Source organism: Balaenoptera musculus, chromosome 6 (assembly GCF_009873245.2).
Source record: "Balaenoptera musculus isolate JJ_BM4_2016_0621 chromosome 6, mBalMus1.pri.v3, whole genome shotgun sequence".
NCBI classification, from domain to species: Eukaryota; Metazoa; Chordata; class Mammalia; order Artiodactyla; family Balaenopteridae; genus Balaenoptera; species Balaenoptera musculus.
In genome coordinates, this window is record NC_045790.1 from 34,670,563 (window position 1) to 34,725,162 (window position 54,600).

Sequence of the window (54,600 nt, forward strand, 5' to 3'; positions counted from 1 at the left end):
ACAGCTGTGGACACTCTTTGGACCTGTGCCTTGCACCGCAGCAGGCAGAGGACAAACACAGGTGTGAGGGGGGTACATCTCCTCAAATCCTTCTGGGTCCCCGGTGAAACCAAGCAAAGTTCAGCCTGCCACAGAGGCAGACACAAACCCACCCTCCGGACGCTTGCGGAAACACACAGGTGGAGTAGAGAAGGTGAGGGTGGGAGCCCTGAGGAGGTGCCACCAGGAGAGAGGCACCTGGACACCATCTCCCTGACACTGCCCCAGGGGTGGGGGGGGGAGGGATGCAGGAACAGGTCATGAGCTCAATGCCCGGTCCCCAATCCCCCAGTCCTGTTTCTGCCCCTGACTGTGCAACTCTGAGGAACTCCCTTCCTCACTGCCCCCTCCAAGACCTTACTTCCCCCATTTGTCAGGTGGGGCATGCGGGAGCTTCATTTTTAAGGGTCCCTCCAAACAAAGACTTAATTCCTAAATCTTTGGGTCTTAGGCTAACCCTCCCCAGCATTCACACAGTCTCCCCAAAGTCATGCACATTCAGAAAGGTCCCCACTCAGACTTCCCTGGTGGCACAGTGGTTAAGGATCTGCCTGCCAATGCAGGGGACACAGGTTTGAGACCTGGTCCGGGAAGATCCCACATGCCACGGAGCAACTAAGCCTATGCGCCACAACTACTGAGCCCGCATGCCACAACTACTGAGCCCACGTGCCACAACTACTGAGCCCACATGCCACAACTACTGAATCCACGAGCCACAACTACTGAGTCCGCATGCCACAACTACTGAGGCCCGCACACCTAGAGCCCGTGCTCCGCAACAAAGAAAAGCCACCTCAGTGAGAAGCCCTTGCACCGCCACGAAGAGTAGCCCCCGCTCAAATAGTAGCCCCCACTCGCTACAACTAGAGGAAGGCCGCACGCAGCAAAGAAGACCCAATGCAGCCAAAAATAAATAAATATATAAATTTATTTATTTATTTAAAAAATAGAAAGAAAGGAAAGTCTTCACTTCCCAGGGCCCCAGGGACAACCCTCTGGGAATAAAGGGGAAGCTGAGGTTCAGGAAGAAAGAAAATAATCCAGGTGCTGGTGAAGTGGCTGGAACAGCCCCCTGCTGGACCCTGGAGGCCTGGAGGGTGAAGAATTTCGAAGAAGCCTGAGCCCTCCCCACCTCTTCTCCGGCCAGTGCCTTTCCTCCCGGCTTTCTCCTTCCCTGTTTTTCCCACCCCCAGCCACCAACCCTCCCGGACACTAGGTCTTTTTCCCTTATCTCCCTGCCAGACACAGGAGGGCTGAGCCCAGCAATCTGTGACTTGTCCTGATCCGCTGAAACATTCTCAGTACTCTGATTTCATCTAATCAACACCTGCCCTGTTTCACTATGATTCACTGACAAGTGTTGAGTCTTTATTTATTCCAAGTTCTGACGGACCTGCCTACCTGACAGTGATGAAGCTGCCCGCTCTCTGAGGGGTGGGGTGGACTCCTAGCTCCCTAACCAGGATATGGGGGCCTTGCTGCCTGCCTCTAAGTAGACACCTTCCTCACTCGGGCACACGGCACTTGCTACAGGTTTAAGGCGGGCAGCTGAGTGACACCCCCCTACCTGAAGTCCTGTGGTCCCAGCAGCCAACATCTCCCTAAAGGGACCTGACATCCCTACTTAGGGAGCTCCCAGCCTTTTTGTCCACCTCTATGGTGGACAAAAAGCTTCCGGTCCACGGGGGAATTCCCTGATGGTCCAGTGGTTAGGACTTGGCGCTTTCACTGCCGGGACCCCAATTCAATCCCTTGTCGGGGAACTGAGATCACACAAGCCTCTCGGCCCAAAAACAAAACAGGCTCCCTGATAGAGTTCCCAGGGAACTGCCATTGCCAACATTGCTCTGCCCAGGGCCTGGCACAGAACAAGGCCTAGTACACATTTGAGTAACAGAAAATGGAATTGAACATGACCCTTTCCCACGATTACCCCACCACCACTCACACCTGGAGCACATCCAGCTCTCGGGGTGGGGGCTGTCTCGGTTACATGGCTAAGTGTTTGGTCAGAGCCAGCTCCATACGGTTTTGATCAGATTTTCATCATCTCATGTTCAATTTCTCAGCAAGCCTCCACCACATATTCCCTTCTCTGGCCTCCGGGAAACTCAGAAACAGCCAGAAAACCTTGGGAATAAGAGCTTCACAAGGGAGCAGGACTCCCAAGTGGGGAGTTTCCTCCAAGAGGCCCTCTGTCAGAAGAAACAGGCACTTTTCTGGTCAGAGAACTTTCATGATGGCCCCTGTGACTTTGTCCACGTGGGAGGACTTGGCTCTGTAGTACTAGCTCTATCACCACTAGTGCTTACTAGGTGCTGGGCACTGCTTTAAGTGCTATCATCATTCTTATGTTGCAGCTGAGGAAACTGAGGTGCAGAGGTTAAATGACTTACCCAGGCTGGATGGCCGGTAAAGTGGCAGAGCTGGGGGTCTTGGCTGGGCAGACGGGCTCCAGAATCTGACTCTTAGCTACCACACATACCACCTCTCTGAGTTGATCCACCTCCTAAATAAAAATGGGAAATAGTACAGCAGGTGCAGGTCTGAGGAAGTGGCCCTCAGACAACAGGGAAAACCGTTCCTTTGAGGTGCTGACCATGTGCCAGGCTCCAAGCTGAGTCCCTTATGTGCATTATCATTGTATCCTCAAACAACCCTATGAGGTGGGGATCACTAGTCCCATTCTATGTATGAGGAAATTGAGGCACAGAGAGGTAGAGTGATCTCCCAAGTCCACTCAACTGGTGAGTGGCAAAGCTGAGACTGCAGCCCGTCTGCCTGACGGGTAGCACTTAGGCTGAGGGCTGGGGGCTGGGATGTCCAGATGGGGTAGAAAGGCTTGGCTTCCTAGGAAGAGCTGGGAAAAAACAAGAGAAGAAGCTGAAGGTCTCAGGCAGGACCCCAGTGCTTGAGCTCAGACACAGATATGCCCCTTGGAGGCTTCCTGGGCCGGCCTCTCCAGCAGAAGGGGAGCCTGCTTCCCCAGAGCCTCCAGGAGGAAGTGGGCACAGGTTCTCAAGGTCTGCTCAGGCCTCAGATTTTCCAGGAGTGGAGCAGTGGAGAAGGGGCTCAGCCTACAACTATGCCCACCTTCTTACCTCCATTCCCAGGGGAATAGCAGAGGCCAGGACCTGGTAATGTTGAAAGGAAAGGAGGAATGGAGGGCAGGGCTGGGATCTGGAGGGTAGGGATAGAGGAAGGACTAGGGGTTCTGTGGGCAGGACTTCTGGAAGGAGTGGGTCTCTCAGGGGGCCTCTGAGCCAGCCTGGCTGGGGCCCCTGCAGGGCAGAGCTTCTGGGGACTGCAAGGGTGGGATCAGATCCTGAAGGACCCGCTTCTGAGGGGCCAAGCATGGGGTGGAACCTCTGAGGATCAGAGTAGATGGGGGAGTCAGACCTCCCAGCCCACTTCTATTCCTAGGACCTTTGAGTCTTCCATGGCTCCGGAGGGGAAGCATAAGACATGAGCTGCCCTGGGCTCCAACCCGGCCGAAGTAGGATGGCTGTAACCCCAGCAGCTTCGACACTGCCCTATCAGCCAACAGGACGCACCCCCCCCCACCCCACCCCCCAGAGTTCTGGATCTCAGAATCACACTCACTGGAAATCTGGACTCATTACCATCAAAACCTCAATCACCTTGCCGACCTCATACCTGTCAGACCATCAATTCAAGGATCCTCCCCCAAGAGGAAGACACCCTTTCCTACCAGGGACCCAACACTGTAAAGCTCTCCATCAATTCAGGAATCCTGGCAGGACATCCCAACACCTATTGGTGTCCCCACTGCTGACAGGAGCCCCATTCATGTCAAGGTCCCCCCATTACTATCAGGTCACCATTCCTCTTGGGAAATCCTATCACTGTCAGGAACACCCAAGCCTGTCAGGCAGGACAGCAGTGATGCACCACTCCAGGAACACCATTTTCCATGTAGTCTATGTAAATGGCACCTCTTGGCATGGCAGCCCTAAGTGTCAGAGCATCTGTTAACATAGGGTCCCCAGTGGCCTTAGGGCCGCCATGACATAGAGTCCCAGCCCTGGCAAACCCTTGTGTCTAAAGTGATGCTACATCACTGTCTGGAACCTAGAAATAGTTATTCACGCCAGGCACTGTTCTGGGTGCTCATGGTACAATAGTAAGCAAGACAGATATTTTCTTGGGATTCAGGGAGCTGAATGTAATCCTTTGGGGATTCTACAATGGAAGGCAAGATCTACTGGTAAGACTAATATAATAGGAAATTCCTCAAACACAGAAAGGGGTTAAGATTGTGGGCAGTGAAAAAAAAGATAAATACCTTGATAGTCCACCCTACGGCTGTCCAACATCACATGCATCCTTCTTCCCAAACCCCAGACTTAATATTTTAAGGGTATCACCTAACATAAGATCACTTTTGTTTATACAACCAAAAAGATTCACTGCTCCCCAAAGAGAGACTCTTCAGAGCCTTAGCAATTACCACACCTGTCTTAGCTTGGGCTGCCATATTAAAATACCATGGACTGAGTGGCTTAAACAACAGAAATTTATTTTCTCACAGTTCTGGAGGTTAGAAGTTCAACGTCAAGGTGCCAGCATGGTAGGTTTCTATTGAGAGCTCTCTTCCTGGCATGTAGATGACCACCTTCTTACTAGGTCCTCACATGGCAGAGATCTCTCTCTCTCTTCCTCTTCTTTGAAGGCCACAGTCCTATAAGACTAGAGCCCTACCCTTATGATCTCATTTAACCTAAATTACTTCCTAAATACCCTATCTCTAGATACAGTCACATTGAGGGTTAGGGCTTCAACATATGAATTCTAGGGGACACAGTTCAGCCCATAGCAAAGGCCAAATCTAAATCCAAGAACTCAGAATGACATCCATTCCTCCTCTAGTTTTGCTGTAATCTCATCTCTCTATTCTACAACACCTGGTGACCACCAGCAGCACACCTGATTGGTCAGGACAGGTTGGGTGATGCTGCAATAACAAATGACGCCTAAATCTGAGTGGCTGAACACAACAAAATTCTATGCTGCACACATACCAAGGCTGCTGTGTGTCTAGGCGATCTCTAGCACAGCTGTACTCCATGTGGTGGCTCAACATTCCAGGCTGCTTTGATCTCTTGGCATGTTCTTTCATCTCAACACATGTTTCCATGATGACTCCAGCCAGGCAAGACAGCAAGGGGAACCCTTCCTTAAATGCTTCTATCCACAAATGGCACATGCCATTTCTGCACGCATTTCATTGGCCGAAGTGGGTCATACCTCCATGCCTAACTACAAGGGAGCAACTGCCAGGAGGAGAAGCAAACCAGAATCTTGGTGAGTAGTAGTAATATTTCCACAACAACCTATATTCAAGAATGGAATAAAGGAGGATGAAAGAAAAGAAGAGTCAGTTAAAGAAATGGAGACATTTCAGAGCCAGGAAGGAAATATGAATAAAAGCTGTAGTCAGTAGTTCTGAAACTAGTCCTGGGGCTTAACTAGAATTTATTACTTCTTTCTTATATTAGTTTTCTATTGCTGTGTAACAAATCACCACAAATTCAGCAGCTTCGAACAATCCAGATTTATTATCTCACAGTTTCTGTGGGTCAACAGTCTGGGTACAGGTTAACTGGGTCCTCTGCTCAGGGCCTCACCAGGCTGATCTCAGGTGTCAGCCAGGCTGCCATCTCATCTCAGGCTCTGAGTCCTCTTTCAAATTCACTGGGTGTTGACAGTTGTGGTTTTAGGACTGAAGCCCTGAGTTCCTAGAGCTGCCTGCAACTCCCTGCTCCATGGCCCTCTTCACAACATGGCAGTTTGCTTCTCCAAGGGCAACATGAGAGCATCTGCTGCTGCTTTTTCTTAGCCCTAGACACTTTTTTAAAGGGCTCACCTGATTAGGTCAGGCCCACCCAGGGTAATCTCCCTTTTGACTAACTCAAAGTCAACTGATTTTGAGTCCTTAATTACATCTGCAAAGCCCCTTCATTTTTGCCATATAGCATAATCTAACCACATCACTGATATCCCATCATATTCACAGGCCAAGGGGATCCCCTCAAAGCGAGGAGATTAAACAGGACGTGCACAGCATGAGGGAGGAATCTTAAATTCTGTTTGCCACACTTCCTCTATGATTCATTCCCTTTACCTCCAACTGGCACTTCAGCTGGTTGACATTCTATGCCTGCTAAGGGACCCAAACCTTCATGCCCAGGGAATACTGGTCCCTGATGGTCCTGCCTGATTAAGGTTACAGGGGTCTTCCATGAACTTTGACCACTGGGCATGGCATCACCAGGAGGTGCCCCAAGTACCCCAGGGGTTACCCCCACATACATAGCTTCTCACACCACTTGCCTTCCGCTGCCTCACCCACATCAGGATCAATCACAAAGCCCTGTCCCTCCTGAGCCTCTGTGCTTGCTGTTCATTCCCCCTGGAATGTCCTACCTCCTGCCTCACCCATCCTCAAGGCTCTGCAGAGCTCCCTGTTACATGTAGCCTCCCTTGCCTTCCCTCTGGCCCCCCTAGACCCCCCAGGCTCATCACCAGCGACACAGGTCACCTTCTGCTTGGTTTCAGAGGCCCTCGTTTCTTGCACGTCTCCTGAGAAAGCTCAGTCCAGGCTCAGAAACCCTGGGGCCCAGAGCGGCCCAAACTGCAGAAAATGAAGGAGAGGGGGTGTTCAGGAAATCCCGGCAGTGGCTGAGGCAGTCCTTCAAGCTGCTGAGGGCAGGAGGCAGAGAAGGAGGGTGTACTGTTGCTCAAGACTTCCCCCCATCCTGATGTCCAGTCACCTCCAGAAGTGCTGTGCAATATCCTACCCACACTCGGACTAAAGGGACAAGCTCTGCCCTGCAGGCTGGGCCGGGACCCTCTGGATACGGACAGAGGGTTTGGAGAAGGATTTGCGGGGTGAAGCAGACCCCCTCCTAGGATCAGGGACTTTCAGAAGCTGAGTCATCAGGCTTCTTGCTCATTTCCAGCTCATTTCCAGCTCCTTTCTGGAATAAGAGAGCCCAGGCTCCTCAGACCAGAGCCTCACTTCCACAGGCCACACAACCCATTTTTCTCTAGACACTAGATCCCCTCTGCAGGCCCCATGAGGTTGGGGCACAGGCCGGGAGCCTCGCATCCCCTTTCCCTATGCACTGGATGCCCCCTGCAGGCCTTGTGAGGTTGAGAGCCACAATGGGATGGATTAAACAGAACACACATACAAACACAAAAGTGGGGACACCCTTGCCCACATACATACGTCCATACACACACACATACACAGGCATATAATCAATCACACAGCCAATCACTCACATCTACCAAGGACACACCACAGACATTTAAGCATATAATCACAGTATGGACACAAGGGAACATATAGACACACATACACAATTACACACACACCGTCATGGGCACACAGACACAAAGACGCACATGGACACAATCTTTCCTCCTAGAGAAGAGTATTTGTTTGGAAGAAATAGGTTAAAAAGCCACCTGGGGATCAGGGTAATATCCTGAATGGTGGACTTAATAAAAGAAGGTACCTAAACTGCCTCTCAGTCTAATGGGGCCTGTTGACTAGAGAGCCTTTTGTTTTGCTGGGCACTGGAGTGGTTACAGTTGTGGAACAGTACGGACAAGAGTTAGGGTAGAGCTACTAAAAAGAGAAATTTGGAGTTTGCAAGAGCTTAATCTATATAACTTGTATGAAAGCGCATTCTTAGAAGTTGGGCTCCTGAACTCCTGAGTTCAAGCCAGATTGAACTATCCTCACTGCAACCCAGGACACCCTAAAAAGAGAGAGGCCTCCTGATGCTGGTAATATACGGGAGGTGATGAATGAGAAAAGGGGATGAACCTAACTACCACTGAATGCCCACCCACTGTGAGTCAGGCACATGGACTACCTCACAAGATACATATTATTTCCATTTTACAGATCCCGTTCCCTCGACTGTCCAGGGTTCTAAAACCAAATTCAAATACAAGAGTTTGAGTATAAAAACCCTGTTGTTTCCACTACATTAGGAATGGCAAATGCAAGGAATATACGTTTCCATTCCCTACTCATGTTCCCAACAATGACAGAACGTATGTGTCTTCCCCACTGATCCAGATCAGTGATTGGCAAACTATGGCCCAGCCAGCCTGCTGCCTGTTTTTGTAAATAAAACTTTATTGGAATATAGCCATGCCTGTTCATTTACATGTTGTCTATGGCTGCTTTGGGGCTACAGCAGCAAAGCTGAGAAGTGACTACAGAGACAGTATGGCCTGCAAAACCTTATTTATTAGCTGAACCTTTAACAAAAAAGTTTGCTAACCTCTGATCCAAACCCAGCCTCAAACTGGAGTTGGCAAGTCTTATTGCCTTTGGTGTCTTAGCATTGAAGGATGGTCAGATAAATAAATAACTGGGATGGATGGATAGATAGATGGATTGAACCAACAGATGGACAGACATATATGGGTAGTATATCAGAGTTTTGCTCCAAATATGTACCAATGTTCTGCCATTTATAAGCGGTGAAACATTGGGTAAATTAATCTCTCTGGATCTTAGTTTACTCGTCTGTAAAATGGGGATAATAATACAATGATCATTATCTAGGGCTCTTTCTATTGTGAATGACAAAAATCCAACTTAAAGTAGCTTAAGCAAAAAGTTAAATTTGTCATATCACATAACTAGATTAAGATTTGGTCTACTTCAGCACTGGTTGGACCCAGGGATTCAAATGATGTTATCTCCATCTTTTAACTTGACTTCTCTCTAATTCTTTTTATGTGGAGGCCTCATTCCTGTTATAGACAGGTGATCTTCTAGCAGCAGAAAATATGGCCACTGGAAGCCTCAAGTCCACATTTGTATAGTGAGTGATCCAAAACAGAAGGCCTCTTTCTCCTAACATCAAAGCTCATGAAAAGCTTTGAACTGTGCTTGTGACACATACTCAGTTCTTCAATATATTACAGTGGCCAGGGAATGGAGTACTTTGATCAGATCGCTATGGTGAACACAGCCACCAAGACCACATGAAGTGAGAGAGAAATTCCCTAAAGGAACCAGAAAAGGGAGTATAAAAAGGTGTCTGCATGAACAAAAACATCACTCACAGCATTCTACTTCATAGATTTGTCATGAGAAAATGATTTTAGAGCATTTAGCATGGTGCATGGCACTTAAGTATCAACAAATGTTCATTATTACCATAACTGATAAATAGATGAATGGATGCATTAAATAGACAGCTAATGGTTAAACATACAGATGAATAAATGAAGAGGAAGATGTGAAAAGATAGATGAAAGGCAAGATGGGAGAATGGACCGATGAAGAGACAAAGATGGGGAGACATATGGACACATGGATGGACGGATCGATCAATTGATAAATGGATGGATGGATGATGGAAAGATAAAGCAGACAAAAAAGGGCTCACAGTTAAGTTTGTCACATCATATGCTCTAGGGCTGCGAATGGGAAACAGAATAGCACTCCACAACTGGTGTCTCCTGCGAGGTCTCCTCCTCTGGTCTCTGTCTCTTGGGTCCCTCTCATCAGGTGGGGGAAACACTTGCTCCCCTCCCTCATCTCTAGTTTCCTTGTGTCCCTGTGAGCTAACCAGCCCCTCTCCTCAGAAATCCCCTCTCAATTCCCAGGATAGGGAAGGCATGGCAGAAGGGGGTGTTCTAAGCCAGGTTCCCCTCATGCTATCAATACTTCTCTGACTCAGTTCGGGGCATAGGAAAATAATGGGGGAGAGGGACAGTAATGGCTGGGCCAGAAGGGTGAAGCCCTAGAGTCCTGAGATGTGAGATATGGGAGCTGGACCTGCTTCCAAAGAACTTTCCCTTTAGCCCTGCTTGTCCAAGAGAGGAGTAGGTCTCAGATGATGGATGTGTAGTCACTGTGATAGGCCTAGGGAGACCTGGGAGGAGATCTTCTCCAGCCTTACCCTGCTACTTGTGATTGTCCTCAGGGAATCTGGGGGACCAGCTGGGTCCCATCTTTCCCACTCCAGTAGTCTTAGGACCACAGAGAAGAGGTGGGAGTAAGAAGAAACCTGGGAAAGAGGGAGGCCCCCCCGACCTTGCTCTGACCTCTAATCCTGAACCAAGCTCTGACCCCTAGTCTTAAAACTGATGTTCAAATGCCTTCAAGGGGACGACACTGCAAACCTTCCCCTAACAGGGACAATGCAACCCCCTTCCCTTGTCCAAAATGTTGAGTGCTGAGTTCTCAGAGCTAAAGACAAAGAGTGGGAAATGGGGACAGGGAGGCTACTAAGGAGTTATGAAAGGGAAAAAAGGTTCCAGATAGATGGAGACAGTGGGGAGTGCACTCAGTGGAAAGGTATTCTGCTGCCAACTCATGTACTGCGATTCAATTCAGACACTAACTACCCAGAGCTAGTGTTAGACTCCACAGGTTTAAGGGCACAGTCCCAACAAGCCTGCCCCCACTTGAGATGCCAGTCACAAGTGGGGTCCCCAGGCCACCTGCATTTCTGCCTAACTAGTTACAAGTCCAGAGGTCTTCAAACCCCCCTCAGGTCCAATAGCTCACTAGAATGACTCACAGAACTCAGAAGTGCTATACTGACAACTAGTTTTTTATAAAGTATACGTATCAGGAACATCCAAATGAAAAGACACACAAGGAGAGTCTCAGCACAGAGCTCCCATGCTCTCTCCCCATGGAGACACAAAGGGCATGTCACCCTCCCAGTACATCAACGTGTTCACCAACCAGGAAGTTCCATGAGCTTTGGTGTCCAGAGTTTTTACTGAGATTTCATACATAGGCATGAATGAATTGTTGGCAACATGACTCGATCTCCTCTGACAGATTGGCTCAAAGCCCCAATTCTGCAATGAAATGGTTGGTCTTTCTGCTGACCAGGCCTCATCCCAAGTCACCTCATTTAGCATCAACTCAGGTGTGACCCAAGAGGCTCATAGATAACAAAGACACTCGTATTACTTGAGATATTCCAAAGATTTAGAGTCTCCCTCTCAGGAACAGGGACAAAAGCCAAATTCTTTAGTATACAACAGACAGAGCCCTGCATCTGAGTGAAGGGATGTGAATTACTGAAGCCCTGGGGACCAGGCCTCCTGCTCCCGTGCACCAGACTTGACCCAGCTGCAGCAGGGCAGGAGTGTCACTGTGAGTGTGAGTGTAAGTGAGGGTGAGTGCGGTGGAAGCACAGCTTCTCCATGCCCAGACTGCAATGCTTCCCACTGGCATCCATGGATCTGTCTGTCACCTGTCTGTATGTAGCCCAGGCAAGGGAAGATAGGTATGAGAGGGGAAAGGAGTTGTGGGATGGTGGGAAGAGGATAGGTGAATCTATTCTCCACACTTCAGCCTGAGGGAACTTTTACTTCACTCATTTCTGGTCATTCTCTCCCATACCATCCAGCCACAAGGCTCCCTACCCCCCTCCCCAGACCAAACAGGGCAGCTATTTCCAACCTCCCACACTGGGTTAGTTGCTCTTTCTTGGCTTTACCAAAGCACCCTCTACTGCCCCCAGCCAGTCAGCTTCGTCTATTGTAGTGATCTTATTATCTCTTTTGATTCCCCTCCCCCTCCAACCCAGATGACAAGCTCTCTGAGGGCAGAATCTGTGCCTGTCTTCTGTGCTGTATCCTCATGCCCAAGCACATCACCCGGCACATAGTAGTCACTCGATAAATATTTTTTGATTAGTGACTGCAGGAACAAAAATCACATGAAAGGAGGTCTCAGCTCAGAGAGGAAGGGCTGTGACCCTCTAACCATGAAGTGACTTGACCAAGGCCACTCAGCCAACAAGTATTCCCATAGCCTGGCCTGTCTAAACTGGGCCCTCTCTGGAGCCCTATTCCTCCTCTGCCCAGAATCATAATAGAATGGGGCAGACAAGAAAGGCAATTGTCAGAGCAGAAGCCAAGAAGACAGAGAGGAGAGGGAATTGGCAAAACAGTACTAGACAGAGTCCCAAAGCTCTTTTCTTGCTGCCTGGTGCTGAGGACTCCGTCTTCCCAGGGTGGAGCTCCGAAATCTGACTCCACCCTTACAAAAGAGGGTCCATGCCCTGCCTCTTAGTAATAAACCCTGACTCCACCCCTTTATTGATAGGCTCTGGCTCCACCTTCTGGACTACGCCTCCTCTGAAGAAATGCCCTGGCTCCGCCCCTTCCGGGTAATAGGTAAGCCCCACCCCTAGCGCGTGACGGTGTCCCTGTGACGTAACGTACCGGTCAGTTTCCGGGGTGGAGCCAGGGAGGGTGGGCGTTTAGGCTGCGCCGACCCCTCAGCCCCCCTCCAGGTGACCCCAATCCCCGAAAATCCTCACCCGGGGCCCCAAATATCCCAGCCCCATGACCTCGAAGGCCTTTGGCTCTAACCCCCTAAATGCCCCATGCCCCCGAGGTGCCCGACCTCCCAATCCCTTAACGTCTAGTGCCTCCCAAATATTCAATCCAACCCTGTCCCGATGTGGCAATTGAGTCTTCCCGGGGGCACCTGTCTCATATTACCCGAGAACAAGTCAGACTGGTCCAGAGAATGACAGAGAAGGGAACCGGGATTGGGGAAACCTTGATCCAATCATGCCGCTCCCCAGGAGACGTTCGGAACCCAGGACATGTCTGGATTGAGGAGATACGAGGTGGCGCTGGAGGCTGAGGAGGAGTGAGTGGAGGCGGGGTTCTGCGGAGGAGGAACCTAGCCGCTCCGGGGTGGTGGGGGAGGGGCGGGGAGGGCGCGAGTTCTCTGGGGGCGGGAGAAGCGGGAGGGGTGGGGCCTCTTAGGGGGCGTGGGCTGGAGGAACCGCCTCTAAAAGGCGGGGCGGAGCCTTCCACGAGAGGGGCGAGGCGTCCAAGGGGCGGAGTCGGTGGGGTCAGCCCCGCCCCGCCCCGCCCGGCTCTGCCTTCTCTTTGCAGGATCTACTGGGGCTGTTTCTACTTTTTCCCCTGGCTGCGCATGTGGCGGAGGGAGCGGAGGTGAGGGGGCTGCGATACCGCGGACCCGCCCGGGGCATGGACGAGGCTCAGTCCGCGAGAACCGATCGCGGCGAAGCCGGGAGCCCCCGCCCCGCCTCGCCTCATGCCTGTGTCGGGTCGCCCCACAGCTCAGCGCACCCTCGGGAGCAGAAGCTGGAGCCTCTGCGGGGCCTGATGAGCTGTCTGTCAAGCGGACTGGGCACTGCTCCCCAGCGCTCCGGTCGCAGCCTCCCCCGCCGCACCCCCGCTGCCACTGCCCAGCCAGCCGGTGCATTAAAGATTTAAACCGAAGCCACCGTCCTGCCCTCCTGATTCTGCCGCCGCTGCCGCCATTCGGGCTGGGAGCCCCTCTCCACGCCGGCTGTTTCCGTATTGACAGGGCCTCTCTCCCTGATAGGGTGTCCGTCCGTGTCCAGGCTCCCATTATTCGTAAGGGCCCCTCATCAGAGTCAGGCCTCCCCTTACTACCAGTGATTGCCTTCCACCACCTAAGCCCCCCGCCCCACCACACACACACTCATCTCTGTGAGTGGCCTGTATGGAGGGAGCTAAATCCTGGCTTTATCTTCCTCCCAGCCTTGTCCCCACATCCATAAATCCTCACAATCCCAGCTCTCTGCTGCCACCTTCCTCCTAGACAGGACTTTGCCAGGTGCCTGAAGAATCTTCTCCTCCTGGGAGTGGATCTAAAATATTTTAAGCGCATAGTTGTAGGAAGTAGGCTGTGAGAGGAGGGAAAGATTCCTAGAAGCTGCCACCCTCGGCCTGCCATAGGGGAATGACTTAGAACTGTTGGAGGTCTTTCCTACAGTTAACACCCCAGCTTCTGGCTCCTCCAGTTGGATCCCAAGTTTAAAGATACTTGGCATCAGGGACTTCCCTGATGGTCCAGTGGATAAGACTCCATGCTCCCACTGCAGGGGGCAGGGGTTCGATCCCTGGTTGGGGAATTAAGATTCCGCATGCCGCGTGGCGCAGCAAAAAAAAAAAAAAAAGGTACATAGATACTTGGCATCAGCCCCCCGAAGTTTAACCTCCCTAGGAGAACCCAAGGGCCACTGCTCCCTACCTTTCCTTTCTGTCTTGTCACCGAGTTGGGCTGAAACCCACTAGCTCCTGAAGTGATGAAGGGTCAGGGACTCCTAGTGGACCTGCTTTCAGTTAGGGACTGGCCCCAGCACCAGGGAGGGCACCACAGAATTAAGTTAAAGGGACAGCCCAGTTTGTGGGTGGGGTCAGAGCTAACTTCCAGCCTGGTGCTGACCCTGCCATAGCGGGTTGTAGCTGGGAAAAAGACTTGGCACTATCTTTGGAGAAGCCAAAGGGGAGAGATGGGTGCATACCTGGAAGAATTTGTTTCTTCCTTCCCAGGCCTCTGGATTGACTGGTCCAGGAAAGACTCCGAAGTGTGTGACAGCCAGCCAGCTGAAGATTTGTAACAAGATGATGGTGCCTCAGTGGGTGCACCTGAGCTCTGGGGTACAAGTCCAGACTGGAGGGTGGGTGAGAGACCCTAAGGCCTCTGGTACTAGAAATTCAAGATGAGTGACCTCTGGGTTGTGGCCACCTTCAAGAGTGGACCCAGGCTCTTGAGGCATTCCCTCACAATGTCTACATCGAGAACCCTGACAAAAGAGTACCGTGTCCAGCCCTGGGCCTACACCTCAGAATCCCTCAGGATACTCAGATTCCCTGAGTATCCATAAGACAAACTCCAGGGAAGGATCCCCCCCACCCCAAGCCTTACCCTGGACAGGAGCGGGAGGAGAAGCTCGAGTCGTTCAGCCTGGGAGGGGGATTAGTCCCTACTCTCCGAGCTTATGGTCGCTCCTGATTGTTGCAGCCTGCCCTGCAGCAGAAAGATGCCCAGGGAGGTGTGAGTCCCTGTCCCAAGAGCAGGCCTGCCCCATAGAGGGTAGCTGGTGACAGAGCAGAAGGCTGCAGAAGGCACCCCTGCAACAACCAGATAAGGGCTGGATTACTGGGTGATGATCAGTTTATGTTTAAGATATAGAGCAGGACAGGAGGGTTCAAATCTCCAGACCAGGAGTGGGAAATTCTTCAGGGTGCCAGGGGCACTAAACTTAGCAGCTTGCCCCCACCCTAGGCTGTCCCCAGCTTCCTGGAAAGGACAGGAGAAGGAAGATGAGGAATAGTTTTGCATTGGGTGGGGAGGTGGGTGGCTAGGGGAAGAGGGGGTGAGGGCTGGATATAGGATTTAAAAAGAAGGGACAGGAAGGTAAAGGGAGGCTGGGGCTTTAGCAAGAGGATGGGATGCAGAGGGTGTAGGGGTTGGGGAGGGGGGGTTTCTTCCAGGCCCACAATAGAGAGAAACTGGCATTTGAATAGAACAAAGAAGAGGTAACTGAGCTCTTGAATCTGATGTCTCAATAAGCCAGGGGCTGGAAACCCCAGGCCCCTGCTGGTAAGAGGCTGGCATGTCTGGGACAGGACTAGGCAAAAACAGGAACGTAAGATTTCTTGGGTCTCTTACCTGTTGGACAGCAGCAACCTGGCACCAAAGAACTTTTATCTTCCCTCATCTGCCCTCCTTATCCACCCCATCCTTCCTCCCTATCTCATCTTCCTGGGGAAAGCAACCCACACCTCAGTATCCCCAAGGCAACCCATTACCACCAAAAAGGGCCTTCTCCCAGCTTCTCACTTTGAATGTGACTGGCCCAGGCAAGACTCCTCCTCAGTCAGAAGGGCCTGCTTTAGGGAGCCATTCCCATCAATTTTTCCTGATAAGACAAGCAGGCTAGGGCAGGAAGCGGGCAGGGGGAAATGAAGGCAAGTTGGTGCTGGCCTGCCATCTGCTCCCAGCCCACCCACAACTCCCCCGTCAGAATTTGGGTGTGCTAGTGTGACTGTGTGGTTGGACGATTGTGAAAACACAACCGTGTGGGAGTGGAACTTTGAGTATAACTGGGACTGTATGATTCCACCCGGGGTTGTCTGACCATGTGAGGTTGATCGAGTGAGGTGTGACTGTGAATGTGTAACTATGAGTATGTGAGTGTGAATGTCCATCATTGGATGCCACTGTGGATCCTTGGCCGCCCTTACTCAGTTACTGTACCATCAGTCCCCACGTGCACAACCCCCCTCCCCAGCTTCTCTGCCCAGGATTTAGGAGCCCATGGGAAATTACAGTCCTAAAAGAGGAAGGGGTCTGTGGCACAGGGGTCTCTGGTAATTAGGGCCCAGGAGTGTCACAGGATGAGCAATACATCTTCACCTGCCGCTGACTCACCTGGTGCCCCAGGTAAAAGGCACCCAGATAAAAGGTAGGGAAGGAGGTGGAGAAAGAAGGAAGTATCCAGGCTGAGCATCATGAAGGGAACCTCACCCACCAGCAGCCTCCTGCTGCTACTGTTGCTAAGCCCAGACCCTGGAGGAGGTGAGTGTTTGGGGGTCTAGAAGGCCAGGGGTCTGGGTGAATGGGATGGAGGGAAAGGGGCCCAGGAAGCCCAGCCTCCAGCTGTCTGATGGAGCTTAGGGTCAGAAGCCCTCTGAACACATGGTCCTGTTGTCCCCTAGCATTGCCACTGGTACCCAGCACTACATCATGCTGTACTCAGTTCTACTGACAGCCACTCTCAAGCAAACTACTGAGGAATGTCATCCGAGTGGAATTTCAGGAAGCTGATGGGGACTGTCACCTCCAGGCCTTCGTGTGAGCTTTGACTCTGCCCCTGATTTGACCCCTGACTCTGACCTCAGTCCCAACCCCTGATGCTGATCTCAACCCCACCCCAACTGCTAATTCTGATGCCAACTCGGGTTTTCATCTGGCCTTTGCCTCTAACCCCTGGGCCTTACCCTCATCTCCAAGCTATGACCATGGCTTTGGACCTTTCCTTTCCCAGGTTTCACCTGTCTTGACGCAGCGTCTGCATCCACCCCCAGAACCTCAGCCTGACTCGGTGGTTTGACTGCCAAGGGAAGAGGCTCCAGGGGACTCTGCCCAATTGAGTTTGGAGATGATAGGGAAAATGGGCCGGGGCCCCCAGTAGCCAAAATAATAAAGCAGCATCACCCAATAGTCTCTGACTGTGGTCTCCAAGTTCTGTGTATTCTCCTGTGAGTCCCGAATCTGGAGCTGTGAGACATGTCAACAAACAGAAGAACCTCCTCATTCTCTTTATTCACACCTTCACAACCCCCGCTAGGGGCAAGGCCAAGAGCCAAGGACCCACACACACTCCCCAGGTACCTATATACATACATGCAGAGAACACATGTTCCCTGCCTCACATACACTTGGACACACATGGACACAGACATACATATCTACACACATTCCTCAGGTGGACTTCCAACTCTGGGATGAAGTCAGAGGTCCAGGCACCTTTCAGCTGGCAAGTTGGGAACACAGAGTCTCATAGAAATGAGCTCCAAACAGAACTTCCAGCTGAGAACCCCCCTCCATGGGGATCTACTGTCCTGCCTGGGTTCCACCTGTCCGTCCATCCACACCAGCAAGACAGAGTTATAGATGGAATCAGCTGAAGCCTTCCAAGATCTTCTACAGGTTTGGGACTCCTAGAAGAAGGAGGAAAATCAAGGGAGATAGTAGGTCTGGATCTTGTCCCAGATTCCCTGAGAATGAGGGAGGAGACCCAGCTCTGAGCCCAACACTCCAAAAATGAATAGGGGAGCCCACCTCTGTGTAAGCCCCAATACCCTGAAGATGAGGGAGTTGGACCTAGCTCTGGGCCCAGGCACATCAAGAATAAGGCAGGGGATCCAGCTCTGATCCAGACATCCCAAGAATAAGGATGGATATCCAGCTCTGAGCCTAATACCCTGAAAATGAGGAGGGAGTCCATCTAGAAGCCCCAGTATCCTGCAAGAGACAGAAGAGACCCAACTCTGAGCCCGGGACTCAAGAACGAAAGGCCCATCCCTGAGTCCAGAAGTTACAAGAATGAGGAGACCCAACTCTGATTCCCAAAACCCTTATGACTAAGGCACCTGGCTCTTAATCCAGACACTCAAAATGAGGGCACACATCTCCAAGTCCAAACCTTCCAGAGGTCATACTCACCTGGAAGCTTGTCCACTGGAATCATCGGGGCCAAGAACCCAGACTTTTGGGGTCCATCCTTCTCATCTGGTCTCAACCTCAGCCTGGAGCACAAAAAGGAAGCTGTCTCCCTGACAATGTGGGGCATCTCAGTCTCTTCCAAAAAGGTTTGTTAGTAAAGGGTCAAGAGAGGAAAGGGTGAGAATCATGAAGTTGGGGGCGGGAGAAGGAAGGAGGAGGAATTGTTCCAGAATCAGACACGTTCAGTGCAAAGTCATGAGGGGTGGGAACGGGTGTGGTCTATGGGTATCAGAGCCCCTGTGTGGGATCAGAGGATGAGAGGCCAGTGGCAGTCACTTACCAGAGCCCCAGTGCCAGGGCCCCAGCCACCAGTCCCAGGAAAGAGAAGATTCCCAAAGATGCCAGCATAGCCACCTGCTCCAGGGCGTCTCTGTGGTCTGAGGGGGAGTGTCACGTACCAGCTGTGAGAGCAAGCCTGCCTGACCAAACTCGGTGCCCACTTCTCTCTGGGGCTTTCCCATCCTCTACCACCTTTGCCCATCTGCCCAAGCTCACCAAGTGGCCGCGGGTCTGGTAGGAGGGACGGTCTTGGGGGAGCAGGGCTATCCGCCTGAGGTTCTTCCTCTGGCTGCGCGTGTTGCTGGCCCCCAGCTGGTATCTCCTTCGGTAGGGGCCCTGGAGGGAGACGAGACCTGAGGAGAACTATCCACGCGGGGTCGGGGCGGAGGCCAGGGCCCGCCAGGCGCCAGGCGAGGCCAGGGCCAGGGTTGGACACAGGGGCGCCTCGGAGCCGGAGCTTGAAAGGGCAGAGCCAGCTTCTGGGGATGTAAGCAGGGGTGGAGGCTGAGGGGCGGAGGCTGAGGGGCGGGGTTTAATCTGGGGCAGGGTTTAAGCTAGGGCGGGGCTGCAGGCAGCTACAGGTGAAGCCTGGGGCCGCAATTGCCACGCCGCCCCCTAGCGCCGGCAGTTCCTCCGATAGATGCTGGGCAGCGGGGCCTCAGCCCTTTCCCTAGGCTCTGTCTCTCACCGGTGCTCGGAGTACCCCAGGCCTCGGGGCTCCAGGCGCTCCAGGTGCCTGCGTCCAGAAAGTCCCGGGCACTGACCCGCACGGCATGGGGCAGCCCAGCCACAGCGTCCGTGATCACCTCCTCCAATCCAGCCGGTTCCACCTGGCAGTGCAGATGGTTCCTCGGCACGTTATCCAGGTTATAAGCACTCAGCCTATCTGACCCCAGACCCAGTCTGCAAAGAGCACCCCTTCCTCCCAGTCCTGTCCCTGTCAGCCTGATGCAGGCGTCTGGGCCTCACGTAGGGTGGCTGGTGGTGTCAGGTCTACACCTAGTGTTCAGAAGACAAAAGTGCACAGTGGTTTTGTAGACAGGCTGTGACTTCAGACTGCCTGGGTTCAAATCTTTGCTGTTACCACTTACTGAGTGACCTTGGACCTCTCTCTGTGCCTCAGTTTCTTCATTTGTAAAATAGAGGTGAATACACCTAAACGAGATAATACATGTAAAATGTGTAGCACAGTGCCTGGCAGACAGACGGTGTTCAATAAATATTGGTTATTGTCTGAGGCAGCGGCTCCCCAGGCCTGATGCTGGCGAATCTTTGCCATCTCCAGATGTGGGAATTCACCTCTATCCACATCTGAGTATATGAGTGTTTGTATGAGGCTGTGCCTCTGGCTGAAAGGCACTCCTTTTCCTAGAAAAGTTATTTTTAAAAAATCACTGCTGTCTTCCCACAGATGGGCTGAGATCAGTTACAGCCCTGCAGGGCAGAGGCTCAGTCCCTCGGTCCCTGCTACAACCCCAGCACCCAGCACAAGGCCTGGCCCATGGAGAGTACTCTGTAGGGGAAGTCCACGGGGCGTCAGTGACCTGCCAGATCTGGTCACGTAGAACACCCAGGAACATGAAACTAGAGACAGGACCCACAGCCCCAGATTGGGACGCACTCCAAGGGCCTCACCGTGGACCAGGCTGGATGCTGTGCTGGACGGTACTGCAGCCGGAACTTGAGCAGGAAGTGGGGCTGGCGGGGCCAGGAGGCAGGGTACGTCCAGCTGGCACGCAGGCGGCGAGGATAGCCAGGTACCGACTCTACCCGCAGCCCCTGGGGTGGGTCAGGGCGCACTGAGGGCAGTGGAGACACAAATTCAGGGCACAAGACAGGTACTCATCCCTTCCCCACCACCTCCCAAGGGAAGATGGGTGTGTGCCTAAAGGTCACTGAGGGGAGGCACTTCCAAGGAGGTTGGGGAAATCTTAAGCTTGATCATCCATTAGGCTCAGGACCTATCTGTCATCCCTACTATAAAGTAAGCTCAGATCTGAGGACGGATTTTTGAAATGTTTGTTGAGTGAGTTAAAGAGTGATTCTGGGACTTCCCTGGTGGCGCAGTGGTTAAGAATCCCCCTGCCAGTGCAAGGGACACGGGTTCGAGCCCTGGTCTGGGAAGATCCCACATGCCGCAGAGCAACTAAGCCCTTGCGCCACAACTACTGAGCCTGCGCTCTAGAGCCCGCGAACCATAACTACTGAGCCCGCGTGCTGCAACTACTGAAGCCCGTGCGCCTAGAGCCCGTGCTCCTCTACAAGAGAAGCCACCGCAATGAGAAGCCCACGCACCGCAACGGAAGAGTAGCCCCCGCTCGCCACAGCTAGAGAAAGCCCGCGTGCAGCAGCGAAGACCCAATGCAGCCAAAAATCAATAGATAAAATAAATAAATAAATAAAAAAAAAGAGTGATTCTGCTTTCCATCCAAGGAAGATGAGTTGGCCCAAATTCCAGCCAGAGCTTTGGTGACCCCCTTCCACACACAGATCAAGAGGAAGGAGAGGCCAGCAAGGGCTTCCACTGGGCAGGGAGGACATGAGATAGAACCGCCTTCAGCACAAGGCCTAGAAGCAGAGAGGCAGCACTGGGGCTAGGCAGCCAGGAAGGACTAGGAGGGAAGCGGGTAGTGGCAGCAGTCTCTAGAAGCTGATGTAACCCTGCCTCCTGGGCTCTGATCTCCTTGGGCTCTTAGTCTCCATGGGGGCCATCTGTGGGCCGAAATGGGTCTATGTTGGGAGGGAACTATGTGGGAGCTCAGGGGAGGAGGGTTCTGAATTTGGGGGGTACCTGTACTCTGGGATCCGTTTGGGGTCTCTGTGGTAGGGATTTGGGGAGAGCTCTAGGAGTGGGTACTCACAGATGCTCTGCAAGCTCACATCCAGCAGGCGTGTGCTGGCCCCCAGGGGGTTCACTTCAGTCACATTGATCCGGTACTGGCTCCAGAACTCTGCCCCATGGACTACACAGCGGGCAGCCCCTGGGGGGTCCTGTGGGCATGGCCAAGGCCCTGTAGATGGACTCATCCTAGGAGAGAGGATGTGGTCTTGAGCTTTGGAAATGCTCACTGCGAGACCCAGCTAGAGCCCCCAGCTTCCCCCTCATGTCTTACCTTTGGCCATCAGCTCCTGGTACCGTCTTCTTCCTGGCAGGGAGGAGGCCATCTGAGGTCAGGAAGGAAAGGAGGGTCCTCCTTCTCTCTCAGGCCTTCCTCAGGACCTCCTTACCTACCTCCCGTACCCATGTTTTGCTAAACATCCAAACGTATAGGTATACACACCGATCATGCACACACCTGTAGGAGGTGAGGTAGCGGGTGGGTAAACCGCTAACCTGGCTGGCACTCCAAGTGCAGGAGAAGTTCTCATAGTCAGCTGCTCGGCAGGAGACAACAGGGCGGACTGGGGGGTCTAGAGGCAGAGGGTGCAGCTGGAGACTGAGAAGTCCCCAGCCCCTCCCCATCCCAGAGGGCTTACTCAGGGCCTGGATTCCCCCAGGAGCCCCATGTCTCATCATTGCTACCGCCAACACTCCCTCCCCAACTCACAGCCCAGCTGCAGGGTCACCATGCCCCCAAGTGCACCATCCAGGGTCCGGCAGATATAGGTGCCCTCGTCAGTGCTTTCTGCCCGGGCCAGGACCAGTTCGTGCCCTAGACCAGAGTCAGGTCCCTGGAGCAGCCTTGTCTCCCCGTCCCGAAACCAGGACACCGGGGCCCTGGGGGTGAGATGAGATGATGACAGATAGAGGGAAGATTTAAACTATGAGTCAGACCATGTCACAGCTCTCCATTGGCTTCTCACTGTGCTTGCAGTAAAGCTCAAACTCCTTTTGCTGGCTTACAAAGCCCCTGGTGATCTAGCCCTTGCCTTCCTTTCCTTCTTCATCACCTTCCTGTCTCCCCCTCCCCCACTGCACTCCAGTCAGGTTGTGCTTCTTTCGGTTCAAGAGTGTGGAGCTCACGCCCACCTCAGGGCTTTGCACTAGCTGTTCTCTCTGTCAGGAATGCTTGCTTATACCCCAACCTTCAGAAATCAGCTTCAATGTCACCTCCTCAGAGAGGCCTTCCCTTATTACCAATAAAAAGTGATCGCTCACTTATCCTCTTCCACCTGACTCTCTTTTGATTTTCTGCCCTGCAGGTATTACTACCTGGCATCTTGCCTGGCTTGTGCACTGCTGTATCCCAGGGCCTAGAATAGACCAGGCACTTAGCAGGTGCTCAATACATGTTGGTTGAATGTTCTGTTGAATAAGGATGGTTTGAGGGTTAGGACAGACAGAGAGGTGAGGATTACAGATACAAGGGGCAAGGATGGGAGGGGTGTGAGGACTGGGCAAGGTCAAGAAATGGGTCATGAAAGGGTCCTGTCAGCCCAGCAGGCTGGTGGAGCACTTACCCAGCAGTCACTCCAGGGCAACACAGCGTCATGGCCCTGCCAGGCTGCCCATACTGGACCCCTGTTGAAGGCACTTCTGAGCAGAGACTCTTCCTTTCCCTCTCTCCCACCCCACCCCACACTTTGTGAGAGTGAAAGGATAAGGGGTGGACTTTTAAGACCTGAGTGGGGTCATGGGGTCAAAACATCATGTTATAATCTGGAGACAGAGGTCAGAGAGCAGGGTAGAGAGATGTTGCCAGATTGGATGTCAGGGGTTGGGAGGATCACAGGTTAGGCATGAGAAGGGGCCACGGTGATGGTGGCAAGTCACAGGTCAGAGTTGGGTCATAGAGCAGAGTTTTTCTCACCTGGGGGGCCCCAGGCCTGGGGGCAGGGACAGGAGGCAGACACCAGGGCTGTAGCCACGGCCACCAGGACCCTGCTCAGCCCTGAGCAGCTGCTGCTCATCTGTGGGGAGAGAGGCAAGGTCAGCGATCCCCCATTCCCAAGATGGGAGGCTAAAGCCTGCCTCCTCCTCTTCCAGACTGGGGCCTTCTCGGAGGAAACCAGGTGCCCAGTGGGGTAAGGACATCAGACATCACTGGGGGCTCTGATGTAAGGTCCCCTTTCCACCATACGCCCAGCGCTGTGTGTGAGTGCACACACACGCATGCACACACACCCTCACACCCCCCTTCTCAGTCATGGGCTTAGAGCCCAGGACAAAAGCTGGAGGCAACAGACTGTGCCAGCACCGCCCCCCGCACCACCCTTGGCACCCACCCCTGGCACCAAGTGTTGGCACCAGCTCAGTCACTCCCATTAACTCCTCCAATCCAGCTGTTGGGAATTCCGTATCCATCCCACCTGGCCCAGGGATAGTCGTTGCCTCTGACTGACCTGAGGCAGCCCTCGTCACCCTGGGGTGGGACTGTCATGGTGGGTCTGAGCCCACCCGGTACCCCTGCCATGAGACCTAGCCCTGCTCTGGCTACCAAGCCTCCTCTCGCCTGGGCCTGGCTCCTTGCTCTGGGCCGCTCATCTGGGCCTGACTCTGGAATCTTGCTGGTCTTGAGCCTGCGAGGCCGGATGGGGCTAGGGTGCAGGCTGAGGCTGCGGAGTTAAGCAGATCCAGATGCCCTGACTGCTGCCAGAGGCTGGGGGCGGGCGAGGAGCCAGAAGATGGAGACAGGGTGGCGGGACGGGAGAGGAGGCTGAGAGAAGCTGGGAGCCTGCAGGAACAGGAGGCTGGGGTTGGGGCCACAGGACAAAGAGATGCTCAGAGATCAGGACTGGGAGGCGGTGAGAGCTCAACAAGGTGAGGGCTGGGCTGGGGCAGCAGGGTCTCAGAAAGGCCAAAAAGGTAACCAACCATGTGTGTATGGGGGACGGAGGTGCTAGGAGAGAGGGAATCCTGGATGGGAGAAAGCAGGATGAGGAAGGCAGTGGGGAAGAGGGAATGGGGGCAGGAGAAGGGGCGGATGGGGAAAGGGCCCTGGGCAAGGGCTCCAGAAGAGGGAGAGCCCAAATCCCTCCCAGGTAGAGCTGAGCAGGGACCTCCGCGTGTCTGTGTGTCTGTCCAAGTGTGTCTAGTGGCTCACCCCGGCCCCCCGGCCGCATTTACCGTGCTCAGCCCCGCCCTACCTCGATGATTCCAGTGGTTGAGTGTCCATGGCCTCCAGGACTTCCTCCCACCAGCTACAGCACCCGTCTCCACTCTACTCAGTTCTGGGACCCCAGAATCGTCCCCTCCTTCCCCTTCCCTGCCCCCGCCCCTCTGGGCCATGGAGCTCAGCCGTCCCTAGCCAGGCCCCCTCCTCTCTCCTTTCTCCTCCCTCCTACTCTCCCACCCCCTCCCACCCAAGGCCCTGGGAAGGGAAGAGGCCTCCCCCTAGTCTGGAAAGGAAGCCACAGGCACAGCCAGGCACAGCCAGGCACAGCAAGAGGGAAAGGAGAGCTGCTGTGTCCCTGTCAGCAAGAGGTTCCTGTGTTTTCACACAGCAGAACACAGGCACATTCACGCGTGGACTCCCCAGGCACAGTCAACAAAGACACTCCCTTGAACACACGTGGACACAGTCAAATCAAAAAGCAGACACATACTCGTGCTCCCACTCTTTTCACTCCCCAGCAAGGCACAGCTGTCTGTGTTTTAAGGGGAAGAGGGCCCCATGTTGGGGGATATAAAGAAAAGCCAAAGAGTCCAGTTTCCCCCTCCCCTGGACGTTCCAGGCATTTCTCACCTCCCCCTCTACTCTTCAGGCCCCAGCACCAGGAAATGCCTTTGGTTCCTTGGTGCCAGATACACAAGACCCACACTTACCCTCAGACACACACTCTCAGACACAGCCACTCACAGTTACACCGATACACTCAGACATCCTCACTCAGACTCAGACACTTAAACATTTACACATACCCAGACACACACACAGACACACATCTCCCTCTTCCTTGCACAGCCACACACACACACTTAGCACTCCGCCCCTGGGATGGGGGGTCACAGCACTCTCTAAAAGCAACTCCTCATCACAGTGTAAGCCCTCTCTTCCAGGGAGCTCTTAGCACGGCAGATCCCCCATCTCATCACCATTTCAGGCCCCCAGGTAGCCAAAGAGACAAAGGTGAACAGGGGAGTCACGCACAGGGGCACAGAGAGAGAGACAGAGATGCAGAGAACATGAGAGGCAGGACTAAAAAGCAGATACACAGAGATACCTGGGGAGACGAAAGTGTGAAGACACAGAGAGCACTAGCCCTAGGAAGACAGTAGTAGAGAGAGAAAAAGAAATATAAGGAAACTGAGTCAGACAGGGAGACAGAAAATAAGAAGCAGTGGACCAGTGACAAGGATTCTCAAGCACTAAAAGAAGGAGGGAGAGCCAAGTGTGCTGGGGATGGTCTGCTTACCCTGGCCACTAAGTAGAGAGGTCAGTCCCATTGGCTACTGAAGTGGGTCCCCAAAATGCAAACCCAGCTCCACTCCTCCACAGTCTAACAGTTAGGACACAGGACACACGCCGAGTGCAAGTCTCATTCTTCCTCTGCCATGCTGAAGTCACACACTGGCACACACAAACCCAGCCATCCACTCTCACACTGGCAGACACAGTCTCAAACTCCGCAGAAACCTTCCCAAAACACATTCCCTGATGTGGTCACAGGCCCTCTCACACACACACAAACGCACGACCCGGTCTCTGCCCCCAAACTGCACACTGGCGCACACTGGCACACACACACAGCCACATGCAGACTCAGCCACAGCACAGCGACACCCGCAATCACACTAGCTGACAGTCTCACCAAGCGACACTTGCGAAGTTTCGCACACTGACAGCGTCACACACAGCCTTGCAGTCTCTCTCTCACACACACACACACACACACACACGCACTGACAGTCCGTCAGTCACTCCGGGCCCTTCAAATCCCACACCCCCAGGCCCCGCCCTCTCCTGGCAAGGCTCCCTCGAGTTCACCCGCGGCCCCATCAGGCCTCACCTTCTGCGGCCGCCGCCGCCAGCGCCCTCCGCCCTCGCCCTCTGCCCCGGCCTCTACTCCCTGCCGCCCTGGGGCCCCGCCGTGGGGCGACTCCGCCCAGGCACCAATGGAAGGAGAGGGGTGAAATAGGGGGGCTCGACCCATTGGAGCCTCCAACTGCCAATCACCTCCACACCCACCTCTGCCGGACACTTCCTGTCCCGTCCGGGACTGAGGAGGCTGCCGGGGACCGAGTCTGGAGCCGGGTTTCTGGGTCCCGGCCTGAAAGCCTCTCCTCCTGGGACAGCAGGACCAGAGCTCTCAGGCCCCTCCCCGTCCACCCCCCAGCTGTCCTCAAACAAAGCCTCAAGTTCAGTGGCTTAGGAGCTACTGGGCAGGTGACCAGAGAAGCTGAAGGTGCCCCTGACTGCAGATAAGGAAGGAGGTGGACTGGTTGTAAGGCAGTGGGTCTCAAACGTCGCTGGACACTGTGGTTTTGAAACTGTCAAGCCACACTCCAATTAAATCAGTACTGTTTAAAACTCCCCAGATGATTCCAAAATGCAGGCAAATAAAAGGTGTAGGATCAGGTGTGTGTGTGTGTGTGTGTGTGTGTGTGTGTGTGTGTGTGTGTGTGTGTGTGTGTGTGTGTGTGTGTGTGTGTGTGTGTGTAGCTATGTATGTCACCCATCCAGGGTTCCACTCCCCAGCCAATGGGGGCTCAAGGGAAATGTGTACCACATTTGTCTGAGCTTCTTCCAAACCAGGGTAACACTCCTAGTTGACCCTTCCCCTCCAGGGTCTCTAGGAAGAAAGAATCCTGGACCGGAAGGCAGGCAGCCACGGTTCTCCTGGGTCAGATCATCACTGTCCAGCCTTGTGTGATTTCCCCTCCCAGAGACTCAATTCCCTTGAGAAGAATGGAGACAAAAAGTGTTCTGGCCATTCCCGCATTACTCGCAAGCTCCCGTCCTCACCTAAAAGTTTGGAGGACCCTAGGTGGCATCATGTCTCCTGGGTTGTATGACTTGTTATTCCCACAGTTACAGTCTTGCCAGGGAAACAGCTCCAGAGGGGAGGGGGTAGACCCAGGGTCACTCCAAAAACCATCCCCTCCTACCATGGCCCTGAGGCTCCTAACTCTGGCATCCCCTTCCCTGCCAGAGCTGTCTTCTGCCCTGTGCAATGATCGGGGCACAGGGGCAACAGAGGTGTACAGAGCCTGTGCATACACGCTGCACGTGGGAGTCTGGAAAGGCCAAGGACACAAAGCCACGTACACGTTCCCTACCCACCCCTTCAGCCTCTGTGGGCTGGAGCAGAGCCAAGATGCAGCCACTCACAAAGCCAGGGTTCTGGCCAGGAGCCCAGGGTCTGGCCACTGACCAATGGGACAAGGATCCTGTTCACCCACTCCAACCAAACCTTCAGTCCCAGGCTTGGTGAGCTGATACCCTAGGGATGGTAGTAAAGGGGGCTCTGGCCTTCCCAAAGCCTCAGCCAAAGACAAGAACAAAGGATTCTAAAACCATTTTAAACTGGGATGCCTTTGTTACTCTAGGAGTAAAAGCCAGACATGACACTGAGTATTAATTTTGTTCAGAGATTTGGGGCAAAGAGGTGGGGAGGTTGTGCCCTTAAGTTTTTGCACATCTGTTGGCAAAGAAAAGTTGTGGCTGGAGCTACGCCTTCGGCCTTTAACCCCAGACCCCCAAGGATCAGAGTTCACACTCCTCTGGTGTTAGAATATGTGATTAAAGTTTGAGAAGCACAGTTTTATTGATCCCACATCTGCCCAAACCCTAGGCCCTAGTTCCCTCAGGCAGAAGGCCCTGTGGTCAGTGTGGTCAGGCGATGGCTGCTGTCTCCGTCCTTCTGCCCCAGGCGGTAATGAACCTCAGGAAGTGCCCTTAGTCTCTCTGCAGCCTGGGAGGGGGAAAGGGGATAATCAGAGAGGGTAAGGGCTGCCCAGAATGGTGAGTGCTAGGAGACACTAGACACTGGGGGAGAGCGTGTGGGGTGGGGAGGCTGGTGAGAACGACCACTGGAATAGCCAGAGGATGAAGGAGTCAGCTGCTGAGTCCCTAGGAATACCCAGGTCGTGGGGCTTCTCAGGGTCATGATTGTTGGGATCCCTTGAGGAAATAGGAGAGAAAAGGGGACCCGAGGACCCAGGGTGCTCCAAGTCCAGACCTGCTCAGGGGTGAGGTCCCTCTGGGCCTGGGCAAGCATTTCATAGCCAACCATGAATTTCCGGACTGTGGCAGAGCGCAGGAGTGGAGGATAATAATGAGCATGTAGCTGCCAGTGGTCCCAATTGGCTCCAGCCTCTGATCCCATGGGAGCCCCTGGCGGGAAGAAGGCAGAGATAGTTGGGAAGGGTCCTTTCTTAGTTCTTCAGCCTAGCTCTTACCCCCAGACCATAGCAGGTACCTGAAAACTACATCTTCCAGCATTCCCTGCCAGAGAGGAGACAAGGCATTGGAAAGTCCACTGGGAGACATAGTTTCACCACGTTCGCTTCTCCACCCTCAGTGCCAGCATCCCTGCTCTGAACACTTCCCCAGCAAGTGTTCCAAGGCCTGCTGGGAGTTGCAGTCCACTAAGCTGGGACCCAGGAGCCCAGAAATGGTGTTGCGGATAGATATGGGTACTCAAAAAGCCTCACCATGCCAGCCCATGGAGTAGGGAAAGGATGTCTCAAATAGGTTGTCATACTTGGTCAAGAGCTTCTTCATGATGGAGGCTAGATCTGGAATCAGAGCCTGACTCTCAGTCTGGGGCCCAGATGTTGGCCCCACCAGAACCATCCCCATCCAAAGCCTGGCCCCAGGGTCCCAGCTGGGAGACTCACCGTCACGCTCAGCCGGGGTCAGCTCAGGCAGCCGCCGCACATGCCGACGGGGCAGCAGTAGTGTCTGGAAGGGCCACACAGCCCAGAAGGGGACCAGAACTAACCAGTGCTCACTGGTTAGGACCAGACGGTCCTAGGCAGACCAAATGGAGATGAGGTCATCAAGGTGGGTGTGAGGGGGGTCAGCAAATAGGCAAGGGAAGGAGAAGAAAAAATGTACCCAGAAACCGATGGTTTCTCACCACTCCACCACTACCACCCTAGTCTAAGCCATCATCACCTTTCCTTTAGCTTATTGCTATGTCCTCCTAGCAAGTCTCTCTGCTACTTCCCTTCTACCCTCCTCCTTCACACACCTCTCCTTTTTGGGGTGAGGTTATGGGCTTCTTGGGGACACAAGATCCAGCTTTCTCCCACCTTCCTGAGCAGCTCTTGGCGGCCGTACTCCATTAGCAGGGGCTCTCCATGCTGACTCTGATAGGCCCGCTGAGATCGCTCCTCACGCTGGGCAACATCTGGCAGGAAACTGCTGGCCCACACCTGTCAAGGGGGAGGAGAAGAGCAGACAGATCCTTCACCTCCAAGCCTCCACATCACTAGCTTACTTGCTCTGTTTTCCCTTACTCCAGTTCCCCACCCCACACTGTCTTGGACTCAGCCCAGATATCCACTGAAGCCCCTGACACACATACCTGGCAGTGGGGATGGGGGTTGGAACAGCCCATCATGGCTCCTTTGTTTTCAAAGATCTATGAAGTAGGGGTAGGGAGCTTTATAGCCAAAAGGACAGCAAGTCAACCCCTCCGAACCACAACCTGTGGAAATAAAAATGCCACTTCCCAAAACCAAACTGCACCACCCCCTCCCTGCCCATCTAGGGGAGAAGGCGACCTCACAGACCTGCACCCAAGGGTACTGGGCACCCAGCTCCTCTGTGACTGAGGCCCATGCATCAATGACAGCTCGGATCTCGGGGACTAACATGAGTGGCAGTGTCACATCCGACCAGGGGTGGAAGCACATAACCTTACTAGGTGGTGAAGGAGGGAGAAATGACAGAGATATAGGGCTCATTGTGCTGGGGGCAGGGCCCAACCCCAGTGCTCAGTCCAGGCCCCGGGCTGAAGGGTGTAAGAGTGGAAATTCATAGTTACCAAACTCCTCGAGCAGCCTCTGCTTGGAAAAGGGGGTGATCACTGGGTCCTAAGATAAAGGGGTATCACTCTCTGCAACAGAAGTCTCCCAACAAGGTCCAGCCTCTTTTCTCCCCAACAGCAGCTAGATCCAAGTTACCTGGACTAGGGGCATCAGGCTGCAGAGCTGGGAAGTCATTGTCAAACAGGAAGGTGCCTTCATAGTGGGGATTCACCTACAGAGAAGTATGGGCTAGAAGCATTTGCTGGCCCATTACCACCAGTCATCTGATGGGCTTCAAGGTTACAAGGCGGGAAGAAGTCCACTCTGAGGTCAGAAAGACTTGGTGGGATATGACCCAGAGGTCCACTCCCCTGTGGGGTGCGGGGCTAGGGTCCACTACCCTGTAGGGCGAAGAGAAGCTCTAAGGGCAGTGGATGGGGAACTACTCCCCCCGGGCCCAGCCTGCAGAGGTAGGATCTAAAGACTTACCTCTCCATTGGCCCGTGTGGCCCCCGGACACAGAGGGTTGTGGGGGTCATGGCGGGGTACTGTCGTCAGAAGCGGGGGTTCTACCTGCCCCTGCCAGGGTCGCTTCATGCGGTGCGCTGACACCAGCACCCACTCATCTTGTAGCGGGTTGTAGCGGATATGCTGATGCTCTGGGGGCAGACCGTTAAGATCAGTCACAAAGCCCTACGCCCCTTTCTCCCCTGGGTCTCACCCACTAGCAGGCCCAAGCTCGGATGCACCCTCTTGTCCCCACCCTACTCAGGAGCTAAGGGCCAGAGCTTGGGCGTTCCCAGCGCCAATCAGCCTGCAGCCCCAACACCGGCGTGTCCTTTCGCCGCGCGTGCCTGGACGGGTGGGCGCGCCGACCTGCGGGCAGGGACGACAACTTCCTAAGGAAGGGGAGGGCTCAGCTTCGCGTCCTAGCGAGTCCCGGCCGCCCTGCGGTTACCGCTCGCCCGGAAGGTTGTGGCCATGGCCTCCGCCTCCGACGCCGCTCAGGACACGCTCCGCTGCGCGACAGGAGGCCACCGGGTGGAGAAACCTTCGGGAACTTCTGCCTGCTCACCTCGCCCCCACCTCCTAGTCGGCCCGGCCCCGCCCCGCCCTCGCTGATTGGACAACCGCCAGCACGTGACTGCCTGAGGGCCCGCCCGGCCACCTGGGGGCGGAGTTCAGGACTGCCTACAACTACAGGGGGCGACTTTGATGATCCCACTTTAGGGCCAAAGACACTAACTACCCTGGAAGAACCTCTGTGAAAGCTGCTTACTACAGATCCCTCGGCTCTAGGATGCTTACAAGAGTTATTTGCTGCCTTAAAGTCATTCATCTGGTCATTCATTCAGCAAATATTTACCTACTGAGTATCTACCACCACATGCCAGGCCCCTAGGCTCCACATGGCGCAAAGGGATGGCCCTGTGTGCACGAGTCAGGCATAGTCTCAGCCCTCCCAGAGCTTACATTCTAGGGTAAGTCAGGGTATAACCCTGGATCCACAGTCACCTCACTCACCTGCTTGGTGGCTCTGGCAGAGGAAAGGCAAGGGGGTGGGGGTGAGGGGCTGTGGGGCTTGATCTGCTTCAGCTAAACCTTGGCTTCAGGTACTGTCTGGAGGAGTGGGTACCTCACTGTAACCATGCCCTGGCCCCACCAGGCAGCAGAAACGGGTTTGGGAAAAAAGGGCTAAGTAATCATATTCTCTCTCTCTCATATGCACACACACAAAAAGCACAAGAAGTGGTCAGGGTCAGAGGGCTATAAGAAATCTGAAAATGTGGGGAGGACAGGACTATCAGTAGCTCCAACCACCATCTGGGTGGGGTCAGGGGTGTTTCCTTTGCACACCCCTGTCCCTTCTCCAGCTTTTCCTTGGATCAAACCAGTTGGCTAACACTAGGATAAACTTCAAATTAATTCCTCCCCTGACACTTTATAGAACCATCTAAATATTGTCTGAACCTCCTCCCCATTTCACAGTGGAGAACCGAGGCCTCAAGATCACCCAGAGGATAAGTGGCCAAGCTGAGATTTGAACCCAAGTTTCCAAGCTCTTCCTGATGCTTTGAAATGCCTCTGAGACTTCAGTGAGTTTTTGTTTGTTTTTTGGCCATGCTGTGTGCAGGATCTCAGTTCCCTGACCAGGGACTGAACCTGTGTCATAGCAGTGAGAACCCAGGATCCTAAACACTAGGCCACCAGGAAACTCCCTCAGTGAGCCTTAAGATAGAAACCTAGTGAGCTAGGAGCTGGGCAGTAGCAGTGAGGCTCCTTCCCCCAAACCAGGCCAGGACAAGCCAGGTGTTTTGCTGAGCTCAGATGTAAAAACTGGGTCATAGGTCATTTACCTTATCTCTGCCCCAGGGGCCTCAGACTGGAATCTAAAGAGGCCACTAGGTAGAGGGCAGGGAGCAGGAGCTGAGAAACCAGAGTTTTACATGTCCCACTGGCTGCACGTGTAATAGGGAGGGAAGGGGGATAAAAGATACACTTTTTGTGGAAAGGGAATGTTGCCTTGCTATTCCAGTAAACAACAAATTTTGCTACAGCATCAGCCACTGCAGCTGCCCCAACAACGGCGCCCTGAGGGGAATTCAGGATGGAGAAAACCAGGAAGCATTATCAGCTTTTTTTTTTTTTTAACTACTTGCTTATTTATTTTTGTTAATACTTTTTTTTCTTTTCTTTTTTCTTTTTTGGCCGTGCTGTGCGGTATGCGGGATCCTAATCCCCCAACCGGGGATCCACCCTGCGCCCCCTGCATTGGAAGTGTGGAGTCTTAACCACTGGACCGCCAGGGAAGTCCCAGCATTATGTGCTTTGGTTACTGGTTTCTGTCTGACTTACTTCACGTAGTATGATAATCTCTAGGTCCATCCATATTGCTGCAAATGGCATTCTTTCATTCTTTTTTATGGCTGAGTAATATTCCATTGTATATATGTACCACATCTTCTTTATCCATTCATCTGTCGATGGACATTTAGGTTGCTTCCATGTCCTGGCAATTGTAAATAGTGCTGCAATGAACATAGTGGTACATGTATCTTTTTGAATTATGGTTTTCTCAGGGTATATGCCCAGTAGTGGGATTGCTGGGTCATGTGGTAGTTCTATTTTTAGTTTTTTAAGGAACCTCCATACTGTCCTCCATAGTGGCTTTATCAATTTACATTCCCACCAACAGTGCAGGAGGGTTCCCTTTTCTCCACACCCTCTCTAGCGTTTATTGTTTGTAGATTTTTTGATGATGGCCGTTCTGACTGGTGTGAGGTGATACCTCACTGTGGTTTTGATTTGCATTTCTCTAATAATTAGCCTTTCTCTTTTTTAAAACGGTGTGTCCTTATCTTTGACAAAGGAGGCAAGAATATACAGTGGAGAAAAGACAGCCTCTTCAATAAGTGGAGCTGGGAAAACTGGACAGCTACACGTAAAATAATGAAATTAGAACACTCCCTAACACCATACACAAAAATAAACTCAGAATGGATTAAAGACCTAAATGTAAGGCCAGACAGTATAAAACTCTTAGAGGAAAACATAGGCAGAACACTCTTTGACATAAATCACAGCAAGATCTCTTTTGATCCACCTCCTAGAGAAATGGAAATAAAATCAAAAATAAACAAATGGGACCTAATGAAACTTAAAAGCTTTTGCACAGCAAAGGAAACCATAAACAAGACGAAAAGACAACCCTCAGAATGGGAGAAAATATTTGCAAACAAAGCAACTGACAAAGGATTAATCTCCAAAATATACAAGCAGCTCATGCAGCTCAATATCAAAAAAACAAGCAACCCAATCCAAAAATGGGCAGAAGACCTAAATAGACATTTCTCCAAGGAAGACATATAGATTGCCAACAAACACATGAAAAGATGCTCAACATCACTGATCATTAGAGAAATGCAAATCAAAACCACAATGAGGTATCTCCTCACACCAGTCAGAACGGCCATCATCAAAAAATCTACAACAATAAACGCTGGAGAGGGTGTGGAGAAAAGGGAACCCTCCTGCACTGCTGGTGGGAATGTAAATTAATACAGCCACTATGGAGAACAGGATGGAGGTTCCTTAAAAAACTAAAAATAGAACTACCACATGACCCAGCAATCCCACTACTGGGCATATACCCTGAGAAAACCATAATTCAAAAAGATACATGTACCACTATGTTCATTGCAGCGCACTATTTACAATTGCCAGGACATGGAAGCAATCTAAATGTCCATCGGCAGATGAATGGATAAAGAAGATGTGGCGCATATATACAATGGAATATTACTGAGCTATAAAAAGAAACGAAACTGAGTTATTTTTAGTGAGGTGGATGGACCTTGAGTCTGTCATACAGAGTGTAAGTCAGAAAGAGAAAAACAAATACCGTATGCTAACACATATATATGGAATCTAAAAAAGCTGGGATGAAGTGAGAGAGTGGCATGGACATATATACACTACCAAATGTAAAATGGATGGCTAGTGGGAAGCTGCTGCATAGCACAGGGAGATCAGCTCAATGTTTTGTGATGACCTAGAAGGGTGGGATAGGGAGGATGGGAGGGAGGCTCAAGAGGGAGGGGATATGGGGATATATGTATACTTATAGCTGATTCACTTTGTTGTGCAACAGAAACTAACACAACATTGTAAAGCAATTATACTCTAATAAAGATATTTAAAAAAAAGAAAAATACAAAACAGTACAAAATAAATAAATAAAACAAAACAAAAATAAAACAGTGTGTGCTGGAGAAGATTTCTGAAAGACCAGGTAGGGGAGCTGCAGACCTAGACAGTCCCAGAGGACTCTGTCTGAAACAAGGGGGCAGAGACCAGATTTGCTAGTCCCTGCTACGCAGGGTTCTTAAAAAGTGGTCAACTCAGGAGTGTCACAGAAGCCAGAGCCAATACAAAAACATGTTCCCTCAATCCTGCATTTTCCTCTAAATAATCCCTTTTTTATCATTCCCTTCTTGGTCAAATTTCTCAAAAATTAGTTCATCTTCCCAGCCTCTACTCTTACCCGCACAGTACACTATAACATGTCTTTTGCCCTGTAGTAGTCAGGGTAAATAATCTTAGCTGCTGTAACAAACAACCTCCAAACTCAGTGGCTTAGTACCATAGTCCATTGTGGGAGAGAGGGAGAGCTCTGTCCCATGCAGCATTCGGAATTCTCCACTACTTAATTGTATGTAACTATATTAGATAAGACAAGAAAGAAAGTGTCAAGAATTTCACAAAAGATTTTAGGAGCCAGACCTGGAAATGGCATATGTCATTTCTGCCTTTACTTCATTGGCCAGAACACAATCACATGGCCTCACCTAACTACAAAGTAGACTGGCTGCCCAAGAGCAAAAGGAATGGATTTGTGAATGTATAGCATAATCTCTGCTACATGCCCATACTGAGAAACCCAATGACCATTTCCAGTCATTTCATAGGACCACTCAATTATATTTGACTGTGTTGACCATTCCATCACTCTCATGTGTGAGACTACACTCTTCCAGTTCTCTTCTGCTTTATGTTTTATTGATATAACTAACACATATGACACCACATGCCAGACACTAATTGCTTTGTAAATATTAACTCATTTAGTCTTCATCACAATGAAGGGATGTACTTTTATTCATCCCATTTCACAGATGAGAAAACTGAGTCACAAAGAGTTTAAATAACTTGCCCAAGATCACACAACCAGTAGGTGGCAGGAGCCAGGCTTTTAACACAGTCAGTCCTGTCCAGAGTGTCTTTCTTATCACTGCACTATGCTGCCTCTTTTTTCTTCTGTTTCTTTTCTGCTTCTCTTCCTTTTTCACTCCCCCCGATCCCCGCCGCCACCGATAACCTTCAGTTGGCTTACAAGGCCCTCCTCTCATATTTTGTACTTCAGAATAAAGAATGAATTGTTGGCCCCCAGAAGACCCGACGCTGTGTCTCTCTTCGGTGCCTTTGCTCTTGGAGTAGGTCTCACTGGCTCACTGGAATGCCCTTCCCATCGCTCTTAAAGACACTGCTCAGGTGTCACCGCCTCCAAAAGCCGTCCATAACGTTCCCAAGTAGAAGAGCCTCCTTCCCACCTTCTGTGCTAGCAAAGGCAGGCCTTAACCATCACAAGTCCGGAAGGCTCTGCTTCTGGGCTCGCCTGCTTCACCAGTCAGTGAGCCCAGGCGGGCCAGTCCATTCTGGGTCTCACCGCCATCCCCGCAACCCCAAGTAGAACCGCGCTAGGCGAGAGCGTGCCTAGAGACAAACCCCAATGCCTGCAGCTGGGAGGGCTTGGCCCCGCCCCCTTGCCTGACGCGCGCAGCGCCGCCCCGCCCTTCGGCGCACCCGGCTCCCCGCTCCCCGAGAGATAATGGTTCGACCCGAGAGGCGGTGCCCCGGTGCCCTGGCAGTTCCGATTGGCCAGGGCGAGCCGTACCACGGCGGTGGCGGGGGAACGGGTCGTGGACGGCGCGCCAGAGACACGGAGGCAGTGAGGGTCACAGCCTCAGGCCCCAGCTCTCTCTGCGCTGCGCTGGGCCAGTCCGCCCGCTGCGATGCAGTGGGCCGTGGGCCGGCGGTGGGCGTGGGCCGCCCTGCTCCTGGCGGCCGCCGCTGTGCTGGCCCAGGTGGTCTGGCTCTGGCTGGGCACTCAGAGCTTCGTCTTCCAGCATGAAGAGATCGCGCAGCTGGCTCGGCAGTACGCCGGTGAGGCGGCGGGTGAGCGGGCGGGTGGAAGGCAGGGGGCTGGGGAGGGCCGGGCGTAGCTGGAGGTTCTGGGGGCACCGTTCTCCAGTTCGTGACCGATGCTGGCCCTGACTTGGTTGTTCCTCTGCCCCCGCCAGGGCTGGACCACGAGCTGGCCTTCTCTCGGCTGATCGTGGAGCTGCGGCGCCTGCACCCAGGCCACGTGCTGCCCGACGAGGAGCTGCAGTGGGTGTTTGTGAACGCGGGAGGTTGGATGGGCGCCATGTGCCTTCTGCACGCCTCCCTGTCCGAGTACGTGCTGCTCTTCGGCACCGCCCTGGGCTCTAGCGGCCACTCGGGTCAGTGCTGGCGGCGGGCCGGACTGGGAGGCTGGGGCTGTACAAGGGCCCATGCCCTCCTTCCTGATGTTCGGCCAGGCCATCGAGTGGTGCGGATACCCTGATATTCAGTGTCCGTTTGATTGTCCCTCAGGGCGGTATTGGGCTGAGATCTCGGATACCATCATCTCTGGCACCTTCCACCAGTGGAGAGAGGGCACTACCAAAAGTGAGGTCTTCTACCCAGGTGGGTAAGGTGGCTCTGTTAGAGAGGTGGGTCTCTTCATTCTTGGGTGCCTATAGTTGGGGGAAGGAGGCATGGCATGGAAAAGGGGTGCGTTGAGGGGCCCTCCTCCTAGTTTCTTTGCCCTCTAGTTAAGCCACAGGTGGTTGCTTGAGGCAGGGTTCAGGGTCTCCGTTGCCTTCCTCTGTCAAATGGAAACAAAACATAACAGCTTCCTGTTAACCACATCTGATTTTAATCATCCAGTATTCCAGCAGTTGTTGGGGAGACAGTTGGGTAATCAGAAATGCTCTCATGCCCCCAAAGACAAGGCAGATAGTTGTCTTCCCTCTTGTGTATAATGAAACATTTGGATTTCTAAGTAAGTTTGAGGTTGAATGTTACAAGCATGGCAGGCACTGTAACTGAACAGCTACATTTCTCAGAAAGCCTAGCAAGTCTTATATTCACCTCTCTCTATCTAACAGGCCCAGCCCAAGTTTAGCTAAACTTCTGCTTGTCATGAGTGAGGCTTGGGAATGCAGACTTCCATGACTCCCAAACAATGGTGCAGGGCCAGGTGAGGCTTCCCCCAAGAGAGGACATGAGCCAGGTGATGCCACAGAGGAAAGTTTTAAGAGTGGCCACCTTAGCCTCTTACCCTTGCAGATGGGCAGCCAGGCCAGTGAGGTAAGGCTTTTTCTTTCCTGAAGCTCCCTCTCCATTCCCTACCCCTAGACAGCCCGCAGGCCAGGGAGGTGGTGGCAATGGGAGGGCAGGGCCAGGCTCTTCATGTGGGTGCTCTCTGTCCCCCCAGGGGAGACAGTGGTGCACGGGCCTGGTGAGGCAACGGCTGTGGAGTGGGGGCCAAACACATGGATGGTGGAGTACGGCCGGGGTGTCATCCCATCTACCCTGGCCTTCGCGCTGGCTGACACAATCTTCAGCACCCAGGACTTCCTCACCCTCTTCTATACTCTTCAAGCCTATGCCCGGGGCCTCCGGCTTGAACTCACCACCTACCTCTTTGGCCAGGATGCCTGACCAGCCAGGCCTGAAGGAGGACCTGTGGATGGACAGGAGCGGGCAGGCCTGCACACATCCACCTGCTGGAGCCCACGTGAAAAGACATGGACATACTCACAACATGCAGATACTGAGTTCCTGGTGTATGAGCAGGGACACACATGCATACAACTAAACATAGTCATGGGAACACATGGGACACACATTCAGATACTGAATCCTGTGTGTACAGCAGCATTACGCATTCACACCCATGCAGAGAGGGAGCCCCACGTATATACCAAAGGGGCCAGTCATGTTCGAACACATGTCCCACAAGCTCGACTCACGAACTCAGGCCTTTCCAGAGCTTCTCTGCCCCTAGTCAGGGCTCTGGAGTTAAGGCTGGGGGTGGCTATTACAAACTGCCTGGGTCTGACCCTTCAACCCAGCAGCCATTGCGGGGGATGAGGGAGAAGAGGAGCTGCCTGTGGAGGCTCCCTTCACCTGCAGCTGTGATGCCCTTCCCCTTCATCTCCTTGTCCTCACCATATGCCTTACCCCATTCTGTTCCCCTGCTATGCAAGTACCCTCATGGCCTGTCCCCACCCTCGCAACCAAGTTAGCTGGAGAACCAGAAGACTGTGGCACATGCTGAGGTCATACCTCCCTCCAGGGTATAATGGGGAGGCTGGCCTCAGCTGAGGGCCCACTGCTTGGGTGAGGACCTAGACAGGTGGGCCCAGGTCCAAGGGGTTGCCGCTGGCCTAGAGAAAACCTTTTCTGCACGCACACACACAGACGCTTTTCACAGCTTCCAGACGCTGCCTTTGCTGCATTCTCTGTCCATCTATCTGTGTCTGTCAATAAAGACCTGTTGAACAGTTTCATTTCTTTTCGTGTCTGAGCAGCAGGAGAACCTCTAACTCCTGGGGGCCTCAGGAAGGCCTCTCCCTTGCTGTGTGATTCAGTTTATGACAGCAGCTTTTTACTGTATACTTTAGTGTTCCCAGGAATCACCTAGCAGGCTCGTTGACTCTACAGATTATTGCGCCCAGTACCCAGAGATCAGTTCTGGGTTGAGGCCTTGAGATCAGCATGGTTTTTTTTTGTTTTTTTTTTTTTTTCAAATATAAGCCTATATATATATATATTTTTTAATTTATTTATTTATTTATTTATGGCTGTGTTGGGTCTTCGCCTCTGTGCGAGGGCTTCCTCTAGCTGCAGCAAGCGGGGGCCACCCCCCGGGGCCACCCCCCACCGCGGCGCGCGGGCCTCCCACCGTCGCGGCCTCCCCCGCCGCGGAGCACAGGCCCCAGACATGCAGGCTCAGCAATTGTGGCTCACGGGCCCAGCCACTCCGCGGCACGCGGGATCCTCCCAGACCAGGGCCCGAACCCGCGCCCCCTGCACCGGCAGGCAGACTCCCAACCACTGCGCCACCTGGGAAGCCCGATCAGCATGGTTAATAAGATTCTCTCCACCAGGTTTGAATGCCACAATTTAAGAAATTCAGGGCTGGGTGAGGCGGTGTGTGTCCTGCTCTTGGTCTCGCCTCTGCCAGTGCTGTTCTGGGCACAGTCCTGGGACTCCTGCCCTGGATGACCACGGGGTGGCAGTGTGCAGCCACTTTTGAGCTGAAAGGCATAGTCATTCTCCATCTGCTTTTTTCTAGGTTTCCAGGGTATCATGTCCACATCCACCCAGAGCAGGAGTTCTTCCTCTCCAGTCTGCCTTTTCCAGGACCCCCCACTTCTGTGGAGGCTCCCGGGGCTGGGGAGCAGGAACACTATCTGGTGGTGTCTAAGGTAGTGGGGGGCTGGGACTAGGATGAGGCCAGAGAGGTGCCTGAAGTACACACTCCCAAGGGTCCTGCACTTGCCTCACCCTCCTCCTGGCGCTGTTCTGAGGATGAGCAAGGCCCAGGCCTCTCACTTCTTAGGATTCTGGTATATTAAAAATGGAAGGAACATGATTATAAAAAAATGTACATTCTAAAAATTTGACATTCTAATGAGTAAAAATACAAAAGACTACATGTATAACCATCTGGAAGCAACATCAAAAGTCTAAATATGTGGCTCAGAATGAATGTGAGGCCCAGGCAAGGTGGCCATCCTGACACCTTACCACCACCACAGTGTTGGCCATGACAGGTCCTGTCTGGGGCCTCTCCATTTGATCACAGGTTGCAAAGCCAAGCCTCAGGATTTCTCCCACCCTGTAACCCAGCTTTGCCTCTAGGCTCAGAGCCCACATCTATTAGGGATACCCCAGCTCCCTTTGTCATCCCTACCTTTCACATAGGACTAGGCTCCCAGGCTCCTCCCCATGTCTGTTGCTAAGTCCAGTGGTTATTTCTTCTCACTTTCAATTGACACAGTTACTCTTAAAAGACTCCTTTGGCTTACAGGACACTACTCTCTTCCTTCATTGCCTCCTTTGCTAGATCTGGCTCAGTTCCTCAACCTCTCACTTCCCAGGTTTACACTGCTCTGAGGTAATCTCAACTATTTCATGATTTTAAATACCATCTAGGGAATTCCCTGGAGGTCCAGTGGTTAGGACTGGACGCTTCCACTGCTGGGGCCCAGGTTCAATCCCTGGCCTGGGAACTATGATCCCACAAGCCCCACGGTGTGGCCATAAATAAATAAATACCATCTATATGTCTATTTACTAGTTTTACTGAGATACAATTGACATGTAAGGTTTTATTAGTTTAAGGTATACAACATAATGATTTGATATATGTCTATATTGTGAAATGATCACCACAAGTTTAGTTAACATCCATCATCACCTCACATGGTTGCAAAACTTTTTTTTCCTGTGATGAGCACTTTCAAGACCTGCTCTCTTAGCAACTTTCAGATATACAATATAGTATTATTGACTATAGTCATTATGCTGTACATTACATCCCCAAGACTTATTTATCTTAAAACTGGAAGTTTACCTTTTGACCACCTTCACCCATTTTCCCCCTGGCCCTGCCTCACCCCTGGCCTCTGGCAACCACCAATCTGTTCTCTGTTTCTGTGACTTGAGTTTTTTTGTTTGTTTGTTTTTAGATTCCACATATAAGTGAGAACATATAGCATTTGTCTTTATCTGATTATTTCACTTAGCATAATGCCCTCAAGGATGAATGAATCAGAAAATGTGGTATATATCTACAATGGAGTATTATTCGGCCATGAAAAAGAAGGAAACCCTGCCATTTGCAACAGCATGGTTGGATCTTGAGGACCATGTATGTATCTTATGCCTAATTTTTTGTCTCAGTCTAAACCTCCTCTGAGCTCAAGTGTTCAATGCGAACTGATTTCTCACCCAATCCTGCACCTCCTGTAGTCTTTACTGCCTCAGTTAAGGGTACCTCCATTTACCCAGCTGCCTAGGCCAAAAAACCTTGGAGTCATCTTGGATACCTCCCATTCTGTCACATTCTACATTCAACACATCAACAGATCCTGTCAGGTTTATCTTCAAAACATATTCAGAATCTAACCACTTCTTGCCACCTCCACTGCTATCACCCTGGTCCAAGCCAGCATCATCTCTTGCCTGGATTACTGCAAAGTCCTAATTGAGCCTCATGCTTGCATCCCTTGTGGAGGGTTCTCCACACAACAGCCAGAGTCAGACTTTCACTCTTTGCTCAGACATTTCCAATGCTTCCCATCTCATTCAGTCCTTTCACTGCCTCCAAGAACCTGCTCCAAGGTCCATGTTACCTCTGACCAAACATCCAACCATTCACCTTGGCCACTGTGTTCTAGCCGAGGGGCCTCCTTGCTTTTCTTCTGACACATCACACTTCCACCTCAGGATATTTGCACCTGCTGTTCTCCTGACTGCATGGCTCTTCCTCCCATCCTTCAGTTTCTGCTCAGCGAGTCCTTCCCTTAACATTTGGGTAATATCAGCCCTTCTGTGTTGGTTTTAAAATACCTACAGGGGACATCCCTGGTGGTGCAGTGGTTAAGACTCCAAGCTCCCAATGCAGGGGGCCCAGGTTCAATCCCTGGTCAGGGAACTAGATCCCACATGCATGCTGCAACTAAGAGTTCGCATGCCACAACTAAGGAGCCCACCTGCTGCAACTAAGACCCAGCACAACCAAATAAATAAATAAATAAAATGAAATACCTCCATACAATTTTTGATACTCTTCCCTTTAAGAAGTGAAGCCTAGGGACTTCCCTGGTGGCACAGTGGTTAAGAATCTGCCTGCCAATGCAGGGGCACGGGTTCGAGCCCTGGTCTGGGAAGATCCCACATGCCGCGGAGCAACTAAGCCCGTGCGCCAAAACTACTGAGCCTGCGCTGTAGAGCCTGCGAACCACAACTACTGAAGACCATGCGCCTAGAGCCGGTGGTCCGCAACAAGAGAAGCCACCACAATGAGAAGCCCACGCACCACAAGGTAGAGTAGCCCCTGCTCGCCGCAGCAATGAAGACACAACTCAGCCAAAAATAAATAAATAAATAAATTCATTTAAAAAAAAAAGAAGTGAAGCCTAATTCCCTTCCCCTTGAATGCAGGCTGGACTTAGTTATGTACTTTTAACAACTAATATATGGCAGAAGTGACGGTGTATGACTTCTGAAACTAGGCCATAAAAAGCACTCTTCCCTCTTTAGTCACTCTCTCTGGGGGAAACCAACTGCCATGTTGGGAGGACACTCTGGTATGAGGTCCTCTCCCATGGAGAGGCCCACCTAGGGAGAACAGCCTCCTGCCAACGGCCATGTGAGTGAAGTGGATCTTCCAGTCCCAGTCAAATCTTCAGATGACTGCATCCGTAGCCAACATTTTTACTACAACCTCATGAAAGACAGCACCCCTCAGCTAAGCCACTCTCGAATTCCCTATCCACAGAATTGTGAAAACATAGATGTTTTTTCAAGCTGCTAAGTTTGAGTGTAATTTGTTGCACAGCAATAGGTAACTAATGACACCCTTCCCTTTCTATTCCCCCCAACCCAGATTTATTTTTCTCCATTTTACTTATCACCATGTGACACAATATACATTTCCCCCACTGGAATTATGCCATTATAATAAGGACTGTTTCATTTACTCCTGTGTCCAACAGTGCCTCGCATAAAGTAAGTGCTCAGTAAGTGTGTGTTGGATTAATGGGTGTCTGGGTCAGTCTGTGTCTCTGTGAGGTATAGGATCAGAGGGGGCTATGTGTGGGTATGAGACAGCCTTTCCTCTTCACAGATGGAGAGAGAGAGAAACCAGGTTCCAGTCAGGTTATTCCTTCCCCTTTGCCCTTCCCAGTTGTACCCTCCTGGCTCAGACCCCAAAGGTGAATTTACTATGCTTGATTGATTCTTTTCTTTTGGGAGTAGCATCCAAGTCCCTTGCCCCTCTCCACCCCCTCCAAAGCAATCTCCAAACCCTCAGAACTGGAATTTCCCCAAGCCAGTTCCTACCTTTCCAACAGGAATGTTACCTTCATCTCTCTCCAGGCACTTCCTCTCTTCTGAGCAGCTAGGGAAGCTGGTGGGGGGTGGGGGCCAGTGGGGAGGCAAGCTGAGCACAGGAGTTGCCTTGGAGAGGGATGGCAGCGGAGGGGGCTGGACTCTGCCCCAGGAGAACTTAGACCACACCAAGCTGTGGGGGCAGGGACATTGGATCTGAAGGTGGTTGGATCTCCAATGCCTCTTGGTGGAAGTGGGGTCTGACTGGCTGTCAGACCTGAAATCTGAGCGGGTGGGCACTGGAGTGTGAGCAGGACTGAGCCTCAGTGTGGCTGGCCAGAGATGGGCCAAAGAGAATGTGGACTTAGTGCCACAGTGGGAGCTGGGCTGGGAACAAGGGTGGAGGCTGGAGACAGTGAGAGCAGGGGGCTGTCACCCACCAAAAGATCCTGGTGAGAAGAGCTGGTGGTCCAGACCAGGGCAAGCTGGGTCTGAGAGGAGCAGACTCATTGGGAGAGGGTTGGGGAGGAGGCAAAAGTTACCCCTGAATTTCTGCCCCCTCGAGGAATCTTGGCCCTGAGACCAGTGTACCTCACTGGGTATGAATGAGGTCAGGTGGTGCTCCCCGGTGCTGAGTTTGACACAGCAGAGTTTCACACCTATGCCAGGTATCAATCCTACAGAGGCGTGTTGTTCACTCACACACTTGGGATCACCTCCCGGTGACTCTCAATGCTTTTAGTAGGTCGATTCCCTTCCGCATAGGAAGAAACTGGGGAATGGATGAGGGTGCTTAAGAGGAGTGGGGTCCAGGGCTGCTAAGGAACAGCATCTCAGCATCTGGAGGATAACTGGGAGTAGGGTGGGCCTGGAGCAGTTGGCGAAAGGTGTCTGGAGCTAGAGATTGGGGAGTCATGCAAACATGGGTGGAGGATGTATGTGAAGATGGGCAAAATGCTGATCACCATTGAAATTCTGAGGATTGCCAGAGGTTCATTATATTATTCACTCTTCTTGGGTATATGTTTGAAAATTTCCATAATAGAACGTCAAAAGAGCTAAAAGCCGTGTGGCTTTGTACCTGCAGGTGGTATGTGTACCCTGCTGCTGGTGTGGAATGAGCTCAGAGACCTCTGAGTGTGTGGGTGCAGAAGTGAGTTCACCACCATGTGCGCGTATTGTGCAAACTGCAGCATGCGTGCAGTTGGGGACAGCACCTGGGCAGGGCAGGGGAGAAGCTTCTGTTCTGCCCAGGCCCTCCACTCTCACCCCAGCACCCCGCAGAGTTAGTCCCCTCAGATCACAGCCTGTCCAGGCCATTGGCGCTGTAGTATTTATGTAACCAAGTATGTGAGACAGGGCGGCTGTGTACCTTGAACTTGTGACAGGGTGTGTTGGTGTGTGAACACGAATGTTTGTATGTGGATGCCGGGCACTGAGTACGGGTGTGGGGACCCCCCGCCCCCGGACTTGTGAGGCTGGGAGGGGCCCTGGTCCGGAGTTCGGTGGTGGTGGACTCCTCACTCTCCTTTGCACGATTCCCAGCAGCACTCCAGCGCCCTCTCCCCCCGCCCCGAATCTGGCTGTATGGAGGGTGTGAGACACCTGTTGGGGGGCTGGAAGCGGCAGAGCCCACCGGGGCCTCTCCCCCTGCGCCCCCGCCCGCCCTGCCCCTCTCGGGTCCCGCCCCCGCGGCCGCAGCCGGCAGAGCAGCAAGTGAGCGCCCCTCGGCCGGAGGAGCGCGCGGCGGCAGGAGCGCAAGGCAGGGGCCCCGCACAGGGAACCGAGCTGAGACAGGGGCCGCCCGACAGGCGGGCTGAGCGGAGGGAGCGCCGTGGAGACGCCGGGGGCAGCGGGCCGCGCCAGGCTGGTGAGTGTGGCCGCGGGGAGCCTGAGAGCGGGCGTGGAGACGCGGCTGTCCCCGTCCCCGTCCCGGGCTCTACCCCCCGGCACCCTCTGTTCCCGCTCCTTCTCGGTTCTAGTCCTCTGCGTCTCTGCCCCGTCTCTCCGTCTGTTTTCCCTGTCTCTGTCCCCCTGTATTTACTGTCTTGCCCTGTCTCTATTTCTAATCTCTTTCTTCTGTCTCTGTCTCCTGCGGCGTCGGTCTTTGCCTGTCTCCCTCTGCCTCTGTCTGTCTGTCAGTCTCCCTGGACTGCTTGTCACTCAGGTCTTTGATATTTATCTCTTGCTTCTCTATCTCTCTTCCTTCCCGGTCTCTCTACCGGATATCTCTATCAATCTCGTCTCTCCCCGTCTCTGTCTCTGTCTGATATTTCTTTCACTCTCCACCTTGGTCCCTCTCAGTCTCTTGTCTCCCGCCATCTCTCATTTCTATCCCCCTATCTCCCTGTCACTGTCTCTCTCCCTCTCTGTTGGATCTCTCTCTCCTCCATCTCTCTCTGTTTCTTGGACCTTGTCACCCTCGTTGATCTGCTCAGTCTCTACCTGTCCTCGGTCGATGTCTGTTTCTGTCTCTTTGGGTCTGGTCTCTGTCTCTCCTGCTCTTTTTACCTCTCTGTCCACCTCTGAGAAAGCTGTCTTTCTGTCTTTTTCCTTATGGCCCCCCCTGCACTTCCCTGAATCCATAACCACCTCCCCTTGTGTTGGGGGCTTTGGGGGAGCGGGTGCAACACACATAATTCTCTCTCCCACAGGCAGCCCTTTCCTCAGGGCCGCGCCTGGTGCCAGCCAGCCCACCAGTGGGGGGACTGCGCCTGGAAGCTGTAATGGAGGCCCTGCAGAGACAGCAGGCAGCCCGACTGGCCCAGGGGGTGGGGCCTTTGGCACCTCCACGCCCACCACCACCACCGCCGCGGCCTTCCTTTCCTGGATCCCGGACCCTGCAGGCCCCTGACAGGGGGTTTGGGGAGGTTGGAGCTGAGGAAGAGGAGGATGCCCAAGAGGATGAGGAAGGAGAGGAAATTGGTGCAGAAGACGAGGCAGCCGAGGAGAGCCACCCAGGGACCCGGGGCACCAGCTCACCTTCCAGCCAGCTCCCTGGACCTCATCCCCATGAGTGGACCTATGAGGAGCAGTTCAAGCAGGTAGGACCCTCTCAGTGTCAGGCCCTCCCCCTTCTTACTCTCTGGGCAAAAGCAGAGCAAGGTGATCAGTAGCCCCCCCCACCACCACCACCACTGCGCTCTGCAGGATGGAAAGACAGAGACATAGAGACCTGGAGAGAGACAGTGGGAAGACTGAAGGCTAGATGGGGACTGGGAGGGAGAGACAGACATGCTGAGACATGGAAAGAAGTGCGTAGGCACACCCCGTGAGGTGCAGGAGACGCCAAGAAACATGGAGGCCGACAGACTGGAGGCTCTTGGTGAAGCTGGAAGGGAAAGTGGGAGGGGTGCAGGAGCCTTCAAGAATTCTGAGGGAGGGGGATCTGGGGACCCCAGTGCCAGCACTACCGTACCTTCTCACACATCAAGTCACAAGGTCATATTCCAGTGACCAGTGGGGGTGTTCTGGGCTGTCTACTTCTGTCTTGGAAGTGGAATGGAGGTTGCTGCTCCTTTGGCAAGCTGATACCCACCTCTTCTCTTCCTTGTCACATTCTCCCCAGCCATGGCCTCTCCCCGGCCTGAGTTCTATGGGTGACAGTTCCCAGCCTGTGATGGCCACTACAGCCGCAGTGTGGCTAAAGGGCTCCTGTGCAGCTGGGAACGACAAGACCTTACTCACAGGGCCTTAATTTGAGGTTCTTCATCCCTGTGGATCCCATCTGGATGTTATTCTAAGGCACTACTCTAGGCTGTCATTAAGAAGATGTTATGCAGGGCTGAGATCCTAGGTGTGCTGTTCTGGTGGTGTTACTCGTAGGGTGTTGGTTCTGGGTATTTTCCAGAAGTGTTCATCTATGCTTAGACTCTGTGGTGTTAGTGTAAAACTGATAGTGTTACCCGGGGCTCTGTTACTCTGGAGATGTGACTCTAGCGACTGTTTCTCCTGGGTGTAATTCTGGGAATTATTACTTGGAGACTGTGTGTGTTTTTTGTGGGTATCCATCTAAGACGTAGGGCTCAGTTCTTGTGGGAGTGTAGATCTAAAGGTGCATCTTTGGGGTTTGTTACTCATGGGTGTTTTTTTGCTCTGAGAGTTCTTATTGGCGGGTGGTGTGTTACCTATGGGTGTTACACAGGGACTGTCACTCTGGGTAAAAGACTCTGTTACTTTAGGGATTGTCCCTCCTGGGGGGTATTTGAGAGCTGATACTGGAAGTAGAGCTCCAGGTGACTGAGAGTAGGTGGGATAACCCCTGGACCTTTCAAGTCCTGACCCTACATATCCTGGGTGATTCAGGGCCGTTGCCTCTGTGGCAGCTTCTGTAGTGCAGGAAGCTGTTCCTGGAAGATATGTGGGCTGAGGGGCCCAAGGTTTCCATCCAGGAGCTTTTCTGAGCATCCACCCTGCCTGAGGGATGGGTTAGAGGCATCTCTGCCCCTCATCCCCAGCCCTGGCACACAGACATGTGAACAGCAAGAAGCCCTTGCAGGTATGAATGAGTGAATGAGTGGCTCAGATATATCTGTCGGTTTCCTCAATGTGGAACACAGCGCCAGCCTGACTTCCTCCCTGGGGCTCTGGAAGGCAGGCTAAGCCTCCGTAGCTTTCTCTCTTCCCCTGCTCCCCAGATGGGTGGCTTGAGCTGCCCAGGGCACCACTGGCCAGTAGAGGGTCTCTGTGTGTATCAGGAAAAAAAGTGCCCACACCTGCCCCCAGGGGAGAGAACCCAATGCTCTCTCAGGAAGTCTACATTTCAGAACTTACTTACCCCTTCAGCTGGGGACCCTTAATCTGGGGGTTGGAGTCCAAAGGGTCCCGGGTGGTGGTGGGGGGCTGGGTAGCAGAGCTGGAAAATGACCTCAGTTTTTCCCCAGCTGTACGAGCTCGATGCAGACCCCAAGAGGAAAGAATTTCTGGATGACCTGTTTAGCTTCATGCAGAAGAGGGGTGAGTGGGTTGATGTAAGGGAAGGACCCCCACTTACCAGGTTTGAGGAAGGGAAACCCCAGGGTTTAGTCCTCAGTTTGGGTCCTTTTTGCAGAGGCCTGGGCTTGGCAGCACGTATCCTTTGGGCCCTCAATAGCGTCTTTAACCTCTGACCCTGCCCCCCTTCTCCACCCAGGGATTAATTAGTGGCCAGCCCACTGGCAGGTTAATGAGTGTGGGATCAATTGGGAGGGTGGGAGGGGGAACTGGTAGGAGGCTGGCCTGGGGTGGGGGGGTTCCCAGAATTGGGGGACTGGGATGGGAATGCCTTGGTCCTCTTCCCTGCCACTTCCTCCAGGCTTGTCTCTCCTCAGTTTCCCCTTGCTTCAGGCAGGAAACACCCAAGGTGTTCTGCATCAGGAAGGACTGGAATTAGACTGAAGGGAGGACTTCTCAAGGGGTAGGCAGGGGCTGTGGAGGAGAAGGAATTCCTTTCCAGGAATCTCAGAGCCAGAAGTGAATGCAAGAAGGGTCCAGGAGGGGATCAGGCTGGGCGGCAGTCCATCACTTAGGCTTCTCCCCAGATTCATGGGTCCGAAGACTGACTCATTATCTCTCTCTACAAAGCTAATTAACTCACTCCACGAGTGTGGCCTGATAAGCTGCTAATTAACTGGCTGCACTGCCCCCCTCCCTTAGTGCAGCTGCTGGCCAAAGTCCCTCAGGCCCCCACCCCAGGCCCAGCACCCCTTTCGGGTCCCTTCCTAACCAGGAACCCTCCGTGGGGCTCCAGGTCCTTTGGCTCCCCAGGAAGGCCCGGTCATTCTGGTCCCAACGGCCCCTCCCTGCCCCTTCCTCCTGGTCTCCCCTCCACTGGGGGGTGGGGTAGGGTGGTCTCAGCAGATCCTAGCGCCCCCTTCCTCCCAGCTCTGCCTCCCTCAGGTCCCTGCCTTCCTCTGCTCCCTGTGCGGGGGGAGGGGATCCCGCGGGACCGATAATTTCCCCCCATTAATCAGGCCGCAGCTAATTGTTCGGGTCCAAAGGCGGCAGCGGAAGGGGACGGGATCGGTAAGGAATTAACTGGGGCCCATCGCTCAGCGCAGACAGGCCCCTTTGTCAGAACTGGCCGGCGGGGGCGGCGGGGACTGCGGAGTCGGCGAGCCGAGGCGGGGGCTGCTTCTTCTCCCATCCACCATCCCCCCGCCTCTGGCAGCCACCCCGGGCCGCTGCTTAGGGGAGTCTGGCTCTTCAGCACAGTCAGGAAGTCCTTCCTATGGTCTACCCCAGAGGTCGGCAAACTAAAGCCTGCGGGCCACATCTAACAACCCATGAGAAAAGAATGTTTTTCACATTTTTAAATAGTGGAAAACATTAAAAGACGAATAACATTTCTGGACGTGTGAAATTCGAATTTCAGAGTCTGTAAATAAAGTTTTATTGGAACAGAGCCGCGTTCATTCCTTTAAATAGCCTCCATAGCTGCTTTCAGGCTGCAGTTGCAGAGTGGAGTAGTTCTGACAGAGACTGTTTGGCCTGCAAAGCCTAAAACATTTACCATCTATCTGGCCCTTTACGGAAGAAGTTTGCCAACCCCTGGTCTAGCCTCCCATCCTTCCTGCTACAATGGAGGCCTTGGGGGCTCTGTGGGCTCTGCCTGCAACCCCACCTCCCCATCCCTCCCTGTCCCCCTCCTTTCTTGACGGTCCCGCCCTGTACCTGGGGCTCACCCAGGCAGGTCCAGGCAGCCGACTCCTCGAGTCCCTGAGGGTGCCCGCAGACAGGGTCTCAGTCTTAATGTCCTGACTCTGCCAACCCCCCGACCAGGGACGCCAGTGAACCGTGTGCCCATCATGGCGAAGCAGGTGCTGGACCTGTACGCGCTGTTTCGCCTGGTGACGGCCAAGGGCGGTCTGGTGGAAGTCATCAACCGCAAGGTGTGGCGGGAGGTCACGCGCGGCCTCAGCTTGCCCACCACCATCACGTCGGCCGCCTTCACTCTACGCACCCAGTGAGGCCAGGCGCGCGCGCGCGAGCGGTGGGAGCAAGGCGCGGGAGGCGGGGGTGGGGCGCGGGGCGCGGAGGGCCCCGGGGGTTCGTGTCCGGGGGTGGGGCTTGATCAGCTGGGCCCAGCCTCCCACCCCACCCCGTCCGCCCCTAGGTACATGAAGTATCTGTACCCGTACGAGTGCGAGACGCGGGCGCTCAGCTCCCCGGGGGAGCTCCAGGCCGCCATCGACAGCAACCGGCGGGAAGGCCGTCGTCAAGCTTACACCAACGCCCCACTCTTCAGCTTGGCGGGGCAGCCCCCTCGGGCCACTCTTGGCCTCGCCTCGGGTCCCGGGACCGCCCCTCCCGCGCCCACGCCCGGCCCCCGCACTGCTCAGGGCTCCGCCTCCGGCCTGCCGGCGCACGCCTGCGCGCAGCTGAGCCCGAGCCCCATTAAGAAAGGTGTGAGGGGAGAGCGGCTGAACTTTGAGGGTCTCTGAGACCTAGGGGGACGCTGAGATATAGGGAACATTAAAATGTGGGAACTCTGAGGTCTGGGAGCATCGAAGTATGGGGACAGTAAGGACTGATTTATTTAACAACCGAAAGCAAGGAAATCCCCCAAATTGTCTGGGACAAACCTAGTCAGATATATTGGCCTTTTGGGGCTCTCCAGCTTCAGAGCCTCTATTCGGAGACTGGATGGGAGGGGAGATTGAACTTGGTGCTTGAGCTTGGGTGACCTCCCTTGGTCCCAGGCCTGTGGGGAGAACCAGATGCAGAGACAGAGTTGGTTGGGTCAGGGGAGCTAAATGACCTGTTTTTTCAGAGGAGAGCGGAATTCCAACCCCTCGACTGGCACTGCCTGTGGGCCTAGCCTTTGGACCTGCGCGTGAGAAGTTGGCACCAGAGGAGCCCCCAGAGAAGAGGGCTGTACTGATGGGGCCCATGGACCCACCTCGACACGGCGCACCCCCCAGTTTCCTGCCCCGTGGCAAGGTTCCCCTGAGGGGTGAGGAGGGGCTTGTTGCTGAGAGGGCTTAGGGCCTGTGCAATGAGGGAGGACAGACCCATCACCCCATAGGCATTGGAGGTGGGGCAGATAGATCCCTCAGTAGACAACTCTGTGATTACAGGTGTGGGGCTGAATTGGAATGGGGGCTGTCTATAGGGATGGAGGGGGGAGCTTGTAAGTCTGAAGTCTGATTCCCCAAAATGTGACTCCCCTGCCCCCTCCTGGACAGAAGAGCAGTTGGATGGGCCTCTCAATCTGGCAGGCAGTGGTATCAGCAGTATCAACATGGCCCTAGAGATCAACGGGGTGGTCTACACTGGTATGGGTACTGCAGGCTGTCTATACTGGCATGAGGTCAGGGGTATTTACACTGGCATGGGGATTTTAGACTTTCTCTACTAGCATGAGGTTCAGAGATATCCAAACTTGCATGGGTAACATGGGGTTCAGGGGATTGCTACACTGGCATGGATTAGAGGGGGTGTCTACATGGCATGGGATCCAAGGCATGACCTCTCTGGCATGAATACCATGGGATGTCTTGTCATGGGCCTATATATCAGTGTAAATATTTCTCGTTTACCTGTTGGAGGGTATCTGTATTGGCACAGGAGTCTCTAACTGACTCAAGGGGCTTGTCCTCATTGGTTGCAGCAGGGCTCTGTGTGTGGTGTTCTAGCAATCAGGACACTGACTTTTGTTTCCCTCTTCTGTTTCTTTGCCTCGCCTTTTTCTGCTTGTGTTTGCCCTCTACCATCTCCTCACCCCTTTGCCAGGCGTCCTCTTTGCCCGTCGCCAGCCTGTGCCAGCTTCCCAGGGCCCAGCCAACCCTGCACCCCCACCCCTGACAGGACCCCCTTCCAGCGCCTCACCCTGAGAGCTCACACCTGAAATGGAGAGTCCCAACCCCATTGCTGAGGGGGGAGGAGACACCCCTCCAACCCATTCTTCCAAGGTGCCCATTCTGGGACCCAGCCCTGGGAGGTGGCCACTCCCCCCCTCAACCATGCCATGTGGACTTGAAGCCAAAGAGATTTCTTCTGATGTTACATCTACCTCATTGCAAAAGGAGGGCACCTCCTCCCTGGCCAACTCCAGCAGCATCTACCAAAGAGTTCTTCCCCCGGTAACCCCCATCATCTCCTCATGTGCTCCCCTGTGTCATTATCCACCTCTTCGAGTCAGACCTGCTTCTCTTCAGGAGCCAGGTGAAGGGTTGAGTTGGGGTGTTGTGAAGATGTCCCTCAGGTCACATCTGGATAATAAAGCTGCGGTCCCTCCCTCTCCAGTGCCTCCTCTCCTTCTTGTTTGGGCCTGTGGGTGGGGGAGGAATTATGTGGTATACACAGGCTGTGTTGGGCCAGGGGTTCTCAGAGAAGACAGAATAGCAAAGGCCATGAGTAGGAGAGCTCAGTCTCATGAATCAGACTGCCTGAGTTCAAATCCCGATTCTGCCACTACAATGTTGAGTGTCCTTGGCACGACACTTAATCGCCTGAACCTTAGAAGACTCCAAAAGATTATGGTATCTCACGGGGCTTCCTACTATTCTATGGGAATGGACCAATCTTAGAATAATGGGTATATTTATATGTGCAACCGCGGAGAATGGGGTAGGGAAAACTCTTTGGTACCCTGGAATTTGGTGCCCTGGAATAAAGGCAAAGGTTGTCTTGACGAGCAGGGGCTGGAAGTTAGGGTAGGGCCTGACAGGTAGCCGTCGCCTAGGTTACCAGACAGCTTTTAACAACTTTCGTCGGCCCTGCCTGCCGCTTCCGGCATTGAAGGGCTGAATCGTGGCATCACTTCCTGTATGCAGGGGCGCCCGTCCACTCGGATTGGCCCGCCTTCTCTATTTGGACGGACGTCCCGCCCTCTGTCTGTTCCTGGCTGAGGCGGGGCGGCGGGAGCTATGGCGGCTGTGACAGATGTGCAGCGGCTACAAGCCCGTGTGGAGGAGCTGGAGCGCTGGGTGTACGGGCCGGGCGGGTCTCGCGGCTCGCGGAAGGTGAGCGATCTGGGGTCCAGTGGTCCCTCTCTGGGGCAGAGCAAGAGCGGTCTACTGGCCTGGTCCTCGAGGTGGATGCTACCGCTCCAGAGTCCCGTTGCCCGCAGCCCGGCCTTTAAAATAACAAAGGTTCGAGACTTCCCGGAGCATATCGGGCCCTCGGGGTCCATTCCCACGGAGGGCACTGTGGGCTTGAGGTGGGCTCACTGTGGAGACTCCGCCTTTGCCCTCGCGGGATAGTTGGGGAGACCTGACACGCTCGAGAAACTGACTAATGAGAGAGAGCTTCAGTAAGAGCTGAAGCCCACAGTGGAAGGGCCGTTGCGGAGCCCTGCGTAATTGCTAAGTGAATTGTGTAAAGAGAGGTCCATAGGACCCCAAGAGAGGCAGACCGGAGGTGGATAAAGAAGGCTCCAGGGGGTTAGAGGTGTGGTCTGGGAGGGCCAGGATTAGGAGGGGAAGGGATTGGGTACTGAGTGTTCAGATATGGACGGGCACTCCTTCCCACCAGTGACTGAATTTTGACAACTGTGCAGCTCAGTTTCCCTTCCATCCCCTTTTTAACTATGGAAAGACCTTTCACTGAAGGTGGAGTGTCAGGCACACCCTGGAGTTGAGTGCCTCAGAGGTAATGATGTCTGTACACTTCTTGT

At 53.2% G+C, this 54,600-nt stretch overlaps 7 protein-coding genes and 1 long non-coding RNA gene across 23 annotated transcripts in view; 5 read left to right on the forward strand and 3 right to left on the reverse strand.

The window, feature by feature from the left end:
* Positions 1 to 1,054: 1,054 nt before the first annotated feature.
* LOC118897373 lies at positions 1,055 to 12,685 on the reverse strand. Its single transcript, XR_005020408.1, has 3 exons — positions 12,577 to 12,685; positions 2,439 to 2,551; positions 1,055 to 1,132 (listed from the first exon to the last, which is right to left on the reverse strand). It is a non-coding gene; the product is annotated as an uncharacterized LOC118897373 (long non-coding RNA).
* LOC118897371 lies at positions 12,028 to 13,329 on the forward strand. The gene is made up of 4 exons (XM_036856512.1): positions 12,028 to 12,365; positions 12,663 to 12,730; positions 12,982 to 13,041; positions 13,170 to 13,329. Exons 2-4 carry the CDS (start codon positions 12,684 to 12,686, stop codon positions 13,324 to 13,326), a joined length of 264 nt encoding a protein of 87 aa, XP_036712407.1. The 5' UTR covers positions 12,028 to 12,365; positions 12,663 to 12,683; the 3' UTR covers positions 13,327 to 13,329.
* Positions 13,330 to 15,927: 2,598 nt separating this feature from the next.
* CCL27 (C-C motif chemokine ligand 27) lies at positions 15,928 to 17,060 on the forward strand. Its single transcript, XM_036854135.1, is given in 4 exon segments — positions 15,928 to 16,444; positions 16,585 to 16,720; positions 16,914 to 17,011; positions 17,014 to 17,060. Coding segments are annotated over 4 exon segments (348 nt in total). The 5' UTR covers positions 15,928 to 16,377.
* A 104-nt stretch (positions 17,061 to 17,164) lies between these two features.
* IL11RA (interleukin 11 receptor subunit alpha) lies at positions 17,165 to 26,578 on the reverse strand. Of its 9 annotated transcripts, XR_005020436.1 has the most exons (14): positions 26,324 to 26,380; positions 23,185 to 23,284; positions 22,835 to 22,895; positions 21,982 to 22,151; positions 21,730 to 21,844; positions 21,547 to 21,579; positions 21,295 to 21,461; positions 20,069 to 20,232; positions 19,122 to 19,263; positions 18,650 to 18,769; positions 18,435 to 18,531; positions 18,095 to 18,177; positions 17,711 to 17,893; positions 17,173 to 17,589 (listed from the first exon to the last, which is right to left on the reverse strand). XR_005020436.1 is itself a non-coding variant. In XM_036856702.1 (13 exons), exons 2-13 carry the CDS (start codon positions 23,282 to 23,284, stop codon positions 17,573 to 17,575), a joined length of 1,269 nt encoding a protein of 422 aa, XP_036712597.1. In that variant the 5' UTR covers positions 24,461 to 24,542; the 3' UTR covers positions 17,165 to 17,572. The 9 variants fall into 9 exon arrangements, 8 of the variants coding, with proteins under 8 accessions (XP_036712597.1, XP_036712598.1, XP_036712595.1 ...); XM_036856702.1 differs by lacking the exons at positions 17,711 to 17,893; positions 26,324 to 26,380 and adding an exon at positions 24,461 to 24,542 and having other exon boundaries at positions 17,165 to 17,589; XM_036856703.1 differs by lacking the exons at positions 17,711 to 17,893; positions 26,324 to 26,380 and adding an exon at positions 26,503 to 26,578.
* Positions 26,579 to 28,041: 1,463 nt separating this feature from the next.
* GALT (galactose-1-phosphate uridylyltransferase) lies at positions 28,042 to 31,410 on the reverse strand. 4 transcript variants are annotated; one of them, XM_036854077.1, is made up of 11 exons: positions 31,252 to 31,410; positions 30,783 to 30,952; positions 30,450 to 30,525; positions 30,311 to 30,359; positions 30,057 to 30,186; positions 29,849 to 29,905; positions 29,574 to 29,696; positions 29,157 to 29,289; positions 28,971 to 29,054; positions 28,496 to 28,650; positions 28,042 to 28,228 (listed from the first exon to the last, which is right to left on the reverse strand). In XM_036854077.1, exons 1-11 carry the CDS (start codon positions 31,274 to 31,276, stop codon positions 28,121 to 28,123), a joined length of 1,110 nt encoding a protein of 369 aa, XP_036709972.1. In that variant the 5' UTR covers positions 31,277 to 31,410; the 3' UTR covers positions 28,042 to 28,120. The 4 variants fall into 4 exon arrangements, with proteins under 4 accessions (XP_036709972.1, XP_036709974.1, XP_036709975.1 ...); XM_036854079.1 differs by having other exon boundaries at positions 31,170 to 31,385; XM_036854080.1 differs by having other exon boundaries at positions 31,148 to 31,385.
* Positions 31,411 to 36,743: 5,333 nt separating this feature from the next.
* Positions 36,744 to 39,451, forward strand: SIGMAR1 (sigma non-opioid intracellular receptor 1). 2 transcript variants are annotated; one of them, XM_036856525.1, is made up of 4 exons: positions 36,744 to 37,016; positions 37,154 to 37,354; positions 37,488 to 37,580; positions 38,374 to 39,451. In XM_036856525.1, the coding sequence occupies exons 1-4, from the start codon at positions 36,866 to 36,868 to the stop codon at positions 38,598 to 38,600; spliced, it is 672 nt and encodes a 223-aa protein (XP_036712420.1). In that variant the 5' UTR covers positions 36,744 to 36,865; the 3' UTR covers positions 38,601 to 39,451. The 2 variants fall into 2 exon arrangements, with proteins under 2 accessions (XP_036712420.1, XP_036712422.1); XM_036856527.1 differs by having other exon boundaries at positions 36,745 to 37,016; positions 37,488 to 37,606; positions 38,374 to 38,511.
* Positions 39,452 to 46,729: 7,278 nt separating this feature from the next.
* On the forward strand, positions 46,730 to 52,816 carry ARID3C (AT-rich interaction domain 3C). Of its 2 annotated transcripts, XM_036856752.1 has the most exons (7): positions 46,730 to 47,047; positions 48,887 to 48,959; positions 50,763 to 50,946; positions 51,097 to 51,386; positions 51,754 to 51,936; positions 52,169 to 52,258; positions 52,716 to 52,816. In XM_036856752.1, exons 1-7 carry the CDS (start codon positions 46,730 to 46,732, stop codon positions 52,814 to 52,816), a joined length of 1,239 nt encoding a protein of 412 aa, XP_036712647.1. The 2 variants fall into 2 exon arrangements, with proteins under 2 accessions (XP_036712647.1, XP_036712648.1); XM_036856753.1 differs by lacking the exon at positions 51,754 to 51,936.
* A 992-nt stretch (positions 52,817 to 53,808) lies between these two features.
* Positions 53,809 to 54,600, forward strand: part of DCTN3 (dynactin subunit 3) — a 6,391-nt gene continuing 5,599 nt past the window's right edge. For all 3 annotated transcript variants that reach the window (XM_036856345.1, XM_036856346.1, XM_036856347.1), the window contains exon 1: positions 53,809 to 53,947. In XM_036856345.1, coding sequence (XP_036712240.1) covers positions 53,852 to 53,947 — 96 coding nt within the window. In that variant the 5' untranslated portion in view covers positions 53,809 to 53,851. The remainder of the gene's footprint in view (positions 53,948 to 54,600) is intronic.

What these genes read in the sequence shown, in the direction of transcription:
- LOC118897371 (XM_036856512.1), top strand. Translation starts at nt 12,684, where the DNA reads ATGTCTGGATTGAGGAGATACGAGGTGGCGCTGGAGGCTGAGGAGGA. An exon ending in GCGCTGGAGGCTGAGGAGGA is followed by an intron (nt 12,731 to 12,981) that starts GTGAGTGGAGGC and finishes TTCTCTTTGCAG; the next exon opens with GATCTACTGGGGCTGTTTCT. An exon ending in ATGTGGCGGAGGGAGCGGAG is followed by an intron (nt 13,042 to 13,169) that starts GTGAGGGGGCTG and finishes GTCGCCCCACAG; the next exon opens with CTCAGCGCACCCTCGGGAGC.
- IL11RA (XM_036856702.1), bottom strand. Translation starts at nt 23,284, where the DNA reads ATGAGCAGCAGCTGCTCAGGGCTGAGCAGGGTCCTGGTGGCCGTGGCT. An exon ending in CGCTACCTCACCTCCTACAG is followed by an intron (nt 21,580 to 21,729) that starts GTGTGTGCATGA and finishes CCTCCCTGCCAG; the next exon opens with GAAGAAGACGGTACCAGGAG. An exon ending in ACCAGACCCGCGGCCACTTG is followed by an intron (nt 18,532 to 18,649) that starts GTGAGCTTGGGC and finishes ACTCCCCCTCAG; the next exon opens with ACCACAGAGACGCCCTGGAG.
- GALT (XM_036854077.1), bottom strand. Translation starts at nt 31,276, where the DNA reads ATGGCCACAACCTTCCGGGCGAGCG. An exon ending in CTACTCCATGGGCTGGCATG is followed by an intron (nt 28,651 to 28,970) that starts GTGAGGCTTTTT and finishes TCTTCCCGCCAG; the next exon opens with GGGCTCCCATGGGATCAGAG. An exon ending in GGGACCTCACCCCTGAGCAG is followed by an intron (nt 28,229 to 28,495) that starts GTCTGGACTTGG and finishes TCCCCCTCCCAG; the next exon opens with GCTGCAGAGAGACTAAGGGC.
- SIGMAR1 (XM_036856525.1), top strand. Translation starts at nt 36,866, where the DNA reads ATGCAGTGGGCCGTGGGCCGGCGGTGGGCGTGGGCCGCCCTGCTCCTG. An exon ending in GCTGGCTCGGCAGTACGCCG is followed by an intron (nt 37,017 to 37,153) that starts GTGAGGCGGCGG and finishes TGCCCCCGCCAG; the next exon opens with GGCTGGACCACGAGCTGGCC. An exon ending in GGGCTCTAGCGGCCACTCGG is followed by an intron (nt 37,355 to 37,487) that starts GTCAGTGCTGGC and finishes ATTGTCCCTCAG; the next exon opens with GGCGGTATTGGGCTGAGATC.
- ARID3C (XM_036856752.1), top strand. Translation starts at nt 46,730, where the DNA reads ATGGAGGCCCTGCAGAGACAGCAGGCAGCCCGACTGGCCCAGGGGGTG. An exon ending in GCCTTCACTCTACGCACCCA is followed by an intron (nt 50,947 to 51,096) that starts GTGAGGCCAGGC and finishes GTCCGCCCCTAG; the next exon opens with GTACATGAAGTATCTGTACC. An exon ending in CAACGGGGTGGTCTACACTG is followed by an intron (nt 52,259 to 52,715) that starts GTATGGGTACTG and finishes CCCCTTTGCCAG; the next exon opens with GCGTCCTCTTTGCCCGTCGC.